This window comes from Teleopsis dalmanni, chromosome 2 (genome assembly GCF_002237135.1).
Source record: "Teleopsis dalmanni isolate 2A chromosome 2, ASM223713v2, whole genome shotgun sequence".
Lineage (NCBI taxonomy): Eukaryota > Metazoa > Arthropoda > Insecta > Diptera > Diopsidae > Teleopsis > Teleopsis dalmanni.
In genome coordinates this window covers 22,130,260-22,191,207 of record NC_051847.1, presented here as the reverse complement: position 1 = coordinate 22,191,207, position 60,948 = coordinate 22,130,260, and the positions used below count along the sequence as shown (strand labels likewise).

Genomic DNA, 60,948 nt, shown 5'->3' with positions numbered 1-60,948 from the left:
AATATTTAAAACGTTAATAAAAAAACCCTTAATTATTACAACACGGAGACGGTTGTCAAGTGGGCTTTGGTCCCGCCACTTCAAGCTAATCTTTGTAATACCTAGTAGCTGATCTAATATCTGGACTTTATCGAAGTTGTTCATTTAATATATAATAATTTAATTTAACTTTTGGACAAATAAATATAAAGTTTCAATATGTAAAATTACTTATTCAAATCATTACACTATGACTTTAAAGTCTCATCAATTCCTTACATAAAATTAAAGAATTTTACACTTTCGTAAAAAAAGACGAAAACTTTACTCTGGAATTTTTCTTTTTCAAGACAAAATTTGGGTTTAAATAAATTTTTTTTAAAAATATGTGCATTTCTTAAACGTTCAAGCACCTCTTCGTATATTGGACGCACCACTTCGGATTCGTTAACCCATTTAAATACTTTTTCTGTTATTATTTGAATAAAAAGTCAGTCAATGCTTTTTTTAAATATGTATCCGCATTTTTACTGAAGAAGTGGAATATATTTTCAATAAAACTGTTTATTTCCTGTGCTGGAGTTTATGATCAATCTCATATCCCATTTATTTTCATTTTATTCATTTTCATTATTGTTTATACAATAAATAATTTATTTAATATTTTATAATCGTGCGTGAATTAAGTTGAAGGTGACATCAACAAATAATCTATAAAACTCGACATATTTTATTGGAGTTGTGTTAAAGATAAATATTCATGCACTCATTGTCGTTACAGATATATATCTTATTAATATACAGATATACAGATACAGATATACAGATACAGATATACAGATACAGATACCCATAAAGTGTGCTCATAAACCAAAATAGACAAGAAGAAATTAGCATAAAGAACGGAAACTTTTGCTCTTATGCTTCCATAAAAAATATTATACCTATTAAAAACTATATTTATGTGTTCATTATGTATATGGAAAATTTTTACTGTTGATGTACGCTGATAAAGTCCATAACACTTGGCCTAAATTTCAAATACCTTTTTACGAGCATATCATTTTTTTAGATATTTTATTTTTACATACATATATGCAGAGCAACTTCGACCAAAGTTTACCTCATCGGTGTGAAGATTTATGAAAAACATAAAATGCCTTTCGCTAAGTAAACAAGAATATGAGATATTTTCAGAACTCTTTTATAGAAAAAACCTATTTTATTTTTCATATAAAATTTTAGCAGAATTTTGCTATAAAATATATTAGAGCTGATAGTTACTGTGTAATTTGTGTGATGCTATGACGACAAGGTAAATAGTTGTGACTTCACTATCTGATGTGACAGTATGCTATGTTTTTTTCTAATTGAGCATAAAATTTTTTATCAGCAGCCTAATATTGGGCTGGATAAAGAAGTTCTATGGCAAAAGCGAATCAGGAGGTCTGGATGTCCATGATAAACACAAAAGTACTCGACAGTGACATTCTCGACTTTATTAAAAGTAGGTACGAATCAGGAGCTCTCGACGTCCTCGATAAATACAAAACTACACGACAGTGACATTGACGCCTTTGTTTAAATTAGGCAGAATATGTTAGAGACGAAGCAGGAGCTCTGGACGTCCTTGATTAACACAAAACTACTCGACAGTGACAGAAAGTAGGCAGAATGTGTTAGAGACTTAGCTTTTTTTAATATTCAAAATATTGTATATCAGGTTTTCTGCAAAAATAATTACTTCTATTTCACAAAACAAAACACAGGTTCTAAGCCTGGCACTTAAAGTCCAAACAAATTATATATGGACTATAAACTAATTAAGAAATTCAAATATATTCTAAAACCACTGATGAGTACTTGGCAATACACGAAACAGTATTGTATGGTCAGCCAAATTTCAATAAATTAAATAAATTTTTATTCTTATCTTTTCTTTGCTATTCGAATCCGTTTAACTTTTAAATAGCTTTTTGACGTCATAAAAACGCGTCACTATTGTCAAGAAAAAATTAACATTAGAAACTTTATTTTATTCTAATGACACGCTTATTAAACCCTGTACGCAAATCTAGTTTCATCTCTATCTAGTATCGCTAGAGACCAATAGATACATATAAACGTGAATTATAGTCAGCCATACTAACCCAAACTCATCTATATTTACTAATGCTTCTCTTCTACTTTTTTAATGCGATTGTTGTTATTATTTTTTTTAATATAATTATAATATATGTCTACGAATATGCACTCTTTAGAGTGAATGTTAATATCATCATCATCATTGATGGCGCAACAATTTTAGTTGAATATTGGCCTCCCAGATTGTTAACGTATATTAAGTTTAAATCTTAATATCCTACAGTCTCCAACTATATTATTTTGTAAATTAGTTATGGACTTCTAACAGAAGAAATGGCAGCTATATCCAACTCTCAAGTATATAAACAACTTCCATAACTCGAATTTCTATAATTTTCTATAATTCGAGAGAGCATGTTACATACAATTCTTTAACTTGAAGTGTCCATAGGTCGAAACTTTTCTTTGCAGAATGGTACTTCGAGTTATGAAAAGTTTGACTGTAGCTATATTTAAATATTATATATTTAATTATTAATAAAATTTTTAATATATATTTATTTATTTAAAATAAATTATTTAAATTCTAAATTAAAAGTTTAATCTTATTTACTAGCTTCTTAGGAAGTAATATTTAAACCTAAACATACTGCTGGAAATATCAATATTTGTTGTCATTTAATATAACTTAATCTTACAAGTACTGAATTCAAAGAAAATATTATCAATCATTAGTTTTTGCTTCTGTTTTAGTTCCTACTTTTTGTAATAACTAAAATATTAGGTAATATGAAAAGTTTCACCGTTTTCTATCACTAGATGGCGTTGGTGCCATCTAGTTGTTCAATTCGTCGCTTGTGTAAAAATTTCTGTAGAAATACGTTATATGATGCATTATTATTAAAAAATGAAAAACTGCTACAAAAACAATTTACGGAGAGAATGCTGTGAGTGAACGTCCGACATGACATGATTTACTGAACTTAATTCCATAAATTACGATGTGAAATTTGTACTTGGGAAATCACTTGAAAATTTGATGAAATTTTGCGACTGTTGAACAAAGACCGACATGTCAACCGCATGAGTCTTGAACAAAAATCGACTAATCAACCTTATGAACGTTTGGAATCATTTAAAAAGAGAAAGCTACGCGAAGAAATTTGTTTGTCTAAATTACCATCAGTGAAACGCTGTTGAAGTGCAACAAAATCTTTGCAACTCCAATGCAACTTCCTCAAACACTCCAAAAACGTATTCAAAACCTGGATTGACGCAAGCAAGGTTATGTTGAGTCTTAAGTGGAATTGGAAGTATATTATCTATTACGACTTGCTCCAGCTTGGTGTAGCGTTTAATTCGGTGCGTTACTGCTCATAATTCGGACGCTTTAATAGAATAATGAAGGAAGATTACCAAAATGGGTCAACAGAAAAGAAGTTGCGTTCCACCATGACAATGCCAGACCACACATATCTTTGAACACTCGGAACAAATTGACGGAACTCGGTTGGGAAATCTTCATGCATCCATCGTATAGCCCGGATATTGCACTATCTGACTACCACTTGTTTCGATCTATGCTAAACTTTCTTGATGTTGAAAAATTGGCCAACCGCAGAGCCGCTAAAAATTATTTATCCAAAACGTTCAAAATTTTAAATAAATAAGAGTATCAGACAAATGTTTACGACAAACTATGGTACTCCTACTCCTACTTTTACTTATTATAAAACGTTTATAAATGATTTGAATACAACCTTTTTATTAATATATTTGAAAATTTTTTAAATTTAGTTAAAAAACTGTTAATAAAAGTTGTATAGAGTGAAATGAAGTCGCAAGTTTTCACCGTTTTAACAGCATTTACGATAATATAAGAAATTTCACACCTATTTGTGATACACCGAGTAAATTGTATAGCGCATTGTTTGTCTATACTGTAAAGCAATTGTTTTATTGTTTTTACAAACATTTTCCCGCTGGTGTATCTCAGCTAAACAAAAGCACATATGTCGCATATTCCATTTATCTTGTACATAATAAAGCCATTGAAATTAATTTTTCAACGCGGTTGCCGCCACAGATGTTCGTTTTTCTAATATATCGGCGTTTTTGATTTTCAAATAAGCACAACAGCCAAATAAGAAAAATTCTATGCTGACTAAAAGTTTTTCAATTAACATTCAAGTTAATTGCTTTAAAATTGAATTTAATTAATAAAAAAATCTATCTGAAGTAGAGAAGAATTCCAAGACTATGAAGTTGAGGACACGACGTCGATGGACACACATGAAATACGTAATGAGTCGGCGGAGGCACAACAAACGAAAATCGCAAATGGCTTGGAGGTTAGTGGAAACTTTTAAAGGTCAAATTAGTGTTTCATATGTTCTCAAGCCCGTATCTGCCATATTGTACCGCTTAGTTATCCATATTGAAAAAGTTTAAAAACATAAAAGTGAAATACATCCAATTTGAAATTATGCAGAAAATTCTTTTGTATGCTTTTTGCAATGAAAATTCAAATTTATTTGGGGCACAAGCTCATTAGCCCCCATTACCTCATTCATTTATCATAATTTGCTCTCCTACGGACTATTTCATTTTAGTCACGAATAACGCATATATTTTATATGTTATAAAATATTTTGAGATACTTTCTTCCAATGATTCACATTTAAGAGTTTGTACCTTAAAATGGGCGATATGCCAAAATTTATTAAACAAAAATTATAGAACACATGTGTGCGTAGTTAGTAAATAGGCCTAGGGGGCCATATTTAAAGAAATCTCTTTTTGGTAAAGATGTTTCAAAAAGTAGTGGACTAAAACAACAAAACTAAAACATATTGTTTTTATTAACTGAATACCCATCAACAGCGGTGTTGGACATATTTCTTGTATTTAATAAATCGTATATAATTTTATGAGACTACAAATACCAGGTATTGAACTCGTACTCTGTCAAATTTGAAAATCAGAGTCAGCGTTCATTAGCCAACGGATCCAAAGCCATACTTGACTTGTATGTTCGCACATTTTTCTGGAATTTTGTTAAGTTGCTGTAATCTCTCTTTGTATAAATTGTGGAACAAAAAAAAAGATTGCCTTGAAATAATCATCTGTTCTTATCAATATCATCCATGTCATCTTATGTCACCCAATCGAGAATCTAGTTTCAAATGCTGCACACAACTGTCCGATATACCTTCGACATTTATATATTACATTTTGTGGGAAATCGGGCCACCCCCTCTTATTATAAGATATTAATTTGATCGCAATCTAAAAATGGGGTTACTTGTTCATATGCGTCTCTTTGACTACGCTCATGATTGAACTCAAGGAAATTAGATTTATTATTAAAATTTTTCAAAATTTATAAATAAAAAATCAAATTTATTTTCTAACAAATTTAAAAGTATTTGAAAATGATTGGAGGAATACTTTATAAAAAATTATTAACAATATAAAAATTGTTCAAATGGAAATACTAAAATAGTACCTCTATTGAATATTTATATTTGTTTAAAATATCAATACAGAAGTGTCTATAAAAAATTTCTATTTTTCTGAAACCATATGCATACCTCCTCCTCATGCAGTGTTCAAAGATCAAATTTTCCTTTTTTCAACGTTTTATATATTATTTTCTTATTTTTAAGTGTTAAACATAGTACTAACGTCCATTTCGCATGAAAAATTGACATAAGACTACATATCACATCCTAAAATCTTTCTAAGATGTCAAAATTTTGGAGAACATTTTTTTATATGCAGTTTTATGTCAATTTTTGGTGCGAATAGATGTTAGTGCTAAGCTGTAGTTAAAAAAATTATTTCATAATGAAGTCCAAAACAAATTAAGTATCTATATTTTATGATTTATAAATTAAATAAATTAAATAAATTTATTTAAATTATTTTTTAAAAATATAAATAATAAACTCCACATTCTGTCAATGTCGTCAGACTCTCACTACTCCCTTGCCGATGAGTCAATAAATTTGACGATGTTTTACTGCTGTAATAGTGGTTCCAATCGTTTCAATCATCATTCTAATGGAATTAATCAACTAAATTCAATTCCCAATAGAATACCCAAAAAAGCAATTTACCTATGAACGTTAGCTTTAATTAAATAAGTAAAAGAAATTATTTTAAAAAACTTTTTATATTAAATTTATTAATTATAAAGTAATTTGTTAGTATTTGTTAAACATTAAATTAAAAAAACTAGATCATCTATTTAAAAGAGACGCCAAACATAATTGACCATTCATCAAATAAGGAAATAAGATTATCTCTAGACTTGATGACATTAATTTTCCTTTACTGAAGATATTTAAAACTCTCAAAATATTGTTTTAGATTACAATAACAAACAGCGCTATATAAAAATAATTAAATCAACAACAGAATTTAGGGCAATAATGTTAGGTTAGGTTTGAAGCCCATATAATTACACTGTAGGACAACAAATTCTATTTTCTAATTTTTCAACGGTTTTAGTTTAGTTTGAGGCTGTTGAGCTCAAATCTGCACCACATTACTCTGCTAGACATCTAAATTTCTAGCAATATACTATAAAATTATACTATAATTGTGGTTTTTAAATTAAAATGCACAAATTTTATGACTTCGGCAAATTTGCAACAAATAAATAGATACAAAAATTTGCCTTAGGCGTCCTTTGTCAAATTCCTCTCTTTCCTCCGCAAAAGTGGTGTTTTTCAAACATTTCTTAATAAACAACCTTAATAATTATAAGAATTTTTCTTTATGCAATCCTATTAATGTTAAACACTTAAACATTAGAAAAGAAAAAAGAGACTTCATTTCTGTTGCACAGTGTTTCCATCAACACATTTAGACCATCTACCGGACCATCGTGATATCGTTTATAGAATGTTTTCTCTCCCACATCACAATATTGAAAACCAACTCGATGCTATCATAGAGTTTGCCAACTATCTCATTGGAATGTTCGTAAAGATAAATATAGAGTTTGCCAACTATCTCATTGGGATGTTATTGAAGATCCATCCATCGATTTATGAAGTCAGTCTAAAAATCTAAAAAGTCATCAAAGCAATAACGCAGCAGGTGATGTAAACTTCTCCTTTGTCTTTACAGCTTCGACAAAAAATCACAGATTTGACATTGTTTTCATTTTCACCATTGATTATTTTCAAATCTTTAAATTAAAGTGAATTTCATCACTAGAAATGAATTCATTCAAAACGATGAAATCAAAAACGGTTTTCAACATTCCATCAAATTAGTTACAACGCTGAAATATGATCAAGTTTTTTAAATCATTGTACTAATCAAACACTATCCAAATTTATATGTTTTACACATAGTGTAAATAAAACTATACAAATAAGCGGAATGTATATTATTCTTCGTCACTTATGATATATTCCATATCATTTTCATCATTTTCAGTCTTAATATTAAATTCCTCAAATTCTGTAGGTTCGCTATATACATCAGATTCTTGGGTTGCATCATCACTAAGCAAACTCACATTTTCCATGATATCACTTTCGTTGACAGTTGAAGGAACAAAGGATTGAGTGTTTTTATTTTCCATATTTCTTTGTTTTTTGCAGCATTTGGAATTATAGTATCTGATATAAATTTTACCACGCCTTGCGGTCCGATAATACCTAAGCTTTTCAGTTGGAAACAATTCTAAAATCTGTCGTTCTATCTCATAATTAGCGGGTAATGATAAATGTTCATTAGTCTTTATGAAATGTTCTACCATCAAAGTCATAAGTGTGCTGCGATGTTCAGGTGTCATAATTTTATTTTGGTTATAGGATTCAAGTATTTCGAAGCCTCTAAATCCTGCAGACTTCAATATATCTAATACCGAAAATTTTGGTATACTAACTACTTTATTTGTTCTACGAGTGTTAGATGGTGGACAGAAGTCCATAATGTCAACTTTTGATTTTTGTGGCACTTCTTTCGGTTTTTGTACTTCCAAACTTTTATTTATTATCGGTACTATCTTAATGGATGGTGGAAGTGCTAATAATGGTGGAGGAGGTAGATTAAGAGATATTATATTTGTTTCGACCGGATCAGTATTTACGCCAATACTAACTGATTCTTTCAATTTCGAATTGTGTTCATAGCCAAATTGAATTTCATTATATATAGATTCACTTGGAGGTGTGTTCATATAAACCGTACTAATATTGGCAACAGGCTTGTTTATACTACGTCGCCAATTTTCGAAGTAATATTCAAACCGAATCCGAATACCCATACGGTAATTACGTAAAAGTTCTACAACGTGTTCCTTTCTCATCATTTCCAGTTCTGCAATATCAATGCTTTCATCTGAAATATAAAAAATGTATTATTTATTAGCCACATGTATACCAAAATAAACGAGTAATGAAAAAAAAATCGGAATCATTGCCACCGATTTCGAATTTACATTGCCGTATTGTCATTAACAAAAACAAGCAATTAATTAAAAAATTTTTTTTAATTCAAATATTAAAACCTATTAATCATTTGACCAGAAAATAAAAGAAAATTTTAATAATATATACACTACTTACTCTCAATATGTTCCACTAATTTTTCACAATTCCACGATGTTAGCAGAGTCCTAAGAGGTGTATCATTTATAAAACACCTATTCATCTTAAAATCCGCTAAAAATGTCAAAAAAATTGATTTAATAATTAATTTAATAATTAAAAAAATTAATTTAATTATTTTTTTAAATAATTAAATTTTATTTTGAACTTTAATATGCTTAAAGTTAAGATAGCTTTCTTTAAATAACTACATAAAAATGTATATGACATTAAAAGTATTTTAAAATAAATAATATAATGTAATGGAATAACCCTAAAAAACAACACACACTTTTGTAATGTAACCTAAAATATTTATTATATAATATGTAGTTGTTATAATTATAAAATAATTTCAAATAAGTTGACTTTTAATCTGCTTTTTCCTTGTTCGAAGAGGTTGCTTCATTCAAGACCACAATGTCCATAACTTTTTCAGTTCACAATGTGTCGTAAACTATAAGAACTACTGAAAATCTTACATCTATTATTTTGACAGAGCTGAAAGCTCAGAGTGTCACTTCGGCTAAAGAAATTTTCACTATCTCTAACTTTATATTTGGATCTTGGAAGATCAAAAATACACATTTTGTTTTTCGCAATAAAATAGATATTTTTATTTACATAGGATTATTATTGGTAATTTATTATATTGTTAATCAAAATAATACCACTTGATAATATGGACAATCAATGAAACATAATTGCCTGATTATCGAGAGCATACTGTATGTTATTTGAATATGTATATACAGAATTATGTATATACAGAAAATTGTAAGAATTATATAGTACAGATGTGTACATGTTGGCTTATATTATATCATAAAATCAAAAACGATAATTATTATTATTATTATATCATTATTATTATGTTGTTGTTATTATATTGTTATTATTATATTATTATTATTATGTTATTATGATTATACTATTATTATAATATTATTATTATTATGTTATTATTATTACAATATTATTATTATATTATTATTATTATGTTTTTATTATAACAATATTATTATTATATCATTATTATTATAATATTATTATTATATTATTATTATTATAATATTATAATTATTATTATAATTTATTATTATTATTATTATTATTATTATTATTATTATTATTATATTATTATATTTTTTTTATTATATTATTATTGTATTATTATTATTATATAATTATTATTATATTATTATAATTATATTATATTACTATTACATTATTATTATTTTGTTATTATATAATTATTATTATATTATTATTATTATAAGTATATTATTAATATTATTATATTATTATTATTATTATTATGTTATTATTATCAATATTATACTATTATTATTATATTATTATCAATATTATACTATTATTATTATATTATTATCAATATTATACTATTATTATTATATTCTTATCATTATTATATTATTATCATTATTATTATACTATTATTATCACATTATTAGTAATACTATAATTATATTATTATTGATTATTATATTAGTATTATTACAATATTATTATTACATCATTATTATTACATTATTATATTATTATATTTTTATCATTATTATATTATTATCATTATTATATTATTATCATTATAATATTATTATCATTATATTATTATACTATTATTATTACATTATTATAATAATAATAATAATATTAATAATATAATATTATTATTATTATTATATTATTATTGATTTTTATATTATTATTATTGATTATTATATTATCATTACAATATTATTATTATATCATTATTATTATAATATTATTATTATATTATTATATATTTATCATTATTATATTATTATCATTATTATTGTTTATTATTATTATATAATTATTTTTATATTATCATTGTTATTTTCTATTTTTAATTTAGTGATTTAAACATTAACAAAAAAGAAACAAACTAAAGTAAAAGAACAATGTAATCTTGATAAACGCGCTATCGTCGATCGGTGTTGTGATATATCAGAACCAATTATATACATAAAGTTATACAAAAAAATTAAATCAAATTGTGGCTGAGTATATAATATATAAATTAATTTATACTCATAGTCTTATGACGCTTAAATTCTTTTAGTAAAGAAAAAATATAAACATACAAATAATATATGTATGTATTTATATTGTACTCACCCTGGTGAATTTATTACTAATTATCTTTTAAGAAAAAACAAAAAAAAAAAGAACTTTAAACACACACTCACCAACCTTAACTGTTTGAGAGCAAACACTTTACTGAATAAATTTGTAATGCACATTCGCTAACATTTACTATTTTCATTACTTTTCATTTGTACTCACTCATAAGAATATTTTTTTTAATTTACCCCTAACTTCTTTACAATACTTCGTCGTTAGTTCACAACGATTCTCTGAGAAACACAAATATTCGTTAAGTTTTATTCTTTCTATACATTCTTTTATTCGTGCACATTCGTTTTTCTATGGCGCCTAACATTTGCTTCATTATGCGTATTTGTTGGTAGCGCAGGCAGCATTATTTCACGAAAAGAGATATAACAAAACGAGAGAATAGCAAGCAACATGAAGGCAGAAAAAATTTTTGACGACGCAAAGAAGAATCTAAAAAACGAAATTACTCAAAATTTAGTGATATAAAAAATTTTTTTTGCTGATAAAATGTCTAAGAACTTAAATTAATGAGCAAAGAGTTTTTGTAATATTCAAACGGCAGGATTTTCATTAGTGATGTTGTTTCTTTACCGATGCCTTTGCAACAAATATACATATATCCAGATTGTGTATATATGTTGTATATATGTGTACATATGTATATTTTGTGGTGGATAATACCTGTTAATTTAAACTTCAATAGTTTTTTTTATTGTAATAAATATTTTTCGATGAAAATTAAATACACAATAGTATACATGTACATATGTATGTAAATTTATTTTTAAAATATAAATCTTGACAATTTAAATTTTTATACATACATACATGTGTAATTTAAAGTATGTATGTACGTACGCAGATGCTTTTGCAAAATCTTTAAAGAGTAAATTTATGCTCAATCTAAAATTTGTAAAAAATAAACAAAATTAGAAAATAATGTTGACAATTACGGAAGTAGGCACCTTGCCTTAAACAAATCTGGAAGAAATTAGAAGTTGGAATCAATAACATGTGCTTAAACATCTGTATTAAAGCAGTACTTCCCGCAAATCTGAAAATCTGCAGTTATAGCAGTCTTTCCAAAACCTAGAAGAGACTACCTGGTATAGGTAAAATAGCAAAAAAATAGTATTGGCAAAACTTAAAAATATATATACATATGTATGTAGTTATAGCTAAAGTTATCATTCCCAAAGAACAGTTTGGATTCCAAGAAAATGTTTCTACTGATCTCCAGCTAGTAATAATTACTCGAAATATAAAAAAACTCTCAGTGAAGTACAATGTACTGGGGTGGTTTTGTTTAATATTGCTAAAGCTATATGAAGGCTACAACTTCATATTGATAACATAATGAAATACTTATTGTAAAACGTAGGAATCAGAGTCCCAATAAATAAAAGTCAATAATGTTGAAATAAAATTGAAAGATGATGTGAAATACTCTGGACTTACTTTTAACAAAAGATACACTTGGCTAGAGAATATAATGACCATAAACCTGATTTGTAATATAACTCCGAATGGTTTGAAACTAATAATACAAGGAAAGTATCAAAAATAAACCTCTGCTAAATAACATTAGAAATGAGATATACGCAAAGACTTTTAAGTGTCAAGTCAATTTGAGTCTAAAGTGTTTTTTTAACATTTCTGTGTGTTAAAAAAAACTTCTAAATATAACTGTAATAATTAGTTATCATAAAGTAGTTGTGACAATACTGAACTTATATACGATGACAGATTAAAGAATGAATTGTGATATTTGCACGAATACATTAAAGAACTATTTCTTGTCTATAACTAGAGAATTGTATAATAAAAAACTTCGCATACTTAGAATTCTGAACCTTTACTAATGGTAAAAGATATGTAATGGAAAATTCCGATTTAAACAAATTTTCGTCCTTTCTAGAAGTCCACAAATTCTTTTATTCTGAAACGAACGTTTAACTGATAAAGCCACGTCACCCATAACGGGTACCACTTGATTAATGGGAACACGGTTCCATATATCTCAGCATATTTGTCGCTTTCATAAATAAAAAAGTATTATGGAGAACTTACTGTATCCTTACCACACACTTTACGAACAAATTGGATTAAAACTATATGTAAAAAAATGTATATAGCGTAACAAACTTGTTTAAATATTTTAAATTTTATATAAACATAAATTTATTATACATACAAAACATATTTTATTACAAATATACATCGTCAATATGAAGCACCTCATAGGCTAATGTTTCTTATTCATAACGTGTTAAAATCGTGTGTATCGTTTTCATCTTTAATTTTAAAACCCTCAATCATCCCAGGTGCATCACAAGACTGTAATTGTTGGTTACTATCAAGCAAATTATTTGATTTGTTATTATCCAAACTGTCATGAGTTTTAGTACCTTTACTATTCACAATTATTCGTTTTGCACGTCTATAACATTTCGAATTATAATATCTGACATAAATTCTCCCACGTCTGGAGGTACGATAGTTTCTAAGTTTCTCAGTCGGGAACAGATTTAGAATCTGTCGTTCTAAAGCATAACTTGTTTTCAGTGAGATATGTAGGTTGTTCTCTATAAAATACTCTGCAATTAAATTTACAATTGTTGTGCGATCTTGTTCTGTCAGAATGCGGTTCTTCTCATAGGATGCAAACACATCTAATCCTTTACATCCAGATGATTTAAGTATATTCATTACAGACATTCTACGTGAATTATTTGATTTCTTATTTTTTATTTTTATATTACAACGAGAAGATGAGGGGGGAGACATTGGGATTAACTGTGGAAGTTGTTGCACATCTTTATGCTCTTGCGTTTTTCTCTTTTTTTGCGTTGCTATAATTGGTGGTGGAAGTGCAACTAATGGTGGAATTGGTGGATTTATAGAAATTGTGCACAATTCTACTGGATCAGTATTTACGCCAACACTGACAGATTTTTTACTTAGCATCTGAGTATTTTCATTAGGATTTTGAAATCCATTGCATGTAGGTCTAAATGGAGCCGTGTTATTATAATTTGCAACACTATTTACAATTGGCTTGTTTATACTACAACGCCATTTTTCAAAGTGATGTTCGAATCGAATCCGAATACCCAAACGATAATTGCGTAATAGTTCAGTCATATGTTCCGCCTTCATCATTTCTAGTTCTTCAATATCAATGCCTTCCTCTGAAATTAAAATATATAACATTTTTTAACCATATCTATGACATTAAGTTCGTACGCATATATATAAGTAATAATTAATATATTGTATATTTTACTGCAGTCAATATCGAATTTATTTATATTCCCGTTCACGATTTTAAAGAATTCAAATCAAGTAGATAATTATTATTATAGTACCATGCATTTGTGGTATGAACACTTACCTTCAATATGTACCGCGAGTATTTGACATTTCCAAGATAATAACAATTTCCTAAGTGAAGTATCATTTGAATAATACCCGTTCATTGTTTTTATAACTAAAGATAGAGCAGAAAAAAAATATCTTTCTATAATATTGAATATGATAATTATGATTTTAATAAGACTTTCAAATATATTCATAATTCATATACTTTTTTATACTACCTTTACATCAAGTTTACTTTATTATATTATTTTTATATTTTATATATTCAAATTAATGGATCTATGGAACGTCTACACTAAGGTATAGTGGAGGTATAAGGTATAACCCCAAAAACGTAATTTGAAAGAAAATATGCGGGCTTTTCTGTCACCACTTTTTAGGTTAGTAGTATTGTCACTGACATCTGTGTCAAATTTTATATCAATAACTGGAAATCAGTCTGGAAAAACTATTTCGTCAAAAATTTAGCTTATTTCGTATTCTCAATATACGAGCTCAAGAGATTATCTAATATCATATGTTTGATATTATAAGGAAGTACGATAAAAATGTTTACACAGACCTTTTTAAGTTTGCAATTTTCTAATTTATATTTCGTTCTCGACATAATTATATAAGTGGAGGGCTAAAGATTCTGTAATGGAGCATAAGGTGGAGCATGTTATAGAGATAGTCATATAGTGAATGGATACAACATTTTTTGGCTGTTTTTGGTCACAATCAAAGAGCATATCATACAGGAAATATGTGTGTAGGGAAATATTAAATTATCCGACAGTGAATTATAGAAAATCAAAATTTTGGACACTAAGGAAATTTGTACGTAGATTATACATACAAATTTAAGTTTAAGGTCCAGCTTAATAGTTAACAAGCTTGAGAATTTTATTTATTCTATCAAATCACAAAAAAGCCTTAAAAGCAGATCTTTTCTCTTGGTGAATTGCTTACATCCATTATCGTTAACATCGGTGGGTTTTGTGTGCAATTTCTCAGTAATTCGCTCTCATTTGAACAAAAATGGAATGAAATGCGAATGATAAATCAAAAAGAAACAAAAACAATAAATAATAAACGTCAAAGAAACACTTTTAATGCGTTTGAAAAGTAGGCTAGGTTGAAATGGCAGGCTTATTGATCAAAGCCCACTTCAGCTCTGCGTCCCGTTCTGATACCACGGATTTGAAAACTAGGAATCAATAAATTTTGTTTTTCTGATACAAACATTAAGTAATTACTTCAAATTTTTTTTTTTTGTGGGAACACAATTAATTATTTTATGTATAATAAACAAATATAGTATATTTGTATATATAATAATCTTTCTTACCAAGTTTTATTTAAATCTCCTTAAATTTAACTTAATGAGAACAAAATTTAAACAAACACACTTGTCTACTTCAACTCTTTGAATGCACACACTATACGAAATAAATTTACTTGTGCTGAATGCATTTTTTTTCATTACTTTTTATTCGCATTATTCTTTTTTCTCAAAAGAGTAAGAGCTTCTCAGCGCTACGGTTTATCGTCTGCCATCGACAAACCTTCGTTAAGTTTTATGATGAAATATTTCATATAAAATTTTTATTCGTTTGCAGTCGGTTTTCCGTCGTTCCAAACATTTGCTTCATTATGTGAACTTATCAGTGTGTATAGGCAAAGGAAGTATTCCAAAGAGGAATAACAATAAATATGAAAACTGCATGCAAATAGAATTATTCATCAACAATAAAAAAACGGAGTCTAAAAAACACTCGCTTTTCAATTATGCAAAAAATAAATTTTCATGAATTATAATTTAAAAAATAAATTATTTAAATTAAATATTTTCATTTATATTCTTTTTTATATTTTTTTTTGTTACATTTGCACGAATAATTTATCAATTTTGAATTATGTAAATATTTCATTATTGAATATTAAATACTTAGTACAGTAATCCCTCTATAACGCGTTTTCATATTACGCGATTTTAATCCCCCGTATAACACGGACATTTCCCTATATAACGCGGGGATTTGTTCATAATTACAGTTCATAATTAGTTTTGCGTACCTTTGCACTTGTGTATACCCGTATAACCCGTATAATGCGCGTAACCAATCTACCGCGTTATAGGGGGGATTACTGTATGTATATATTAGGTCTGTTCCACGAGTTACACATAGTAAACCATGAGTAAAACAGAAGTAAAGTACAAACTGAGAGCGTAACACAAATAAAGTGCCAGATTACGCTCTTTACACAAATTTTCATGGAACAGCTTTGAGTAAAGTCTGGTGAAAACGGCTGTTTTTTGAAAAACAAAACAGTAGAAATAGAAATTGAAAAATAACAGACAAACACATTAATAATAAAATAATTAATATATTATATTTATTTATTTTTAAACTTATTTTAATATATTACATATTATTATTATTAGGACACATTATGTTAAAAACATATTTACTTTTAATATTATAGTCTTTATGTTTAGTTAGAATTAAAAATTTATTTAAATAATGTAATTTTAAAGCTAAGATAGAATTAAGTATATATTTATAAAATGTGATGTTAATATGTTAATTAGAATTAAGTTCTTTATTGCAATATTAATAAAATTAATTAATGAAAAATAAGCAATATACAAATAAACACTTTAATCCAAGTTATTTTCTGTTTGTAATTCATTCCAAATCGAATCTCTAACGATACTTGATCTAAAAGGGATGTGGTTGTTGACATCATTATCTTCCTCAGATTGTTCTGAAAATGTGAATTCTAAGTCGTTTTCATTTGCAAGTTTGTGCAAAACGCAACATGCTCTTATAAAGTGACACAGTTTTTCAACTCCTTTTAATTTACAGTAGTACAGCTGTCTAAAACGTTGTTTTAAAATACCAAATGCATTTTCTATTAGTATTCGACCTGACTCCAATTTTCTATTGAAATTCTTTTGTGCACGAGTAAGACGCCCGTTGTCTTTACATGGCGTAATGATGTGTTGTGTACAGGGGTATGCGGAATCAGCCAGTAGATAGTATTCTGTAAAGGTAAGACGTTTTAATAAATCTCATTTTCTTTTCCAAAGAACTTACCTCCACAGTTCTATGGTAGTCGCATATAAATAGGAGAGTTTTATAAGACCCAACTGTCATGACAGGAGCCTGGATGTCCGACAAATATGCTAATAAATTTTCTATTTTCATCACAGATGGCTTGCAGGCATAATGAAATATTTCCTTTTCTGTCAATGTAGTCGTCCTTACGATCTCCAGGAGGATCAATAGTTCTACGAGTGCCATCTAGGCAACCTGCAAAGTAATATGTATTAATATATATGCAACGTTAATATGCACATAAATCCTTACCTATAACTTTTGGAAAATTGCATAAGCTTCGGAAAAATGTACTCGCTTCTTCCTTTTTTGATGTGCTAGGCCATGCAATTATATGCGGACACATGTTGCTAAAGAAAGTTATCATCCTTCTTATAACTCGGTTTACTGACGATAAAGAGAGATTAAAACGATCTGATAAATCTCTAAAACAACATGCTTCGTGACCAGCAAACCATAAAAAAACAGCAACCTGAGCTTCTGGAGAAATGTTCAGCTCACTTACTAGCAGTGCAATAAAGTCGGTACTATTTTGAAATTTTATAGCCAAAGAATTAAAAAGGCTCCGCGAAATACGGAAATGAGTTTTGAATTCCTTGTCGTCATATTTGTAAACAACATCTTGTATATAATTTTTTATACATACACGTTTTCTTTTTTTTTTTATGTAATATCGAATACACCAATTCTACATTATCGTCAGAGTCACTATCTCGAAGTGTATTAACTACGTTATATTCTGGTTGTGTTGTGTTACTTAAATCACTTAATAAAATATTTATTATGTTTTTATCCATTTCAATATTTATTTATTACAATTGTTACAATTAAAAATGCAGAATTTTTTTATATTCACAAATGCCGCGCAAACAAACAATACAAAAATTTGAATTCAAACCATAACAGCTGATTTACACATAAACACAAATTTTACTTCATATAAAATGCATGAGTAAAGTCTGCGTAACATTTTCAAATTTCGACAGGGATGTTACGCTCTCTCAGATGCTCTCATTTACTCACAAATTTGTTCGTGGAACGCACTTGTGTATACACAGTGTTACTCAAAGTTACTATGTGTAGCTCGTGGAACAGACCTATTATGTGTCTTTGTTAATATGTGTATATAAATTCATCTTACTACCATTTATTTTTATATTTAATTTTCATTTATGCAGAAGTATTATGTAAAAACTTCTTATATGAAATTAATGCAAAACAAAAAGAGAGCAAAATAGTGGGGTCTAGTATGAAGATTATTTAGATTCAAATAAGTTTTAGACAAAAGGCCGCTTAACCTCACCTAAAGCATGATATAGACGATGAAATTTGTTTGCAAACCAAATTTGCAAACCGAATATGCGCTTTGCTATACACTTTGAAACAAGGTTGGCAAACTTCATTTTTATTTATTTTCTACAGCGTTAATATCAACAGCGGAGTAAGTACAGAGTGCAAAACAATAATTGAAACTGAAGAAATTGAGGTGATGATCATAGCAACCTGTTATTTATTTCATTTTTTAAACTAAAATTATTTTTGTTTCAATTTTTTAATATGTTACATTTTAAAATTTTTATTCATATAATAATTGTTTAAATATTAAAGCTTACTATAAAAATGTTTTTAGCACAAAATAATTTTTAAAATATATAAACTTCTTCAATAATTGTCTAATGTCTAGCAATTTTTTAATTATTTTTCATTTATTTTTCTTTTTACCAAGAATTAATAATTTTTTTCTGTAATCTTTGCTAGTCCGACGCTCACCAAAATTCTTAAATTATGAGAAGTTTGCAAACTTCGATATACACAAGTAAACATGTTTGCAAACTTAACAAATAATTGAAAAATTTTAATTTCACTGCAAACTAGTTTGCAAACCAAATTTTGGTTTGCAAACTTGAGTATAGACGATGCAATTTGATAGCCAGCAAACCTTGTTTGCAAACAAATTTCATCGTCTATATCATGCTTAAGATAATTGGAATAAGTAAGGCAATTCAAAAATCTAATCTAGAAAGTAGTAGTAAAAATTTTGGAATAACTGAGTAGGGCAAAGAGAAAAAAAGAAACGAAAACTAATTGGTATGTTGAGACAAAACTTACTCTCTATAGATCGTTCATCTTAAGTGGGTAATACACTCAGACACTCAACAAAAAATAACAACAAATATGCTATAAAATTAAATCATGTGTGCATTCAAACTATGTTTTCGCTTCCATCCCTTAAAATAGAATGAAATTTACATGTAAGCCGGTTGTACACGAAAAATCATGGGCAAGTCGGACGAAAAATCAAAATATTTTGATTTCCATCCGTCTGCTCGTCATGCCTACAAGTAGGATGTGTAATACCTGCTTTACTTGTGCTTCAGTATAGCACGAAAGCACAGATGCCATCACAGAATAATGAAGCGGCATTGGGAATTTTGGAGAAAAAAGCTCTTCTTTAGATCTTTGGTCTCCTATAAGTTGTTGACGACTACCACATCCATATTAAACACGCGCTGTACGTGCTTTATCACGACATTCAAATCATTCAGCGAATTAACATCCAGTGTCTTCAACAGGTTGATCATATCGTTAGAATGGATGATGAGGTTCCAACAAAAAAGATATTTGAACCGGCAATGGCAATAAGAAGACAGAGAGATCGTTATCTTAACCTTTGATGAAGTGATCAAGTTATGGGAACACTAAACGCACTTGATGTACGGGAGTGGAGAATGTGCGCACGCAGCTACGTCATCCGATACCTGATAACGAGTTTTCATGACCGTTAAAGTATTTGGAAAATATATAATAAAAAGTTTGTACTGTGAAATCGTACATTTCTTGAGTATATATATTAAGCTTAATCTATCCTCGCTGAATACGAAAACAAGTCCTTTAGTATTAAATATTAATTAACATTGTTTAAGCATCATGTGACTTAAATTAATTTTATTATTTTACTTTAAACACTAATTATTCTTCTTATTTGTCTTTCTTACATCTGTTATACTACATTGTTACTTGAATATAAGCAATCATTGATAATATATTTAAATGAATTATAAAGCTAGCCTAAGTTCTTATTTGTAAATGCTGGTATATATGGGGCTATATATCTCTTTATTAAACAGATCTACTTAATTTTTCATACTAAACTGTTTAACACCTCATACTAAGCAATTTAAAACATCTTTTTACTATAAGTGTAACCGAAGAAACAATGTACCTAAAAATATGTCTAAAGTAAGATTTCAAAATGAAAGAAGGGTCTATGGGAAAATGGGAATGTGTATTTACGCGTAGTCAAGTACAGCACTTAAAACCAGATTCCTAACTTAATGATTTGTTAGCTTTATAGTATAAAAATAGATATAAAAATAGGGTTGGGGCGACTTTTATATATCCTTTTTTACCTTTACTTTCAACATTATTTTTGAAACGATAACAACTAATTTTTAATAGTATTTAACTTAATAGTAAATTGTTTATTACATATGTTTTTTATGTATAAATACATAAGTAAAGCAACTATTTACAATTCATTGTTCTCGAAATTAATATCATCATTCGTTTCAGGCAAGTCGATTTCATTCTTAATTTCTACTTCAAACAAATCCGTAGCATTGGTACAGGACTCAGAATTTTGAGCGAAATCCTCACTGGACAGATTAGGCAAATCGATTTCATTCTTAATTTCTACTTCAAACAAATCCGTGGCATTGCTACAGGACTCAAAATTTTGAGCGAAATTCTCACTGCACAGATTAGAGCTTTCAGTCATATTGTCGTCTAAGTTGCAATCGTCATTTACAGAGGGTTCACAGCTTTTAATCTTGTTGACATTTTTCCGTTTTTTTAATTTTTGGAGTTCAAGATATCTTTTATAAATTCTACCCAATCTTCCGCTTCGATAATAAATTAGGAGCTCATTCGGAAATACATGTCTAATTTGGAATTCTAAATCGTAACTTCCCTTTAATGACAATTTTTGGTTGTGTTCTATAAGATATTTTGCAATCACATTTATCAATGTTGAACGCTCTTCTCGTGAGAGAATGCCGTATTTTTCATAGGATGCAAGTATATCCATACGTCCAGAGAATTTTAATATATTTAATACCGAAAATCCTGAGGAACCAAACACTTTCCTCTTCTTTTTAAACCAAATAAATTTTGGAACTTCATCTACAACACGGTTTACAATGTTTCCATTTGTTAGAGTAGTTGCTTTATTTACTGGTATCGGAACTGAGTTTGGTGGCAGTGAATTTATGGAAATTGTATTTAATTCCATTGGATCAGTATTAACACCAATACTGACAGATTCATTTGTTCGAGAAATTGTATTATTTCCTGATATTGGTAGTGAGTATGGATCAGTATTCACACCAATGCTGACAGCTTCACTTCTTAACGTCGAAGTATTTTCTTTTCCATATTGCAATTCATTGATTGTAGATCCATATGGAGTGATATTCACAGAATTCGCGCTATTTTTGGTTATCGGCTGATTTATACTACGACGCCATTTCTCGAAATAATGTTCAAATCGAATCCGAATACCTAAACGGTAATTACGTAAAAGTTCAGTCATATGCTCAGTCTTCATCATTGTCAGTTCTTCAATATCAATGCCTTCCTCTAAAATTTAAATTTACAATATTATTTCACCGCATCTTTGAAAATTCAAGAAATAAATAAAATATAATAAATACACAATAATAGACCTGTTCCACAGCCTACTCGTAGTAACACTCAAGTAAAAAACACAAGTAAACTACAAACTTAGATTTTCATGAAAAAGCTTTGTGTAAAGTCAAAAATTTAAATTCAAACCAAAACAGCTGATTCACACATCAACACAAATTTTACTTGAAATAAGATGAACGAGTAAAGTCTGCGTAGCATTTTCAATTTTCGGCAGGGATGTTACGCTCTCTACAGATGGTCTGAATAACACGAATATTTGCTGGTGGAACGCACTTGTGTATACACATAGTTACTTAAAGTTACTACGAGTAGCTTGTGGATATTATAATTAAATATAAATTTATAGAATTTATAATTATTTTAAAACAAACAAAAAAAATTATAATATATATCGATATCTTAAATGATATAAACATTCACCTTCAATGTGACTCGCGAGTACTTGACATTTCCAGGATGATAATAACTTCCTAAGTGCAGTATCATTTAGGAAAAACTCATTCATTGTATTTGATGCTGAAAATAGAGCAAAAAAGTATTTGTTGCTATTATATTGTCAATTGATATTTGTTGTTTTAATATATATATTTAAAATTCAAATAGTCTTCTAAAACTAACAGCTTTATTGATTTTGTATATACCAGTGACACGAGTATATCGTATAATTTTGTAGACCATGTGACTAAACTAGTCATATGTGGTAAAAAAAAAAACAAATTTCGTTCAGAATTTCAGGTTACAAATGAGAGAAAGCGCGTAGAGGACGTACACATTTTTGGTTCAACGACAGGTGATAAACGATTTAAGGGTATTCGGTTCTATTAAATGGCGACAACGAGCCACTGATTAGGTTGGTTGGCAGAAGCTACTGGACGTGGCCAAAAACGACTCATGTTTGTAATGGCCAACTGATTAAGTAAGTAAGACCATGTAACAATGTAAACCAGTTACACAAAAAAAAATAACATAACAAATATATTATATGATTCCAAAATGGTGTGGTATAGATATAAATCATAGTATATTGAAATGAAATCGATTCATTGCCATCTGTATTGCATTTTTAATTTCTGCCTAAATTCACATCTTAGTGATAGCTAAGATAACTAGTATAAATAATTTTTTAGTCTGTGGAACTGATTTCGGAGACACACTGTTACTTCTTTTTTCAACCATGTGAATATTGAATTTAAATCTGGACATATACGATAAAATTTTGACCACAAAAATCAATTTCGAAAGCAAATTTTCACATAAAATTGGTCTTACATATGCATAGAAGTTATTAAACTAAAATGCATTTTCTATTAAGTTATTTATATGACAAAATTTTAATTATTTATACAGGGCTTTAGGGGTTTTCTTTTTGGAGGATCGTGGCGAACTTTAGGACCTTTCTTTGAATAGCACCATCCAAACACCAAACCTTGGGTTTTTAACAATACGGTAGCACGATGGGGATATATATCTAGTGGATCCTCTTGGAATCACCGGTATAATCTAAGCTAACCTAACTATACTGAATATAATGGATATTCCATTACTTGAATTTCAGTTCATTTGTCACGTATAAAATAATTTTTTCTTAATTAACTAAAGTTAGTTATGTTAATTTCGACACGAAACGCTTTTATACTGTGTACCAGTGGCGACGCTAGTCACCGGCGATATCGGCGATACCGACATCGTACTTCTTTAGGTAAAATACTTCGGAAAGGTTAAAACAGCGACATTTAGACTTTTTTACTGTATGAGGAACTGCTGCACTAGAATCAATAAACGATATAAAGAAGCTCATCCTGAAGGAATCTTCTCAAAGTTAAAATTGAGAGAGAGGGGCTATCTGAGAGAGAGAGAGAAAATGGCAGCCACGGTTGCCACTTATGGTACTTTAGTACCAAAATTGGTACTTTTTTTTTTTTTTGCGTTTGGTACTCATGTTCAAAAACTGGTACATTTTTGACGAACCAAATTTTTTTTTGGATATTTCCAATTAATTTTTTTTATAAATGCAATTTTGCACTATTTTATATATTGTTCATTTATAACACTATGAAAAACACAGAACGAGAAAACAAAAAGGTCCAAAAAAATTTTGGACCTTTTTTTACAGAAATGGAACCTTTTTAAACCAATTTTGGTACAGAAAAAAATTTTCAAGTGGCAACCGTGATGGCAGCTGGTGCAAATTTTAATATAATTTAAAAAATATTGAGTGAAAGAGACTAAAGGCGGGAAAATTTAATTATTTTAATTTGTGTTTATTATAATTTGAAAAACAATAAAACTTTCATACTAGCTTCGTCGTATTAGTGAATATAACTCATTTACATTTATAACTCAGTAATGAAAGGGGACTCGCAATTCTGATCTCGCCGACGTCCAGAATTGGTTTAGCTCCGTCACTGTTGTGCACCCTTCCAATAATTACAGATTTGTTAGTTTCGTTGTTCTCTTTTCGTTTCTTTATAATATATAATTAGTGAAATATATTGAAATATTACAAATCACACTAACTAGAACTAAGGTCTAAATATAAAACCTGACTTAAAATAGAACATTTGTGTTACATTCATTCATTTCTGAAAATTATGTTATAAAATATTTTAATGATACCTTAGCAATAACTGCAATATCACTTACGAATTGAAACAATTTCGCATGATCTAATCCAGTGATTAAAAGGAATTACTATTATCCAAATTTAATAACTAGAAACTTAGGTACATGTATGGTTTTTTCATTATTATATACCATATAATAATTATAACAATTTTTATTAAAAAATATGTTCTATACTGTGCAAATTTACAAGAACATAATACATATTTATATAAAATTATGTTTCTTACCAATCTCTATAAATTTAATTTAAAAAAAAATTTAAACAAACGCTCGTCTACTTCAAGTCTTTGAATGTACACACTTTACTAAATATATTCGTAATACTTGTTTTTTTTTTATTATTTGTTATTGTTTTTTATTCATACACTTTATCGCCATCCCTTCAGTGCTATCTATGACTTATCGTTTTTTCTTTTTTTTCTCAAATTTACCCTCAGCTTCTCAGTACAATGGTTTACGTTTGCATACTACAAGAAACGTCAAATCTTCGTTAAGTTTTATAATGAAATATTTTTTCGCTCGCTGTCGGTTTTCCATCGGTCCTACCTTTTGCTTCACTGGACTTATCGGTGTGTGTGAGGAATGACAAATGTGTACATATGTGTGTAAGTCACAGGTAAATTTAATTACACATCAACTCTAAGAAAGAGTTTAAAAATTTTTCATTATTTTTTTAAAAATGTACTTAATAATTAAAATCAAAATTATTTTGACCAATTAATTTAATATAAACATTTTTAATAATAATTTTTTTTACGGACTAATTGGTCAATAGTTAAATAATAAACTCTTTAAAAAATTTTATTTCGACTGCAATCTATACTCATCATCAGGGTATTATAAAATTTTAATACATTACAGTAATACATTTAGTACATTATTATTATTATTAAAAATATTTTGTCATTAAAGAAATAAATTATTATAAATATTTTTGTTTTCAACAAATCTTTTATTTGTCCTTTAGTTTTTGATTTTGTAATATCCATATACAAATTCTTAGCTCCCATCAGTGTTTGAACTACCGAACAGGGCTTTTAAATCACCCATACTGCCTAACACATGGGCTGTTATCAAATTCCCGTCGACTAAAAAGATTTTCTACGTCGAATCTGCGAAATAGAGAACCCAAAATACGATTCACCAAACTCAAAACTGGAAAAAATGTTTAATTTTTTTTTGCTCGAATATTGTCCCAATATAAGACGTTTAGAGTAGTCCCTTAATATGATCGAATAATATAAAACAGTTGTCAATTTTAAAAAAATTTTGTTAATAAGGCAAAATGTTTAGTGTTATAAATAGATCTAAAGTGTAACAAATTAATCTCGAGTGTTATACAATTTGCCTGAGGTTAACCAATCGAAAACGAAAGCTGTACTTAAAGTAAATCTCAGATGAAAAAGTTACCCCAGATTTGCTGCAAGAAAACGACATAACATAATTATTAAATATAAAGTTGCACTGGGTTTATCACGCTCTCCTACCACCTAAAATTCTGTCTTAATTGTACTGCATGGAACCCTAATATTGCATTGGTAAAACTTAAGTTATCTATATTTGAACAAATTGTAATAAACATACCAAGTTTACCAAGAAATATATTAAAGTCAACCCAATTTTATATGTCGGTTGTTAAAGTTCCATTTAATTATTTTGAACTCTAAGAGCGCCAAAACTACATATGTATGTTTATATTCCATTATATAATACAAATTTGTTATTTCAAATTGTTCGAATAAAATAAAGCAAGAAAAATATTGTTCTTAATGTAGGTATGTATATTTTTTTTTAATCTTTTATTAATAAATTTATATTATACACAAATTAATTTTTATATAATTTACATAATCACTCATTTAAACAACATCCATATCAAACATTTCCTTTTCAGTCTTGATTTCAAATTCCAATAATTCAGTTGGTTCATAACTGGACTCAGAATTTTGGGCAGTATCACTAGTGATCATAGTTTTATTCGATTTATCATGATCACTCTCAATCAAATTAACGAAGTGTTCAGAACTGTCCAATTTGTTGTTTTTATCCTTTTCCCGTTTAGTGGATTTAATATTGAAATATTTTATATATATTTTACCACGTTTTGAAGTACGATAATGCCTCAGCTTTTCAGTCGAGAACAGTTTTAGAATTTGTTGTTCTAAATCATAAGTGGTAGGTAATGATAAATGTTGATTGGTTCTTTTAAAATATTCCACTATCAACTGTATTAGTGTTGTACGATGTGCATCTGTTAATATTCTATTTTCATCATAATATTTAAGTATACCTAAACCTCTAGGTCCCGAGGATTTTAATATATTCAATAGCAATGTTGTTTCTGAATTGTCAATAGCCGTATGGCTGTACGTAGATGAAAAAGATTCTATTGAGACGGCTTGTGAAATTTGTGGAACATCTTTTTGTACACGTATTTCATTTATTTGGGGTATTACCTTAATTGCTGGTGGTAGTGTTAGTAATGACGGGGGTGGCGTTTTTATGGATAATACATTCATTTCTACTGCGTCAGTGTTCACACCAATACTGACACATTTATTATTATATGTTTGATTATTCTCATTGTTTGGTTGCATATCATTAAAAGTAGATCCAAATATTGGAACATTTATATTATTCGAACCCATATTCGCGACAGGTTTGTTTATACCACGTCGCCATTTTTCAAAATTATGTTCAAATCGTATCCGAATACCTAGCCGATAATTTCGTAAAAGTTCAATGACGTGTTCAATCTTCATCATTTCCAGTTCTTCAATATCAATACCTTCATCTGAAATGAATATATAGATATATTGTTTAATAAATAAACCTTGAAATGATTAAGGTAAAATATCGATGCTTGTATAGAGAAGTGTGTATAAAGAAAATTATATAATGGGTATTCACGATTTTGAAAAATGAATTCGGTTACCGAGTAACATGATATTACTGTAAAGTGCCAACAATAAATGAATACGAAATATATTTTATTATTGCAACTTTATATTATTACTTGGTTACCGAACTCGTGATACCGAACTCCTGAATACCACTATAATTATATTAATTGTTATTTTTATGTTGACTATTGTTGTTATCATTTCAATATATATATCGAAATTTAGTTTTTTCAATTTTCTTCTTATCCAATAGAGTTCTAATCTTTAAGCAATAAATTAAAAACTAATTAACTAAAATTTACCTATTAATAAATATGTAGTTTTATAAAATACAAACAATACTGAAACATTAAGACTTACTTTCAACATGTTCAACAATTACATGACACTTCCAGGATGATAACAGCCTTCTAAGTGGAGAACCATTCGAGATAATTCCATTCATTGTGTTGGATGCTAAAACCAGTCAAAATCAATATATTCGTTACACAATTCATTTCAAAATATGATATTTCAAAATTTTAAATACTTATCATAAATGTGTGGAACACTGAGATAAATGACAGTATAGTATTAGAAAGAAATGTTCATATAACTTTAACACAAAATACTTCAAACTTCAAATAAAAAATTTTTTTTGTAATAGCTGGAAAACATCGACAGCCACAATGTGAGACTTAAACCCACTAAAACCGTCTCGAGTAAACAAGGAACATTTTCAGATCAGCATTAGCTCAAAAATATCGATATTTAGGAACACCATTAATTTAATATCAATTTAATGTATTTATAAAAAAAATTAAACTAAATTAATAAGATGCATCTATAATATATTATTCATAACCTGTGCAGTCGTAAATATATTATTATATCATAGAACGGGCTTCATGCGGCCCGCGACACGTTTCTAAGCTACCACAATCACGCAAATTTTCTTTTAATGTACTTCGGTATTTTGATGGTATACCAAATAAATGAACTTAATTTAAAAAATTTAATATTATAATCGTATAATCGTATTTTTATTTTTCTCCAAAGCAACAATGTATTTGTTTCTGCGACCCTCTAATATGTACAGTGATTTGTATTGGCCCGCAATCACATCTGGTCTAGACATCCCTGTCATAGAACATAATTTTTATAGTAGGATTATATTACGATAAATATCTAAATCCAAATATATTTTTAACATTTTTGGAAACAAAAAAATTTTACTTTTTATCTCTTTAACCTCTCTAATCTCCATCGAAATGAGAACAAAACTATAAACTTTACTTAGGTATTTTTATGCATAAGTAAGGTGAATAAGATACGATTCGTCTGAGCTTGAATCCACTCGTGTTGTTGACTGAACGAATAAATGCTGAAGAGTGTATTTCTTGATGTATAAATAAATAAAAAAATATTTCAAATTTTTTCGTTTATTTTTTTTAGATATAGAAGTAATAATTGTACATTTACCTAAGTAAGATTTTCACTATTAAAATCACTAACAAAATTTATTATGTCAATCAAAATTTGCATACAATCTTCATCAATACACCTTCAGTCTTACTCTTTATACTATCAAACGTAATAGATTAGTCACAGTGGCAGATATTGATGCAAAGTTATACATCTAGTATAGCACCCAATTCTTCCTTCTTCTTTTTCTTAAACTTTGATATCCTTACGTTTACTACGATTCATATGACAGAATTTGGTATAAATTTTACCTCGTTTAATAGTGCGATAATTTTTAAGTTTTTCAGTTGGAAATATCTTAAGAATCTGTTTTTCCAGATTATAACTCAATTTCAGCGATATATGCAAATCTAATTTAATAAAATATTTCACAATCAAGTTTACTAGTATTTTGCGTAGCTTCCATGTTAGGGTTTTAAATTCATCATAATATTTCAGTATTTCCAAACCCTTATCACCATTTGATTGGAGAATAGCCAAAACCGAAAATGAATTCGGATCAGTACAATTACCAACTTTTCCTCGAACAGTCGGTATAGATTGCCTTCTTTTAAATTCTTGCCGCGATATTACTTCTGGCATTTCTTCAAGTAAACTTTTAAATGATGAATCAGTAGTTAGCATCGTAGCATCATTTATTAATTTTATAACTGGTGAAACAGCCTTATTCTTTTCTGGATTTGACAACACACCAACCTTTTCTAATTCATAATTATTGCGTTGATAATAATTGGGGTTTAATTGCTTACTAATAAATCTCGTTTCAATTGAATGAAAATTGATATATTTTAGAAATAAAGCGTTGTAAGGCTTATTTATCTGGTTACGCCATTTTATATAGTTTTGTTGAAAGCGCATTCGAATATCTGAATCGTAATTGCATAAAATTTCTGCAACATGTTGAGGTGTCATTATCTCCATTTCTTCAACATCAATTCCTTCATCTGGAATAATGGATATGTCTTACGTACAGTTACGATATGTATGTATATATAAGTATCGGTATTTAGGAAGAAGCTTTGCAAAACTTAACTATTGATTTTTTTTATCAATTTTACTTATCTTTGCTTACTTTTAACCAGTCCCTACTCACCGATATGCATAACAACTTAAGACATAAGGACTTACTCTCAAAGTGTTCTGCAAGCACTGAGCAATTCCAAGATGATAGCAGTCTTCTTAGAGGAGAATCATTTGAAATCCAATTCATTTTTCTTTTTATTTGTTGCCTAAAGTATTTTGAAAATAATACTGATTAAAACCCTTATGTTACAATAACGAAACTAAATCTTTTTATAATAAAAAACTATATCGAACTTTTTGAGACATAAAGATGATTTTGTGTAAACTATATTACAGTACAACAATAGTAGATAAACCTTTTTTTACTTGTTATGAATATATGTCTATAAATTATCTTGAAAGTCACTTGCTAACATAACCGATTTAATGTTGTGTTCACGTATAGAATTGTATTTGTTGTTTGAGCGAACGGGCTGGACCAATGAAGCCAGTTTCGAACATAACTGACTTAAAGATACTCATAACAGTGTTCACAAAACAACTTGTATGATTCTAGCAAACACCTATTCAGCGGAGTGGCTTAAATACTACGCTCCTCATCCCGTATTTTTCTGTTTTGCGTCGTCATTAACCTAAAGCCAAATATTAAATTTTATATCGATCGAATTATCATCACTTTTTAGATATTGTTGATCCAAAGAGATTAAAGAGGATTCAATATTATTGTCATATAAATTCAATCTACCTAATTTTATATTGTTCTCTCTATAATTGTTCTGTATATACAATCGTATATCTTACTTTAAACACTTCAATTTAAATGATATGTGAAATACATCTATCCTGGCTAATAATTCATATATTAGAATCCATAGCAGATAAAAGGGGAAAGCTGAGTTGTCTAAATTGGACAGTTAATATATAATTTTTGTTTTTTGGTAATACAAATTTTACTAACAAGATAATGACATCAAAAATATTATAAAATACATTATATATTTATTTCGCTATGTACTGTTTGATAAAGTAGCATATTTGGTTATTCTTTCAAATAAACAAATATTGTTATCTGAAGCTATATATGTACATATCTCAACTATTCTTTGCAGAGTGTATAACTTAGCCTGGAGATACTTGGTATTCGGTCTTATCAATTTTAACTCTTCATCATAGAAACTTTTATTTATTTGCAGAATTCAATTAATAATAGTTTTCGAACAATTTTTTCTTCAGAAAAAGTGGTCTTCAAAATATTAATTTATACCAAATAACAGCTCTTCAATTGACAAAAATTTTGTTCTTGATAATCAGTGACATACGCTTCTCATTCCAACAAGGATGTCCATGGTTTTATTAACTGACATTACAGTCTTCGTTCTCTTTGAAGTTCATTCATCTTCTTATTTCATTACTATAGTTATTCTTCAATTTCCAAAGTGGAGTGATAAAGTTACGCTTTTTTTTAAAGAGAGGGTAGCCATACCTTATTGACTAGTATCACAGTCTTCGTTCTATTTTGATTATTCTTTAATTTTCAAAGCGCAGAAGCAACTCTATTTTCCATCAAACTAAATTGTAGGATGCTTTCACATGTATATTTTTATTAGATTATCATTAAATATCATTTAATATAATTTTTTGATACTTTCGCCAGTAGGATCAGTTTTCGGCTATCCAGAATAATGTTCTAAGTTGATACGACTAAGCTGAAGTGAGCATTCCAACACTGTTTGGAGTGTAAGTGGTAGTAAGTGAAATTCACTTGCGACACTCGCCTGGAGGTGTATATCTGGTACCACGGGTATTAGTGCCAGCAACTTCGGTTGTCTTAACCAATCAAGGTTGGCAGTGTCGTGGTGGCTGTGGTTAAACTCATACATTCGGCGTAAAGTTGCGTACTCACACCGGGTACTGCGACCTAAAGATCAGCAGTAAAACTTATCCCAAACATATAACTTTTATTGGAGCCGATGGAAATTCCTTTGAATTTTCAATGGGGCATTTATCTGCACATTATCTGGATACGTGTATTTTTGAAACATCGTGGTCTTGAGCTTTCAAGGCAGGGAATCATGTTAAACAACTCTGATTTCTGCCTCTCTACATTTGTATATAAAATCAAAAAAAAAATGTCCACAAAGAATCAACTTTATTTTGTGAGCTTATATTAACCTACTTTATTTACCAAATATAAAGTAGTAAATATACAGAATCAATGAAGTATTATATTTTCAAATATCGAAAATCCAACCATTACTCGTAATCTCTTTCTTTTCACGTTTATTGAGTGTGGTCCATTTTATTAAGAAAATCCACTAAACAACAATGTATCACATACTAAATAAAATAGTCTGAAACCGGTTTTATCGTAAAGTCTATTGTTACTGATCTTGTTTTGCTAAAATCCACTATATCATAACCATTGAAATAACAAATTTAATTAGTTAAATTTGATAAAAAAACAAATTCTAAATTTTTTTTTGAATTGGTAATATCGCTTTGTATATATTTCTGTTTTATAGTACATTTCATTCATAATGTTTTATATTAAAAATATATGTATGCATATACCAACTAATCACCTAATAATACACAAATGAGTATGAACAAAAATTTTTAATAAACATGTGAGTATACAAATTTTACTCACCTCTGATAACTTAATACTCTTTTTCTTAACAAAAAATATAAAATCAAAATAAATCAAAACAATCTTAACTGTTTGAACACAAACGATATACTAAATTAATCTATAATGAATTCCAGTATAGATAGGTACATATATTCATTGCTTGCAATAAGTTTTATACTCACAAAAATTCTTGTTTTCAACATTTACTCTCCATACCTTTTTGTACTGTTTTCATTTTTACAGCAACTGTGAGAGTCAACAAATCTTCGTTAAGTTTTATCATGTAATGCATTGTATGTATGATTCTTTGCAATGCCTTGCTCACGTACAGTCGCTTCTATTTCATACACAGCATTTGCTACAATTCGGCTTGCTACGGTCTTTTGGTGAGTAAAGTCGGCATTGTGCTGTGAGAATAGAAAAAATACGAAAATAAATAGAAGCAAAATGAATAAAGCATGAGAATATAAATGTTGTGCTAACACAAAAACGTTCGCAATTTATAAAAATGCTCATATTGAGATGAACACAAAATAAAATTATAATTCATTAAATGGTAGGTAGGTACGTAGGTAGGTAATGTTAGAAATATTGCAACGGTTCGTTGTTGTATTTTTGCTTTTGTTAACGTATACCCACATACATACATACATACATACATAGATGTTTTCTTAATATTCATGTTTTCATGAGCTCTGAGTATTTTGTATTGCATTTAATAGTTGTTGCTTGTTGTACTTAATGTAGTTTATTTTTTTATTTATGATTTATTTTATTTATGGTTACCTTAATATTAAAATGTTAATTATTTTTCAATGTAACTTTGGTCATAACAGGACAAAAGCCTAAGTTCGGTATATTTGTGCATACAAGTCTTTGCTGAGTTAAAAAAATATTTCTATAGTTCTGTTTTCAATCAAAAACATAAAAATATTTCTATGTTTTTGTTTTAAATAAAGATAACACCACTGCTGTGTAAAAACTACTACTGATTGCATACAGATGCATACAGGTTACCTGTATCAATAAATACACCATTGATTTATATAACGATAATAAACACAACTGTGTGATTTTTTGAAGTTTTTCTATTAAATAAATAAGTGTTTCTTAAGTGATTTGAAAAACTTTAAATGTCTTTTAAGAGCCATATTATATAGATAGTCCCTTTTGATCATTACTAAAAGACATGCTATACAGATAATCATAATTGTCAATTTCCTATTTTTACTACTATTTTGGTACGATTTTTTTTTGTGTCCCAAATTTAAAAAGTCAAATACACATATTTTCTCCTAATAGGTGCGAATTTTTATAGGTACTTATTTATTAATGAGCGACACTATTTTGATCAACGTAAAGAGCCGCTTAAAGCCTCATCTCTATAACTAAGGTCGTGTGCGAGTTAGGCTAAGTTGCGTTCTATATGAGGGAAATTCTAAGTTGTGTCGATAATGTATTGATGTGTCGATACGTGTTGATAAATGGCAAAATGTATGCAGTGCCAAAAATCCCAAAAAATCTCCCATTTGGTTTAGCATCAACTTAGCCTAACTCGCACACGACCTAAATTTTAATGGAAATGATTGTCATTCTCAATTTTTTCATTTGCATTGAAAACAACAACTTCAAAATTTGTTGTGATCACAGAATCATTTGAATCCCTCAAAGTTGACGTTTTTTACTCTATTAATTTGAAACATACCTGCATTTACCTGCATATGTATGTGTGGAGTATACTTCATAAAGAAGGTAAGTCCACTTATTAATGAGAACATTTTTAATATATCTACATATGAATTCAATAAATGAATTATAAATTATTATCGTACAAGATCATAACCAGGTAATTTAACGTTATTATTCTTCCATATACACATGTATATCATATTTCCATATTAAACAATTATTTCTTTAGGCCATGTGCGAATTCAAGTAAATTGTTGGTAAATTGAGAGAATTGTTAGATAATGTCGGTATGGCAGTGAATGCTGGTATTTATCGTTATTCGTGTGGATAAAAATTAAGTTTTATCATTGTGAAAATTTTATAAGATGTTTAATAAATAAATTTGATAACTTTAAATCAAAAATAGTGCAATAAATAAATATTTACATCCAAATCCGTAGGAAATTTTAATTTACTTTACCTCATTTTACTCGAACTCGCACACGGCACTAACATACATATGTATATTTTAATCACATACATATATTAGACCAACTGAAAGTGTAGCTTTACATCAAAAAAAAAAAAAAAGAAATTGTCATTTGCCTCCTTTATTTACTTGATTACTTAATGTTAACTAATTGTTATTATTGTTGCAGATCCCGTGTTGTAATTTTATGCGTCTGTTCTTAGCCTGCATTTTCATTTGCAAATGCCTGTTGTATTTGTAATACGAGTACTTCTTGCTGTCCTAAAAAAAGAAGTCATAATACAATGAATAAAAGAACTTCATAAAAAAAATTGAAAAATGCGTGTAGTTCATCGACCGCAGGCAACGTCTTCAATCCATATGTTCTTTCGTATTAACGTTGTTGTTGTTGTTGATGTTGTGTGGTGTAAGCATGCTGCATCATACTGATTGTTGAGCATACAAACTTCAATGAGTGCATACGCAGTTGATGTTACATGCATTGATAAAGGAGGGGGCATTGCACGCACTACATTTTGTTGTAAATGCAAACGCTGACATACATATGTATGTATAAATGTAACGAAGTAAGGGCAACTCTGTGTAGAAAACTTTTGGTTTGTTATGTGGTTTTTGATTTTAATACAAAGTTAGTTTCGTAGGTTGCTGTTTGTAGCATATTAATGTATTTTGTTTTTGTTTTTATTTTTGTTTGTTCCTTTCTTGCATTGTTCCAACGCTTACTACGTGAAGAAATTTTCGTACAGTATGTGTGAATGGTGTGTGCAGAATAAATTTAAAAGATTTTAATTAATTTGACTGAAAAAATTGAATAACCATACTTTGTGTATTTTTTCAATTACATTTAACTTTAATATCTTAATGTAAGTATCTCTCCGTCTCTTATTCTCTCTATCTTCTCTGCAAATTTCAATATACATTTCATTCCACATCAAAGCAAAATGTGGTGGATTAACTCCAATGCATTTAATTGTTTTATGGCAGGTTCACGTGCACATCAGGTCTGCAAATGCTCCTTTAAACTAATTAAAAAAGGAAATATTAGCACAAAGAGGTGAAATTGAATTTTTTTAATGATATGTTAGTTTAAGATATGATGATGTATGTCCTGCCCTTAACTTATAATTATTTTTTAGTTCTATAATTTTTTTTTAAATAAATTAAATTTTAAATTTGCTTCTAATTTTCACCATGTACTGTCCAATATTAATAACTCTTCAGTATTCACTGTGACAGAATGGTGTGGTGAATTTGTTCTCGGAGTTAACCCAACAGAAATAAAGGCTACGCTCTTTGCTAGAAGGCATAAAATACCTTCTTTTTTCCTTAATCAAAATAAAAGTGAAATATCTGGGTTTTATGCTTGCCTCTAAAACCTGTAAAGCTACATGTGCTACTTATTGCTGTGGAAGAAGTAAGGCTCCAAATGGGATCTGCAATTATGGTCTAGGTCTATACAGCTATTATTTAACCAATCCTTCTATATGGGATTGTATTTTGGTGGCGAGCAACTGAAAAGATTAGCTACATAAAACAGCTCAATAAAATAAGAAGGATGGTTGTCTTGCAAACCAATAGAGCTCTATGTTTTCAGTACCTTTTTTTTAACCTAGACCTCGATCTGAGATTCGACTTTTTTATACCTAGTTGTAAAAATGGACTCTAGATAAAGGGGTCTTTGTTAACATGGTAGACATTTGTACTGTACTTCTAAAATTGATGAAGTGGTCAACAGTAGCATATTTTCCTATAAACTGGGAGTTAGCATTTCACTTTAACTATCGATCAATATACATTAAGACTGAAAAGTTTTCGGAAATTCTCATTTAAAATTCGCGCGCTGTATATTTTTCGATATTTTAAGTTTATGTAGTTTGGCAGCACTGTCCTTAATTACTATGCCAAAAATGAGCTCGATCTGTCAGACAGTTCGTTTACGGCAGCTGTTGAAACCAGTTCACCTCAGTAGTGCGTTGCGAAATGTCTTCGACGGTCGTACGACCGTCCTGGAAGGCTTTGTACCACTCATAAACTTGAGTTTTCGATAAAACTGATTCCCCATAAGCCTTTTGTAGCATTCGCAACGATTCTGCACACGAAATTTCGTTCGAAACACAAAATTTGATGCAAACTCTTTGTTCAATATTTTTTTCCATTGTTTTTTTCGCAACGCCCTACTGAGGTGAACTGGTTTCAACAGCTGCCGTAAACGAACTGTCTGACAGATCGCGCTCATTTTTGGCATAGTAATTAAGGACAGTGCTGCCAAACTACATAAACTTAAAATATCGGAAAATATACAGCGCGCGAATTTTAAATGAGAATTTCCGAAAGCTTTTCGGTCTTAATGTAAGTGCCTTTCAAGCGATTCACTACGCAGCAAAATAGGACCTAGGCAACAAGATACCCGATGTAAATATCATATTGTTCTTTAACAGCCAAACTGCTATCAAGTCTCTAGTTTCTTTGGCACCAATTTTTGCTAGTTACAAGTTAAATTAAAAACAGCAATGTCATTTTGAAGGATAGTTTAAAGAAATTCCAAAAAATTACATATTATGGCATTTCACACAATATGCCAGTGTGTGTACGTATTTTAATAAAGTTTGTTAGAAATTTAGGTCAAAAACTACCCCAAAAATTACAGAAAACTATAAAATTTTGTTTCATTTTATGCATGGATCGAAAAATCTATAAAAAAATTTTTAAGGAGCCAAAAAAATTGTTAAAACTACGTATATGAGGAATTTGAATCAAGGCACACTACATAAATAAATTCAGAGAACCATAAGGGAAACTGCAATTTTCTTGGGAAAAGAAGGAAGAAAATATTTCTGAAGGCATGCGCAATTCTGTGCCCATATCGGGGTTGTAAACTGTTGTTATTTTTCTTCTCTTTGGTAAGATTGTTATCACTATACACATACACACACACACACACACACTTAGTGAAGTCTATCCATACTTATGCGTTTTCATGAGTAAAAAGCACCAAAGAAATGTATGCCAAGCATACAATATTCAAAATGTAAAGATATTTCTATTGTGTTTTTTTTTTGTTCGTAGAACTATGGTTGTCGTTTATCTGAACAAAATAAAAATTCCACTGCATTCAGTGCAGCTTACAACGAAATGCCCGTTCGTCTATCAGTCGCACAGCCAGTCAATTAGAAAAAGAGGGTAAGTAAACTGAACGTGAAGATAAGAACAAAAACATGCAAAACGGAAGAGGAAGCACACATAAAAAGTGCTATTATGTGCTGTGTGGTATGTGCATGTCTGACGTTCTGTTCCTTAACCAACAGATAAGGGTGAACTTACTTAAGCAAACAGCAGCTACAACCTAACTCTACTTAACATTACGCAATATCTTCAGATAAATTGAAAGGAATGTTTTGTAACACATTAAAATTTCTCGTTGTTGTTGTAATTGCTGCCTGCCTCTGTTGCATACATTCTTCTGTAATGGCTTGACTGCGAAATTTGGAAAATGAAGAAGAGGATTGCGTAGAACGGCTCCGCACTTGAGCGGAACAAAGAAAAATGAATTAAGAAAGTTTTGCTACGTACGCAAATTCCGAAGCAGATGAAAAATTTATATATTATAATAATCTGTATGTTATATCAATGATGTAAGGGCTATTGTAACTTGTACCTGTATTTTTCAATTTGTCCTCTGTGATGTGTTAGCGTTTAAGTATTTTCTCTTGAAAAATAACTTAACATTAAGTTGTGAATAAAAGACCGAGGTTAGCAGAATGATGTTAGATTATATAGGTTTATATATCGTCATAGCTACGCAGAAATTTTTAACAAAAGTTATCTTCCGTGTTTATTTTCACTTAATGTGTGTCTGGTACTAGATATTTCATGCACCAATAATATCGTTTAAACTAAATCATCTAGATCAGAGTGCATCCAGAATATGACTTTTTGGATACATTCATTCTTTTTCGATTGCAGAACAAATGTTTCGAATAAATGTGTGATATTGGTATAACCTGAAAATTTCCATTATCATCAGTTTTAATTTTGATTTATTGGATGTGTCGACAGAAAATCTAATCCAGAACGTTGTTTCCTGTGCTTTTAGAACAAAACTTCTCAATGAAGGTGCGGTATAACATTACTTATATAAATATTTTCAGTGTCATCAGTTCAAGCTATGAGTCTAGACATCCAATATGATCTCTCGACAGTGGCGTAACTACATTTTTTAGGCCTGTAAGCAAATTCTAACTAAGGGGCCCCTACCAACATACTAAGGGGCCCCTCTTTTTATACTCTTTATACGAAAAAATGTGGAAAGGATATATAAGGTTTGTCAAGATTTTCGTAACGCATTAAAGGAAACGTCGGAAATACCATTAAGTATATATCAGTACAATATATATATACTTTTTTAGTTCAAACTACTCTCTCCGCTTTTGATCTCTTCGAATGAAACTTTACACACATACTTTTCGGGAGCCGACCCTTTTCACCATTTGATTTGATTGAAATTGGACCTCAATTTCTTGTAGCTGTGATATAAACTTAACAATCGGATATGAGGTTTCTCCGTTTTTAATAAAGGTATTCAAATGAAATTTGGTGTATACAGTACTGATATTTGCAAAAGACAACGTACAAAATTATTTTCAAATGGGTTTAAATCTAAATATAGCTTTCATATAAGTCTCTCGATTAAGACACATATTTTTCTTAGAAAAACTTTTTTATTTTATAAATAGGTTTAATATTTTATTTGAAGTACATACATATTATGTACTTTAAATTTAAAATTTACGTATCTTTATAAAATGCATTATGAAGTTATTCCAACAAAAAACGTTTCGTCCCTTTTGAGAATTTATTAAAAATAAATACAATGAATACAAAAATTTATAGTGGGGCCCCCTAAATTCGGGGGCCCGAAAGCGTTGCTTCCAGTTGCTTCCCTGTAGTTACGCCACTGTCTCTCGATCGAAAATATTACAGATTTACCACTTACTAAGAGTTTCTCCCTAACTAGAACTGTCTAAAATTCTGCCCTAGTAAATCAATGCATGCTTGTTGTTATTTGCATTTATGTAATTCGACCTTCTTTTATATATATAATAATTATTGTTCTTCTTAATATATAAACATTTGCAGAATGATTAATGCTGTTATCAACTCATTGTTAATCTACTGTGAGGTACTAAGACGCAATTTGTTACTCGTTACAGCTGTTGTGTCATCTGGTATTCTCCGAATGTATTTTATAGAATTCATATTTTTTGTTTTATAATTGTTTTATTTTTTTTTCTCATTAAAAATCTAATCTATTGCACTATAACGTCTACCCTAACCCATCAGATTGTCTATAGTTTGCATGGATGTACGACTTTAAGTCTCGTACTTCAAGTGCAGTCGATGCTTCCCCAACTTGAACATTCCACCGAGATTTTTTGCTCCAACATCCAGTTTACATAATTTTCTCGCTGGAGCAACGTCATCCATTTTCACGACATGAGCAAACCAGCGAAGCCGCTTAGTGTTAAGTCACTGATTTCTATCAATGATGTGATAAAGCTCGTGCAGATCCCTGCTTTTGCGTCACATAGAACCACAGATTAGATATGAGAACTATAGAGGTCACATATAGATAGAAACCTATAAAGGTTTTTATTGTTATATATTTATTTCAATATTATTTGTTACAATATCATTAAATCACATTTATTGCAGTAAAGCGCAATTATTTCAATAAACGCTTCAGCTTAAATGTGCTTAAACAAAAATTCGTCATAAAAGAGAATGGCTGATTGCTTGGTTGCAATGACAGGTCAGCAGTTAAGTTTCCGTTGACCTCAACTAGCGATTTTTCATCGGAAATTATTTGGACTAATTTTGGAATGCTTTGGTGAATAAAGAAAAACTCATGCCAATATTTTTACTCTCACAATATTAATTAAACCATATATATAATAAATATAATATAAATTTCATAATAATATTTTTTTTAAAAGTATTTGTTTGTTGACTTCACATTATTCGTCTTTTTTGAAGTTAGTTCACATAGTGAAGTCAAAGTCCTTAATTTAGCAGGATGACAGTTATGTAAGGTTGTCAAGAAAAGAGACCCCGAATCTTTTAAATCTTCTCCTATCCAATAATGGATACTGTCATATGATGTAGAGTACAGTTACTTCCTCATCCGCTGAGCTATAACTCCGACAAAAGTCATTATAGGATAGACCGAGTCGCATAGCATGTCTTCCTAGTACGCAGTGACCGTAGTGCTGAACAGTGACTCTTTAGTTGAAGAAGCTGACTGGTATGTTCCTTTTTAGTATTTGTTGTGTTACTTTCTAGATTAAATAAATTGAAAACGCAACACTCTGTCAACGTAATGTAATGAAACTTTCTTGTATCCAAAAACTGCGTAGCATTTATTTGTTCCCAAAGATATTACGAAATATTCGTATTTTCGAAATGTTTTCCATGTCGTCATGCTATGTTGGAGTTGTGAAGAAACCGACGCATATTCCATGTCGCAATTGTTTGGAGTTGTAATTTTTAAAAAAATAATAATAAATTAGAGACATAAATTTTTAATACGCACTAAACAATTTGACCCCAAACCAAAACGGATTTCTAACACTCCGTGACAGTTCTCTAGTTATCAAATGCGTATCTTACGGATTAAACAGTTAATTCTTTGATAGCAATCAGATGTACATGTAAATATGTATGTGAACACACAGCAATGTACGTGAGTATGTTTTATGACTTCGCATCGAAATAACTTCATAGCAGCATAAAAAAAATTTCATTTTTTTGTGTGTGTATAAATTTTTATGCTATAAACGCGGGATAGTGTATTTTTTCCGTATGTAATGCGCAATACAAGCAAATGCGCAGCAGCAGTAAACTCCCTTTGTTTTCGTTTTGTTGTACATTGCCTTATAAAAACAAAAAAAAAATGTCTTTAATGCAGTGGTGTAGTAAGTAAAACTCAACACTTTTAGTGATTAATAAATTATAGACGCATGCAATGTAAAATTTTGTGCTTTATAAAATATTTAAACTAAGCTACTGCGCGCTATGTAGCCATATTGAGGAAAGTCATGCTATTTTGCTGTATAAAAGTCACATATGTACGAAAAGATTTTCTTTGGTCAAGCCCGTTAGCCTCAACCGAGGCGAGGAGCTTTCCTACGCTTCACCTTGCCTGCCCTAGTGTACAATACTAACCAACAGCTTTGCTAGGGCAGCAATCGTAAACATTGTGTAGCGTCATCAACTGTATTTGGAACATTCGCACGAGTAAACTCGCTGACAACAGACGCAAATGAGTGAAGCGGATAAGTATTTGTGCTAGAATTGCAAGAAAACTCTATGTGAAGTGTAAAATAAGACAATTTAAGAAAATTCAAAAATTAAGAAAAATTAAATTTACATAATAAAACATCAGTGATTTGCAAGCACAAAGACTACTTAAAAATTACCATTAGAAATAACTACAAAAAACTCAAAACTGTGGAAACATTTGTGAAAGACTTAAAACAATAACAAATATATAATATTAACCCATATATATTGGTATATACATATATATAAACATAAATTTTCAAGTGATAACGGTTAAAAGATTTTGATTTTATTATACATATAAGTAAGTCTTTTTTATATTAAGGAAAAAACTATGAAACATACATATAAGGAAAGAGAAGTACTCCTTTACTTATCTTTATCTTGGACTGAATTTTTACATTTTCGTTTGAGAAATTAATACATAAAGTTATATTTAGAAAACCTTACACTCGTACTCCTTTCATATATAAACCTCTATATTACTAATTATTGTATATTGCATTATATATAGTGAGTTATACTATAGTACAAGATAACAATAGTTTAACGAAATTAATTTATAACATATTCGTTTAAAACATTAATACTTCAAGTTATATTAAAAAACCTTACACTAATACTCCAATAATATATAGACCTCTATATTGCTAATCACTATATATTGCATTATATAGAGTGTGCTAATTTATTAATATCTCATAGATTGGGCTTTCATAGATTGGGCTTTCATATATTTTCTTAGGAAAAATATTAAAAGCTATACTAAAAAATCAGACACCAACTCCAATAAATAGAACTAGACTTTAAACTTTTAAAAACATAATTCTACCCTACATATATTACCAATCTAATACATTTACAAAAACTTACTTTAAGGTCTAAAGTTTTATATACCTTTCAAAATATTTAAAAACTATTACTGTAGAGTTCAAAAATTTTAATTTTTAATCAAGTCAATTCTGGCATGCCAATACAACTCATTCCGTATATACAATCAATATAGATTATTATATACTTAAAATAAATTAGACAGTAGACGACATGAAAGATATTAGAAACATTTAAGTTTTGATATTCATAAATATTTATATTTAAAGAAAAACATAAATATTTATACAACACTGAACTATTTATTTTAAATCTTTATAAAACTAAAATATACTAATAATAATTAGATTAATATATTATAAATTGAAATATAAATTGAAATTCTTAACAACAATTTGGCAATTACTTTTAATGGAGCACAAAAGACTAACTATGGTCACAATCATCATTCAATCCAATATGTAGGTTAAACGCACAGTGATTGACAACAGAACTTAACCTCTTCTAAATCTTAATTTTAGAGATAAGCATCGGATTAGTATCATGAACAAATATATTTATATGTATAATTAGTTACATGAATTTATTATAATATTATTGCTAAATATAACAGAAAATATAATAATAAAAAGAGAATGAAAGAAAAACATATAGAACCATTATAATATTTTTATAATATTCGTATGATAACAATTCTAATTCATTTAACCCAAATTTTACAAGTAAAGATAACTAACAGGTTTACTATATTAAGTGCAATCTTCTTACATATTTTTTTTAAAATAATTATATTGGAAATACTATAAAATCAATATTCGACCTCAACATATTCCAATTTTTCTGAAATTGCCAAACTTTAATATTTCTTCAATATTATTATATTATATGATTAGATAAAATTCTATATCATCTTTTACTTCGATGCTTGTGAAGTGTTCTCTGTAATAGAAATCTAACATTTATCGAAATCTTGAGAATATGTACCTGTACCTACTCTATATGTTTAGACTGTGTATATATCTAGTCAAATATAAATATGTAATACTAAAAGAACAATTGTTAATAGAATTTCTTGTCATTTATACTGTAATTGTTTATAAAAAAAAGACTTTGTCTTATCATTATTATATTTATAAAATGTATAAAAAATATGTTTCATATAATTAATTCATTTACTATTATCACGTCTTTGTACTTAATTATTGCATTTGTCACCTAAAAACAAAATAATCCACTGCCTGCCATAAAGTCTAGACCTTTAAGAAGCTAATAAACAAACAAATATTGTTTTTCTATGTAGATGGAATAAAAGTTTAAAAATATTTTTTTATTTATTTGTGCATATGAATCCATTATAAATTTTAATAGAACAAACAATTTCTGCATAATTCATATACATACAATTGTATATAAATTTTAATTAAATTTTAGGAATTCGGACAACAATTTATAAGGTTAAAGACTAGAATGGTTTCAAAATTTTTTAGAAAAAATACTTTTGCTAATTTTGTAATAATAAAACATTGTTTATAAAACAAATAATGTGTTTATTTTTATCATTATGGTAATCCCGACAAAAAAATATCGGAACTCACATAGACCGGATGCCCGGTTGTGATATCATTGGGGAAAAATAATGTAGTTCAGTATAATACATAATGTGAAATTTATTTTTATTTATAAATTTTAAATACTTTAAATACTTAAAACCAACCATCTCAACAACTCATTCCAATAATAAGGCTTAGACAGAAGAAGTTTAATAGGTTTAATAATTCACAAGTTAAATTTTTGTAAGCTCGTCAAGAAACAGTGCTTATAGTCTGAAACTCTTCTCATAAATATAAATTCGTTCACTTATAATATATTATATATTAAAAAATGTTCTCAAATATTCGTCAATCTATTTACACGTCAATCTATTTAATTCAAAAACGTGTCAAAAGTTCAATGTAATTAAATTAATGCTATTAAGTAAGGAGGCAGCAAAAAACGCGTACATACTAAAAAATTATGAGTGAAAACTTAATGTAATAAATTTGCATATTAAAACGATAAAAATTTATTAAAGAACTTTACCAATAGACACAGTTTCTACTGGCGCACAACAATAGAGTAGAAAGAAAAAAATTTATGACTTGTTCTCTTTTTTATGGTGGTAAATCGACTTCAAAATGAATAAAACTTTTTTTTTATTATTGTCGAATTCAATCAAAAGAATTATAATAGCAATCAAGCATTGTGTAAGAAAATCAGTTGTTTACTTTAGTTCATTTTAATGAACTAGTTCGTTCATGTCAACCATTTCTTTTATTTCAGTAAGTCGGTTTGGGTCAGTTAATAACTATTTTGGACAATTATACAGTTCACCTTTGCAGTGATACAATTTATTTCTGCTTTAACATTTAAATATTTTAAATTTAAAAATATTTCTAATAGTACTTGTGTATGACCTGTCAACCAACCGTATCTTCGAAAAAGATCAAATAGAACCAATACGGAAAGTTCGAAAGACCATAATTTCACGTCGCTAGGATAATCGTATGTTGGCATTGACCTATATAATATAAAATGAAACAAACTATATTTTACGGAATAGGCGGTCAAGCTTTTTAATTCGATTTATTATAATAAAGATTATTATTATATTATAGCTCAGCTGGCTTCAAAATTCTTACTTACCTTTTAAATATAATAACTAAATATAATTAGAGTATTAGCTGTGTTTCATAATTAATAAAATGAGAAAAAATGATGAATAGGGATATAAATCTACTTTGTAATAAGTAGATATTAAGGATTATTTGTTTATTTATAATAATCTGAATTCTACCTAGAATTTCAGTTTGCATTTAGGTATATCTTTACTTCAATGTAAAATAATATCCAATCATTTAAAATTTTGTATAATACTGTCTGCTAGTTTAAACTAACAATTAAAATTCTGTGTTAAATAGTGATACCGCAATTGGCCATAGCGTCTAATTATGTCAATTAGATAGACTGCCACAGTAACTTGACCTAACCTAGTTCAACCGCATTATTTAATTTATTAATTTTGAATTCTATCAATTCAAAAGCTTTTTCTTTTTTATTTAATGTTCTATTTTTTTGAAATCTTCTATCTTCTTAGTTTTTACAATATATATCTTTATAGTGCTCTATAATTCTTCAAGCTCCAGTTCTTTAAGCTTGTGTTTTAGTCCTAATTAAGGTTTAAAATGTTTTAATTTGTGCACCTGACCACAAACTCCTTCAATACAGTTTGTGCACTTAAAATTAAATGCAGTAAAATTATATTTTTATTTAAAACAAGTTGATTACGTTACCTTTACTTGTAGTAAGAAACGTCATCAGATTATAACAGTGTTACCACTGTAAACATCAATATAATCTTTGTTATAGTTTTTGATACGATTTCAAAGTAGTGTTTCAAAGTGTTCCTACATACATTTGGATCAGATCCTTTAAATCTTTGAACAACTGATCAGCTCTAATTTAATTTTTTTGTATTATTCCCCGATTATTTGATTAATCGGATTTCAAACCCGCAAATCCGGATTTTCGAAGACTTTGGATTTACAAAAAATCAGATTTTATTTTTAACTTCGAAGACTTCGTTTACTATTCGATTAATTGGATTCTGCGAACACTTCGTAAAACCGATTTAGAACAGCACTAATAATACAATTGTAATTATTCTGTTCGATTGTCATGTGACGTTCGAACATTTTTGAGCGATGCTTAATTAAAATGCTCTCTACTTCCAAAAATTTTGAAAATATTTGAGAAGCTCTATTTTTTAATCTTTTTTTAACTACTGAACAATTCGAATTTTTCAAGTAGTTTAAATGTTTGGATAATTTAAATAGTTTGAATGATTGAAATAGTTCGCACCATTCGAAATGTTCGTTGCGAAAAGAATAACGAATTATTCGAATATTCAATGGAAATTCAAATATTCGTATTCCCTGAATAGTTTGAACAACAAATTATTCGCATAAAGGGAACAGCACTAATTTGAACATATATATATCTATGTACAATCGTAGTTGCCAGACTAGCGAATAAATCAATACTAATATTGTAAATAACTAATCGTAAATTATGAAAAGCAGAATGGTATCTGTCCATCAATCATATCGTAGTGTATGCATACTTTTAAAGCTTTGGAAAATAACTAAAATTTATTTTTTATGATTTTTATCAAAAAAATTCTATTTTATAAATACAAATTATAATTTTTTCGTGGCAACATCATAATTTGAAAACCTAATTGTAATTAATTTCAACGGATTCTCATGCCACACAAAAGATGTGGTCGAAATGATTATCGTATTGAGTCAGTGCGTATTTGTTAAATACGTTCATATTTCACTAAACGTGTTTTGTGAAGCCGAAGCGTAGAGCAAATAACAGAAAGACTGAATTATTGTATTTTTTTTTGTTTTTTTTTTTTTATATAAATCGACAACAACAAAAAACCTGTTTTCGACTTTAGAGAAAAATAAACTTAAAAAACAATTTTGACGTGTTTTATGCACATAAAATTATATAGTACTGAAACGGATGTTTGTGTATTGGAGTTAGTATGTATGTATATAAGTGTGTAAATATATATACATACATTAATATATAATTGTGTCGCTATGAGTCAAACTAATAATAGTGTTTTTTTTAAGTCGTGCTTTATACTAAGTTTCAAGGTTTTCTGCTTATTTCAACGTTTGTTGTTTTTGTACAAATTTTTTTTATAATTAAAAAAGCTAAAAAATACATAAATAAAGTAAAAGCACAAAATGTGGAACAATGAAAACTTAGTCTCTAATAGTTTGTTAAAAAAATAATAATAATAGCAATATAGTATATTATTTATTGTAAAGAATGTTGCTGTACCTGCTGCAGCTTGCCTGATGGAGTAGTAGTACACACTTATGTATTTATATGTATGTATGTGCTTTCAATAACATATCCATAAATAGTTATTTCTACGTTTCAAAAGACATTAATAAAGCTTTTTATTATTGTAATGTAAATAAATTTAACATTACACTTTTATTGTATTGTAATTGTAAATTAACAGTACACAAAGTCAAGTGTAAATATAGAACAGAATCTGCTGATATTAACTGAAATAGCACATATTTATTGATAACTTTTTTATCTATAAACATCCTATAGCAATTATGATAATAATTGATAGTAATTTTTTTTATATTATTCATTTTATATAAACTAGTTTTATACGAGATATAAAAATATGTGCATAGTTTCATATTATGAACAACCATATGAAATACTCTTGCAGTATTAAATTGTTTCAATGAAAATTCAAACACTAGATATAATAAAAAATTATTATTTTTTATGCCCTTCAAGGTCAGAAGTTTTAATTTGCCATGAAGTTTCAGCTCGACGATTAAAGGCATTACATATGCCTGTCTAAATACTTCAACGAAAATAAGTGAGTTATCTTTCATTATAGAGAAATAAAATTGCACTCAAACCCATTAAACGGGGGTTGGCATGATCAAAATCGTATGACTATATTGATATAGCTACTGTAACGTATAAACCGAACTATTTAGATTAAAGTAATTGGGTTATTTATAAAAGTATGAACTTGTAATATGGATGTCATTTGATTTACATACAGTATATACATATGTACAAATAGGTGTTCATATATATTTACCAGATCAGATTCAGCTCTAGTTGTCATGTAGTTGTCATTTAAACCGATCCTAAAAGTACCAATAATTTGGTTTAATCGAAAGCTAGCTTAAATCGGTTTTTGGTGCGTGAAAAGTACTTTATATATCGTACGTATATTATTTTTTATATTTAATTTATTTATCTGAATATAGATATTAAACGTTGAGATTGTAATAAAAACTAAACCTATGTTATAAATGTATAATAGAATTATCTAGTCCAAAATTATTCTGTTCAAATTGTAAAATGCTACAAAATTACTTTGACAAAATGCATATTAAATTTAAAAAACCAAAAAAAAATTTTTTATTTGACGTACTGCACTTAATTGTAATAAAAAAATATTTTATAGCAGAACTAAATTTTTGTTCACATTTTCTATAGAATATTTCAATAAATTAAAAATTTTTAATTGTTAAGTATTTCGAAATTTTTTAAACTTCTAAAATTCTTAGCAATAAACAAACAAATGTAATTGTTCAGATTTTTTTATATGTAGTTCTTCAATTCGAACTCTTAAAATCTTTAATTCTTCACTTCAAAATTTTTATTTACAGTTTTCTGCTGCCATTTCATTTAATTTCATATTTTTGTATTAAAATCTTTTTTTCCACTTGAAAAAAAATTGCGCCATAAATATGTTTGTTTATATTTCTATTTCAAAAAGTGCCTCGCTGTAATTCTTAGAAAAACGAAATAAAATATTTTTCTTTGTCAGCTTTTTGCTTTATTAAATATTATGCTTAGTTTTTATCTTTGGAGCAAAAGAAAGGAAAACATTTGATAACTAAGCAAACTTAACGAACATGAACACATGTACATACAAACATACATACAAATAAATGGATACAAACGATGCACAAATTCCAAAACAACGTAAAACAAAGTGAAGCAATCAAAAGCAAAAACAAAACAAAAAAGACTTAAGTTAACAGCAAAACATTGAAACTCTGTGAAGCAACATTAAAATAGGTTTTGCATACAGTTTATGCTTGTTCTTGTAGAAGCACATCGAATAAAGCAGTAAATAAAAATCAAGAAACAAATGTATGTCTAACACAATTCGAAAGAAATAAAAAGTGGGAATATGTCAGCAGGGCAACACAATTTCATAATTCTAGTTTAAAACAGCTTTCTTGAGCCATGGATTTTTAACTTTTACCATAAACCAGCTTCAACCAGTTTAAATATTTACTGTTTAAGCATTAATGTACGCATAAAAATATACATACATACATACATATATACATATAATTATATATTTGAGTAAACCGTAGACGTGGTTCATATTTTGAATTCAAGACATCAACTTATTAAACACGCCAATGAGCAATATAACTTATTTCTTTTCTATGTAAATATGTTTATAAGTAGATTTATACGTACATACATAAGTATAAATTCATATGTCATTCATTCTATGCATATGACATACAACATAAAATATTTACTATAATAATAGTTTCTAGTTTTTAGAAAACTAATAAAATAGTGTAAATAATTCTAAATATTTATAGATTTATATGTGCATACATACATAAGTATGAATTTAAATAGCGTCTATTATAATAAATTATCTTAAATAATAATAGAAAGAAGACTACTAAATACAACACTTGTGTTTAGTGTTGTTGGTAATAGCGTCTTACACATTAATAAAATAATTTTTATTCATAACTTTAATAGTAGTTTATAAATTAGTTAAAAATATAAACACATGAATATGGGTTTCTAATACGAACTTTCATATTTATATTAAATTAACATAAAAAACGAAACTGTAAAATCCATTACAAAAAACAAAAAAAAAAAAATAAAACAAAGTAGGTGACATAAAGTTCAACATTGCTTATTCTATGCTGTCAATTGTGTGCCTACACACACACAACAAAGAAAAATTTGTTTTTTTTTTAAACTAGTGAATGCTTTATTAAGTGCTGTTAAAACAAGTTTAACTGGTTTTCTCCACACTTATTTTCTCCACTGTTCTCTTTGCAATATTTAAACAAAAAATATGATTTAATAAGTTTTAATTCTAATTGCTGATTTACCAAAAAAAAACTAAATTATTTATGAATTAGTCATATTTTGAGTATAAATAGTAATGGTTAATAACTGTATGAAGTCGATTTTTAATTTTATTTATTTTGTTTTATATTCTAAAATGCAGTGATGACCTATTAAAAGTGGTGAAATTGTCACAAGCTCATCTATAAATAAAATATTTATTTTTCTGGAATTATAAATTTCTAATAAAAATAAAAAGATTCACAATAAAAACAGTTAAATAACTAAAAAATGAAAAAAAAAAAAGTATTATCCAAGAAAACTCCTGCATTAATGTAATTTTATGCGTATTTAAGTCATATTTTTGTTAAATGTTCTATTTAAATTTTTGCTGATCGTAGAAAATTAAAAACTAAAATTTTTGTTATTAGTGTTACTGAAGAAACTTACACACATGTATCTGTACATGTATGTATGTATGTATTGTATGTTAAAAACAATTTTTTTTGTTATGTGAAACTTGAACTAGTAAGGAAACTTACAATATTCTTAGGTACATACATACGCGTTCATAAAGTATGCATGGAAGTAGACAAGATAATAAAAGAAATTCTCTCCCTGACAGCATGTACATTTAGAATCAATTAAAATTATATTATAAATAAATTTATGGAATGGTGTCCTGAATATATAATTTCATTTTATTGAAATTCTGTATAAATTACATACATTCATATGAATTTTTTTAGCTAAAGAAATGTTTTGTAAACATTTAAATTAATAATAGAATTGTAGTCCAATATGTATTTCTTTATTTTTATTTTTGAAACGGGCTTATTTGTCCATTGTTCAAATAATACACAATTTCTTGAATTATTTAAAAAAATAATGATTTTTGGTCATTAACACAATAATTTAAAGTATTTATATACATATGTATGTATATCTTCGTCTTCTTCAAAGACAATAAGTAGCTTTAACATGACGAATTTAAAGCCTTCAAACGATTTATGAATTACATACATATATAAACAAGTGCAAAAACATACATACATATGTACATATATATGTCATATGTTCAAGTTATTGAATAACTTTAAAATAATATTAAATAACAATTTTTTTTAATACATTCCATCAGTAATAAATTACAAATTTATGAAAAAATGTGCAACAATGCTGATAAATTAGTTAAAAATAAGGATGTTATATACATATTTACGTATGTTAATATGTACATACAATATTATTCACTTTTAAGTATATAATTCAAATGTATATGCTTGCATATTCTGCTTATTCAAGCACATAAACATATTCCTTAATGTTTTTTTTTTTTGAAATAGCAAACGATCACATCAAAGCAGAAGCAACAATTTCCTAAGACTTCCTCCACTAATCAATAAAGAAAACAATTTATAAACAAAAAAAATCAATAATAAGCAATTGTGATAGCAGCGCAAGCAACAACAAATTTTAATGCATTTTTTATGTCCTCAGAATAGCTTCACATATTCATTTCTCTTCACTTCTACACGTATTGTTTTTTTGTTCTATTTTTTTTTTTTTGATTCCGTTCTCATTAAATTCGCGCTATTTCAACCATTTGCTGCACTGCTTATAATGCCGTTGTTGTATTTATGTGCAATTTGAGTTTTGCTTTGTGCAGTTGTTTTTATTACTGTCGCTGTTGTTGTTGTTGTCGTTGTTGTTGTTGCAACTTTGCCCAATGCAGTTTTATTGACTTTTGTGCATATATTTGTGCTAATAACCTAGTTTTAACTTGGCACATGTGTTTGACTGTCGACAACATGGCAATATAGAAAATTATAGAGAACAAGTTTTCCAGGTTTTCCCCACAAGTTTTCATGATAAGTGGCTTCCAACACTGCTGCCTTGCACTATTAAAAACAAACAAAACAAGTAAATGCATATTGTGTGCTAGCATGCAACAAACAGTAGCACGCTTTTCTACTATTTATCGAAGTACATGCAGACATACATATGTATGTAGATGAATATATATATATATGTATATAAGTATGTTTATAATATTTGTGTTGTCCTATATATTCATTATAACTTTTTATTTTTGTAATGCAATCAGAAAGTAGAAAATTAAATAATAAATAAATTAATATGTATGTGTTTATATGTATAATTGTGTATGCGCAGAGTCAATTTACTAAAAAGCCCGTTTTTATTATACAAAATGCATAATAATATAAAATGTTTGAAAGTAAAATAACAATTTAAAAAATTCTAACTGCCATTTTATAGAATTTAATGAATATTATTTAATAATCATCTATCTATAATTAATTGTTATTATTTTTAATTATCATTAAATTTTAATTACATTTTTATGTAATTCGCAAATATTTCCAAAGAATCTATCAATATATGTGCATTTAAATAAATTGAAAAATGAATCTGTATACATACCTATGTATGTACGTACGTATGTATGTATATTGTATATATAGGAAGTGTATTCATACAGAATAAAATAAAATTAATATTTAAAATTTTTACGTGATGCCATACATCTTTTTTTTTAACAAAACACACTAAAGTTTAAAATAATCAGACAATATGTCTATTAAATACAAACATACATAAAAATTAATACATACTCCGACTATATACATATGTACATATAATATATGAATAATTATTTAAAACTGTGTTTCTCCAAAACAAAATTTGTCATATTTCTAAGCTTAATAATAATTAAAAAAATATACTAAATATTTAAAAGAAATTAAAATATTTTTTCTTTAACTAACAGAATTATCAGCTTATTTCCGTACTTTCTAATCTAAAACAAAAAAGAAATAAAAAAACATACATATATTTAAATAAAAAAAAATAAAAAATTTCCACTTTCAAAGTAACAAAGTGAAAATTGCCCCTCATTATTTTAGTTAATAATCAACGATTCCCCTACAAATGTTTCTATGTAAAAAAATTGTGTGCCAACAACTACACAAAATACAAAATCAAACCAAAGATATATTTTCTGTAGTCAAGCAACAGAAATTACAACAACAGCAGATCTAGTGAAAATGTGTCAGCTACAAAAACTTGTTCAACTTGTTTTTTATGTGAACGCCTAAAGCTTTTAACAAAATATGAAGTATATATACTATATTTTACTCACATATACGATAAACCTACAAAACTATTCAAACAGTATTCAATACAATAAACTTATAAACATATGAAAGAATTCATTGCAGCATGCTGCAAAGAGCTTTCTGTTTGTGCTATATTTCTATTTCCCCTGTTTCTGTTTCTCTAAGCACTTGTATATACAAAGAAGTTTCGACACAAAAGCTTTTAATACAGTATCTACTTGCATATATAACAAATATATACAAATAGCTTTACTGCTGCTGCTGCTGGTACTAGCTACAACGCGTGTAGCAACAGCTTTGACGTGTAGTGTTGTTCTTGTTTTAAATATTTCCACTACATATGACAGCATTTTACATGCGTATTTTTATACTGCGATTCATTCGTTTGTTGTTCGTCGTCGTGCACGGTTCGTTAGTTGGAATTTAGCGCTTAAATAAAGTGGTTTATTATATTGGTACTATATTTTTTTCAACGCTTTGTTGCCAACTACTAATTTTAGTGGTGGTTGTGCTGTGGTGAACTTTGCCTCTGTGTGCCGCCTATTCATTGTGAAGAAATAAATAAAAGGAATAAAAATTAAAAGTGCTTCAGTCAGCAGAAAAATAGAGGAAAAAAAAAAAAGAATTCAAAACGGGAATATGAATATATATATTTTTTTTTCATAAATGCTTTTAATGGTGGTTGAAAATTATTTAAAAGGCGCGTGTTTTTCTGTTTTGTACTTTTTTATTTTAAGAAAATTTGTAGCGTTCTTTTAAATTAAAAAATAAAGAAATTGGTGAATCAATCAATTACGTAAATTAATTTAAATCTTGTGAAATGCTATAGTATAATATGAAGAATTAGCAATTTAAATGTAAGGAAATGGAAAATAAAATATTAAAGAGATTACGCAATCGATGAAGAAAAATCAATTTTCTACATATTCATCTATTATCTATTGTTTTATATATTCCAGTGTTAATACACTACTTTTTATTTAATATAATTAAATTTTTGAACATTATCATAAAAACGCTATTACAAAAGTATTTTTTTTCGTTTTGTAATGTTGATGACTTCATGCTTTTTATTTTTTACGCCATGTTTTTTTTTTTCGTTTTTGTCTCATTTGAATTCACCTAAATTTTAGCAAAGCAAAAGCTCCCTTTGCTTTTCTGCTCTTATTTTTTTCTTTTCTATCACGAAGCAGCTTCGTTGAATCGTTAACTCATTCGGTTTTAGCGCGAACAATGTGTACGGTCACATTACGTTGCCCAACGTCATTTGCAGCTGCACAGTGGACTAAGTTGGCTGGATCTTTCTAATGGCGGATTGTATTGTCTATTATAATTCGAATATTGTGTGCTATCATTTATACTATTTTTTTTTTTTTTGGTGATTTTTTTATTTTAAATATGTAAAAGAATTTCTGTTTCCGAAAACGTTCTGCAACCTATGTGGGAGCGAGATAGAGACTTACTGTATACTTTTTTAATGAACTAGTCAGTCTTTTTCTCTCTCCTATACAAATTGCGGGCGTATCAACATGTAAGAAACATTACTGCAGAAAATTTGAAGGAAGTGATTTTAGTATTTAGAAAGAAAAGTTTTTAAAAAAATTTTATAAAAAAATCGATATATACAAAAAGTGATTACAAAATTGTACTAGACTTAAAGGTTTTAAGAATATTCATTATAAGTGCTAAAATAAAAATATTTACAAAATTTAATAATATTATTAATAATAATAATTACAGAATATATTTAAAACTAATTTAAAATAATTATTATAAAAACCATGATATCAGAAGAGAGTACTTATATAGCTGCTCTATTAAATTAAGATGATGATTCTGTTACAAATAAGCTTGTTATTGTTATATTAAACTAATTTATTACAATAAATAGCGTTAAATTCATAAATATTTATACAGAAAAATAAATATGTAAATTAAAATTTTTTGCTTAATGAAACTTAAGAATTTTCAAAAAGGTAAATTTGTGTGATCAGCGAAATTGTATATAATAAATGACCCAATTCCACATATTTAATTTATTTTGCAAGTCTAGCATTAAGTAAAATATTTAACTGTTACCTTAAAATTTCACAATTTTAACGTGAAAATTTTTTTCATTAAAAAATAAATATCTTACTGTAAATTTTGTTCTAACCTAAAAATCGCTTACAAAGCACGTGACGATACTACTGTAGTAAACGAAAGAGATAGGTTATTCTTATAAGCTTAATTCTAAGAACCTTTAAAGCATGTTGTTTTTGTGCTGATTATTGATTAATTTTTATTCAGAATTTTATACACAAAATATTAATACAAACATTTTTTAATATAAAAACGGAATGTTCGATGTAATTCGTAATGTATGTAATATTTCACGTATTATTATTTTACAATTTTCATGAACTTGTTCCACTGTATTTTGAATACGCTGACAATTTTCAATTAGAAGATATGTGTGTCGCTTTCTCACACTCATGTACGATAATGAGCACATTAGAGAGTTTATATGGAAATAATTGTTGCTAGGCAAATTTCTACAGGGTGTTTTTAAATTTATTAATAAGAAAAAACGCGCCAAAACTTTTTAGTCTTTTGTAGTCTGTTAATTTATTTTGATATTTAAATGTACCATATTTAGAAATATTAAATTTAATTTAGTATAGAAAATAGAAAGTATATTTATAAAAATATTTATGTAGTTGTGGTTTTTTATTAATAATAAAAATTACATGTTTATCTTACATCTTATTATATTATTTATTATATTTAATTATTTATTATATTATATTATATAATTTATTTAATATAATATTTAGGTAAAAAGTTAAAATTATTATGTAAGTACAGGAGTGACAGTTTGTCATCTCTAATCCTTCTATTATTATTGGATTAAACGTGTAAGGGAGCTGTAGTAGAAAATATTTCTAGTAACTTCTCCCATGCAGTAAATATAATTATTGAAATAAATTTATTTGTTTTAAAGAATTTAGATAAGACATAAAGAGATTGTACACAAAATTTATAGAAGAAATATATAGAGAAAAATGTTATAATCTATCAAAATTAATAAACAATTCAATATAAGTTATTATTATGGTATACCAATATTTTATATTTAATTTGTTTAAAACAAAAATGTTTTATTATATACAAGATTTAGGTTAGACTAGACGTCAGAAAAGTGAAAGCACTCCAACAATGGTGCCCAGAAAATCCTCAACTTTTACTAGGCCTTTCTGCTTTAAAGAAGAGCTTACTAAAGTTACCACATACAACATATGTGTACTATATAACAACTATATATATACAGTTAAACTTCCATCACTCGAAGTTGCATTTTGTAAAGAAAATGTTTGAATTATGGAGACTTCGAGTTAAAGAATTTTTTTGTAATTGTTTTTAATTTGCTCTCTAAACCCAGTTGCACTCTATTTACTTCGAGTTATAGAAAATCCGAGATATAGAAGTTCGAGTTATGGAAGTTTGACTGTATATACAATCTTAGATATGTTAACAAATTCATTTGTATTATTAAAATTTGTGTGTTCTTTATTAGTCATGCGTAGAAATATATATGTGCATGTATGTTATCCGAAAATTTTTCTTAAAATTTAGTCCTTATTTAAAACTGTCTTTTGAATTATTGTTTTTAAAGATCTTTAGGAGTTCCTATATAATATATCAAGATATGAATATCATCTATTGAACCATTTCTACAATAGTGATGCATTGATTAATCGTTTGCAGTTCCATTACTAGAGAGTTATAAACATATTGAATAGGAAAATCATCTATTGAACCGTAACCACTAAAAATCTGCAGTTATTAAGTTTAGTGTCATATTTTAAAGTGTCATTTCTAGAAATCTGCAGTGATGTCGTATATTGAAATATATGGGACGAATATTCTAATATATTGATATATTGAGATAAAAATCAGGTTTTGATTTGTAACTACTAAAGCACTTAATTAATATTAAACTGTCAATATTAAAAGTCTGCTGAGATATATTCAGGCGAATCTCACTGACTGCCATCTTTTGTGTTATCATTGCTGAAAGTCTGCGTTGATGTATTATCTTTTAAATTCGTATCTTGACAGTATTATAGCAGTGTGTGGAGACAAATATTCTTCATTAATATATTTGGACAATGTCATCGTTTGAAGTATCATAGTTAGAATTTTAAACTGATGTATTGAGGCGAATGTCATCTTTTGAAATATCATTGCCATTATGTATTGAGATAATGGAAGTGTATCTTATCTTTTGAATCATCAGAGAACTGGAGTCAAATGCTGAGATATATTGTGACGAACACATCTTTTAAATTATTACAACTATGCAGTGATACATTAACACAAATGGTACCAAATTTAATCTTTACAACTAACACTACTATAAGTCGATATAAGTCAATTATTACTAATATATGTAGGTCTACATGGAGATGTGTAGAGATCAATGTCACCGTTTTTACTGATTCATCTAAAACTAACTTATATTCTTAGTTATTATGTTTTCTGTATATATAATTTACATATACCCAAAAATGTATTCACATATTATTATTCAATGACTTCAGAGAAGAAATATTTCATAATAAATAAATTATTTATTTATATTCTAGTCAAACAAGTTGAGTGTGTGTATTGTTAATGAGTGTATGAATGTATGGAGCATAACCATATAGCAGATAGAGTCAAAAAATTCATCAAAGGTGTACCTTCTGCCGAAACTACAATGAAGTCCACGTTGATTAATGTAAACTCATTTATAAACTGCGATTGCCGCCATCAATTTTATTTTGTTAAAATAAATTCAACAAAAACGTTTTGCTGAGAATAATACTAATATATATTCGTCAATCTAGTCGCCTCAGAACCAGAACCTGTACAAAATGAAATAAAACAAAGTAAAGTGGAAAAAATAATACAAGATTAACTGTCTGAATTTAAACGAGATTTAAACAAAAAAATCAAGCTTTAACCCAATTTAGACGTAATCGTTTTAGCCTTTAACGGCTGAGTTGGCAACTAAGAATTTTATGATATCATTTTAGCCATTTTAAGCAACTGACGAAAACAAAAATAGCAGTAATAAATTAATTTCTATGTTGGAAAACTGTTTTATTTTTATGGCAATTTTTATCAGCAATTTATCACAGACACAGATTAACTAACAACAAGAGATATCTGTATAGATAACGATAATTTCAAAATGAGACAGAAAGTTCTGGAGGAAATCAGTTAGATTTCTAGTGTTTAAATTTTTTAGCTTTATTAAAAGTAAAAGGTTTTTTTTAAAAGTTTATAAAAGATCTTGGTACACAGATCTAGAAGTTACAACAGTTAATAAATATGTAAGGGACAAAGCACTGAAACTATACGAAAAAAAACACCCACATCAATTCAATACTAAACTAGCTAAAGGTTGAAAAAATAGATATTGCGAAGTATCCACACTAACAAAGGAATAGACGTTTAATTCACAAAAACATCAGTATCATCTCATGTTTTAAGTTGAGACGCCGACGAATCCATCTACAAAATAGATCGAAAGTGCTGAAAATTATTATAAATAATATAATAAATTATATAAAGAAATATAGAGAATTTTTAAATGTAGTCTCCAATAATAAAGTATTGGACCAGTCATCACCTGGTTTCAGTAACAAAAATTAAGAACTTTATTAGGACTATTGTCGCTAGACCTAGCTCTGCTAATTACCTAAGCAAGAATTCTCTTTAATTCTTTAAGTATATAGTTTGTCAACAACATAATAACATACATATCATCAACTTGACAGTTTTTACAGAAATTCTTGCCTGAGGGGCCCAATGAGTTGTATGGTATTTTGTGGCATATTTTTGTCCATAGTTGCTTTACAGGGACAGATTTGTTCTATCTGTCAGACACTCCCTGCACTGGTACTATTTTTTATTTTATTTTAAATATGTATAATGCAGATTGTAATGAAAAACAAAATTGGATGTGAAAATACTAATAAAAATACAAAATTTTGGGATAGCTATCACAACTTATTTGTCAGACTATTATACAATACAAGTGTAATTAAAAACAACTATAAGCGAAGTCAAACAGATCCATATTGAAGGCATAAGTCAGTTGTACACCCTATATAGATAAGCAACACAAATGCTGTCAGATTTTTTGAGATTTTAAGATTTCAATTCTGATAAAATATTGATTCTTTAACTAAACATGTTATATTAACTACTATATTTCAACTAAAGATTGCAATAAATATTAAAGAAATATACTAATGTGTAGATTTTGGAACATACATCCATTTTGCTAGTATCACATAATTATCAGGAAATAAGACAAGTACTTTCAACTGGATTTTATTAAATCAAAAGAGGTTTGGATACTCGAAGTAAACAATTTTTTTAGGGCTAATCAAATCCGTTAATCTTCATCTGAACTAGGAAGGTGAGTTTTTATAAAAAGAGCACAAATTTCTCTCTCTTTCTGACCTAGAAATGTGACATTTCATAAGAAGAGCACAAAACATTTTATAGTTTTCTGTGCGCCCGGTTTATGGACATCTTTTGTGGCAAATTTTTCTATAACCAAATACTTAAATACTGTCCTTTTTATGGACAGATCTCTTCAACAAACAAAAGTTGACTGCTATCTAATGATTGCTTCAGAAAAAATACTAAACTATAGTTATACTTCGTTAATTTATAAATTTTCGAAATGATTATTACAACCATTTTAGTTTCATTAAATATATATGTAATTATTATATAACAACAACAAAAATTCATTTTATATTATAATAATAAATTGAATTTTTGGCTGACCATACAGCTGTTTCGAGTATTGCCAAATACCCATCATTAGTGGTCTTGGAAATAAATCTTGTATTTAATTATTCGTAATTAATTTTTTGAGACTGCAAGTACCAGGAACCGAGCTCGTGCCCTGCCAAATTTGAAGATCAGAGTCAGCGTTTCTTAACCAATTGAGCCAAAGCCGTACTTGACTTTTATGTTCGCACATTTTCTGGAGTTTTGTTAAATGGCTGTACAAGTTTTATCAACAAATTCAC

The 60,948-nt window shown here is 28.0% G+C and overlaps 4 protein-coding genes across 6 annotated transcripts; all 4 read right to left on the bottom strand.

Annotated features, from left to right (window-relative positions):
- Window positions 1-6,302: 6,302 nt before the first annotated feature.
- LOC119684697 lies at window positions 6,303-10,928 on the bottom strand. Its single transcript, XM_038098795.1, has 3 exons — window positions 10,842-10,928; window positions 8,655-8,750; window positions 6,303-8,427 (listed from the first exon to the last, which is right to left on the bottom strand). Exons 2-3 carry the CDS (start codon window positions 8,737-8,739, stop codon window positions 7,469-7,471), a joined length of 1,044 nt encoding a protein of 347 aa, XP_037954723.1. The 5' UTR covers window positions 8,740-8,750; window positions 10,842-10,928; the 3' UTR covers window positions 6,303-7,468.
- A 2,137-nt stretch (window positions 10,929-13,065) lies between these two features.
- On the bottom strand, window positions 13,066-15,634 carry LOC119679384. The gene is made up of 3 exons (XM_038091708.1): window positions 15,553-15,634; window positions 14,236-14,331; window positions 13,066-14,032 (listed from the first exon to the last, which is right to left on the bottom strand). The coding sequence occupies exons 2-3, from the start codon at window positions 14,318-14,320 to the stop codon at window positions 13,101-13,103; spliced, it is 1,017 nt and encodes a 338-aa protein (XP_037947636.1). The 5' UTR covers window positions 14,321-14,331; window positions 15,553-15,634; the 3' UTR covers window positions 13,066-13,100.
- A 5,219-nt stretch (window positions 15,635-20,853) lies between these two features.
- On the bottom strand, window positions 20,854-32,773 carry LOC119679382. 3 transcript variants are annotated; one of them, XM_038091705.1, is made up of 3 exons: window positions 32,699-32,761; window positions 22,454-22,549; window positions 20,854-21,964 (listed from the first exon to the last, which is right to left on the bottom strand). In XM_038091705.1, exons 2-3 carry the CDS (start codon window positions 22,536-22,538, stop codon window positions 20,856-20,858), a joined length of 1,194 nt encoding a protein of 397 aa, XP_037947633.1. In that variant the 5' UTR covers window positions 22,539-22,549; window positions 32,699-32,761; the 3' UTR covers window positions 20,854-20,855. The 3 variants fall into 3 exon arrangements, with proteins under 3 accessions (XP_037947633.1, XP_037947634.1, XP_037947635.1); XM_038091707.1 differs by lacking the exons at window positions 20,854-21,964; window positions 22,454-22,549 and adding exons at window positions 26,461-27,452; window positions 27,922-28,017 and having other exon boundaries at window positions 32,699-32,773; XM_038091706.1 differs by lacking the exons at window positions 22,454-22,549; window positions 32,699-32,761 and adding an exon at window positions 22,039-22,088.
- On the bottom strand, window positions 29,215-29,946 carry LOC119674110. Its single transcript, XM_038085234.1, has one exon. It carries the CDS (start codon window positions 29,944-29,946, stop codon window positions 29,215-29,217), a length of 732 nt encoding a protein of 243 aa, XP_037941162.1.
- Window positions 32,774-60,948: the final 28,175 nt, after the last annotated feature.

What these genes read in the sequence shown, in the direction of transcription:
- LOC119674110 (XM_038085234.1), bottom strand. Translation starts at nt 29,946, where the DNA reads ATGGAGATAATGACACCTCAACATGTTGCAGAAATTTTATGCAATTAC.
- LOC119679384 (XM_038091708.1), bottom strand. Translation starts at nt 14,320, where the DNA reads ATGAACGGGTATTATTCAAATGATACTTCACTTAGGAAATTGTTATTA. An exon ending in ACTCGCGGTACATATTGAAG is followed by an intron (nt 14,033 to 14,235) that starts GTAAGTGTTCAT and finishes TTTTAATTTCAG; the next exon opens with AGGAAGGCATTGATATTGAA.
- LOC119684697 (XM_038098795.1), bottom strand. Translation starts at nt 8,739, where the DNA reads ATGAATAGGTGTTTTATAAATGATACACCTCTTAGGACTCTGCTAACA. An exon ending in ATTAGTGGAACATATTGAGA is followed by an intron (nt 8,428 to 8,654) that starts GTAAGTAGTGTA and finishes TTTATATTTCAG; the next exon opens with ATGAAAGCATTGATATTGCA.
- LOC119679382 (XM_038091705.1), bottom strand. Translation starts at nt 22,538, where the DNA reads ATGAATGAGTTTTTCCTAAATGATACTGCACTTAGGAAGTTATTATCA. An exon ending in ACTCGCGAGTCACATTGAAG is followed by an intron (nt 21,965 to 22,453) that starts GTGAATGTTTAT and finishes TTTAAATTTTAG; the next exon opens with AGGAAGGCATTGATATTGAA.